At 33.4% G+C, this 72089-nt stretch overlaps 3 protein-coding genes and 2 long non-coding RNA genes across 6 annotated transcripts; 3 read left to right on the top strand and 2 right to left on the bottom strand.

The window, feature by feature from the left end:
* The first annotated feature begins 14835 nt into the window (after window positions 1-14835).
* LOC115874805 lies at window positions 14836-16895 on the top strand. The gene is made up of 2 exons (XR_004048907.1): window positions 14836-14923; window positions 16537-16895. It is a non-coding gene; the product is annotated as an uncharacterized LOC115874805 (long non-coding RNA).
* A 14459-nt stretch (window positions 16896-31354) lies between these two features.
* Window positions 31355-37309, top strand: LOC115874804 (homocysteine-responsive endoplasmic reticulum-resident ubiquitin-like domain member 2 protein). Its single transcript, XM_030890090.1, has 3 exons — window positions 31355-31653; window positions 31935-32386; window positions 35525-37309. Exons 1-3 carry the CDS (start codon window positions 31483-31485, stop codon window positions 36006-36008), a joined length of 1107 nt encoding a protein of 368 aa, XP_030745950.1. The 5' UTR covers window positions 31355-31482; the 3' UTR covers window positions 36009-37309.
* Window positions 37310-41314: 4005 nt separating this feature from the next.
* LOC115874451 lies at window positions 41315-42182 on the top strand. Its single transcript, XR_004048849.1, has 3 exons — window positions 41315-41373; window positions 41805-41974; window positions 42031-42182. It is a non-coding gene; the product is annotated as an uncharacterized LOC115874451 (long non-coding RNA).
* An 11534-nt stretch (window positions 42183-53716) lies between these two features.
* On the bottom strand, window positions 53717-61573 carry LOC115874803 (TIMELESS-interacting protein). Its single transcript, XM_030890089.1, has 3 exons — window positions 60874-61573; window positions 60633-60823; window positions 53717-54741 (listed from the first exon to the last, which is right to left on the bottom strand). The coding sequence occupies exons 1-3, from the start codon at window positions 61079-61081 to the stop codon at window positions 53839-53841; spliced, it is 1302 nt and encodes a 433-aa protein (XP_030745949.1). The 5' UTR covers window positions 61082-61573; the 3' UTR covers window positions 53717-53838.
* Window positions 61574-62485: 912 nt separating this feature from the next.
* LOC115874801 (NSFL1 cofactor p47) lies at window positions 62486-64196 on the bottom strand. 2 transcript variants are annotated; one of them, XM_030890088.1, is made up of 7 exons: window positions 64096-64196; window positions 63609-63886; window positions 63398-63550; window positions 63214-63343; window positions 63039-63153; window positions 62896-62980; window positions 62486-62840 (listed from the first exon to the last, which is right to left on the bottom strand). In XM_030890088.1, exons 2-7 carry the CDS (start codon window positions 63878-63880, stop codon window positions 62621-62623), a joined length of 975 nt encoding a protein of 324 aa, XP_030745948.1. In that variant the 5' UTR covers window positions 63881-63886; window positions 64096-64196; the 3' UTR covers window positions 62486-62620. The 2 variants fall into 2 exon arrangements, with proteins under 2 accessions (XP_030745948.1, XP_030745947.1); XM_030890087.1 differs by having other exon boundaries at window positions 63941-64187.
* Between the last annotated feature and the right edge of the window lie 7893 nt (window positions 64197-72089).

Genomic DNA, 72089 nt, shown 5'->3' with positions numbered 1-72089 from the left:
CCCAGCTTTAGTCTCCATTAGCTCGGCGCGTAGAGCTTTCGCCTATGAACCGAAGGTCAGTGGTTCGATACCGGCTGGGGGTGCAACTTTTTTTTATTTTTTTTTCGTTTATATTCTGATAGTAAAGTATTAAATATTTGCTTTTTTTATCACCAGAACGGATGGCGTTTATGGGTTTATGATCCGTAGTATATATAAGTAGAATTTGATACTTTTATTTGTTTTGAAGGATTATTGTGGTAATTAATTATTAGATAGGTTTAGGATAGTCTGGCTGCCGCGCCGGTAGGTTGCGTTCACTACTGCGCATCACATGGGTACAGGGTGTCTCATTTTCCTGCGTTTTTTGGGATTTCTCGTTTATGAGTGGAGATACAATGATGCGTTTTTTTTCACATTACTTTGCTAGTTTTTTATGTAATTAAATATTCTACCCATAGATTTACGCATTTTCTACACATTAACATTAATCAGTCTTGTTTAAAAAGTATTATTAAAATGATTATTAAAATAATAAACAACAGCTGAAAAAAATATTTGGAAGAAAGACAGGCAGAAATTACGTTAATAAAGCATTAAAATATTAATTTTTATATATTATGTTTAAATCTTTAAAATGAAATTATAAAAGAATTAAATATTTTTATGAATGAGGCAAGAAAAAATGACGGCCAACATTTTTAGTTTTATTTTTAGACATTATGTTTAAATCATTACAATCTAATTATTATAATTTAATTAAATATTTTTATTTAATATTAGTGTCAGCAAATATTTATTACTTTACTATCAGAATATAAACGAAAAAAAAAAAAAAGTGGCACCCCCAGCCAGTATCGAACCACTGACCTTCACTTCATAGGCGAAAGCTCTACGCGCCGAGCTAATGGAGACTTGCTCGGTTTTTATTCAATACTAGAATTTAAACCGCTAAGTATAAAATAGAGGATCTTCTTTGGATGCGCAGTAGTGAACGCAACGTGTATCAGCAGCCAGACGGCGTGCACGCTGTTCCAGAGAGCATAATAAAAGATATATCAAAGAGCCAGACGTCTTAAAATACTTGTTTTCCCGACGTTGCTAGCTCTCGTACTAATAGATATACAGCGTTTTCTAAGTTCTTACGGTAAATCATTTAGTTAGAGTTAAGTGACTGATCACTTAGAAAACACCCTTTATAGGTATATAATCCATTTTCGACAATAAAGTGGTTTAAGTTGCCAATTTTTTTTGTTTGTTTCAAATTTTATTCGAAATTTTTCAGTTGGAAAATATGTTTCATAGTTCATCGAATTATGTATTTCATGTTTTATTTTTTATCTATTTATATTGTATTTACATACATTTAAACTGAAAAACTATATATTGACTTTTGAGAGATGATAACAAATTCAATTATTTAACAGAACAATTATTAAAAACAGAAAATAATATACAAATTCTAAAAACGCAAAATAGAAGACATAAGCCTTAAGTAAAAATTGACATATTACTTAGTAGTTATTTTGTCTTAAACTTTTATATTAATATAATTTAATTATAAGTAATTCACGGTCGAAGATTATATCAATAAAACATTGTATAATTATTTCAAATTTTAAAAAACAAAAATATATTAGTAAAATAATAATAGTAATAAAACAATAAAAGTTTAACGAAATGTTTTACTGACGAAACACTTTCAAAGACAATAAAAAAATGAAACTAAATGCTAATATTTACTATATTTTAAGTAATATACCATACGATCAAAAAACGGCGTTGATGTTGGTTTGAAAATGGAAATCGCTATTGTTTTAGATATAAAATTAACAACTTAAAGCTGTTTTTTGGTCATAGGGTATTTTCAATAAATTAAGTATATATTATAAACAATACAAAACAATATTTCTGTAAAGAAACTGTGTCTCAAAAACCCTTTGTACTTGCTTTAAGCTTTAATAATATAATAACCGGGTGCGTCTCGAAAGTGGCTCACCTCTATAAGTTTTTTATTTTTTTAGATAAGAAAGCAAAAATATACCGATGATGCCATTTAAAGACAAAAGTTGTGTCATTTCCGGTGATACAGAAAGTGGCCTAAAACAACTGAATACGTCAATCATTCCTAATTTATGTCATAATATACTAACATAGGTACCAAATCTCGTTTTTTTATCTGAAGAAATAAAAAAGTTATAGGGGTGAGCCACTTTTAAGACGCACCCGGTATTGTCCAAAAGAAAAAATATAATATACATTTTAAAAATGAGGGGCTTCCCTAACTTGAGGCCTAGGATATTTTACAGTTCCCAAAATACTAAAATTATAAAATATAGATTTTTATGTCAGAGTGTTTAAATTAGTATCTATAGACTGGTTAGTAGTAAATTCTCAAAGAAAATGTTAAACGTACATACTGTTGCTTAGAGACTTTTTAGACGCTATTATATACATGGTTGTCGAATCTATATTTTACGCCAGCTTGCTCAAACTAGATTAAAATATGATATACAGGGTGACTGAAATATCCGATTTTAAAAATGAAAATTTTTAGAAAGAATAGATTATAAGTTAATACTAAAAATATGCCTACCACGTCTAACATAGATTATTATTATTTTAAAATATCTGTATTATCTTTAGCATGCTAGAATATTTATTGTATTGAGCATTACTGTATTTTGTACTGACGACAATCTCTTCCTAACAGAAACAACCTATCAAAAACCAGTAATGCAACTTTATTTATTTTTAGTCTACAGATATTTTAATCGCCCTGTATGTGCAAAGTAATTCGTTTTCCTTATAGAGCTTTAAAAGTATGTCAATTAAGACAGTGTTATACATGTAATTCCTAAAGAAATATTCATATTTTCTTGTGTTTATATATTCGATTAGTTTCAAAGGTTGATGTAGGAGTTTTTTGTTGAATTTAGAGATAACAAGTATTTGTTTCTGTAAATGTACAGGATGTTTTACAATTGGAGTATAAATATTTAGTTTTTTGAATCAGTAGATGCATATCATATTGAAACATACCATATCAATCACCTGAAATGCAATGTTTTATTACTCTACACCAAAACAATTTCTTTTTCATATCAAACAACTTATTTATCATTCTGTGAAGTATATTTTTGGTGTAGTGTGAAAAAAATATAAACTCCGTTAAATATTTATTTTTACACCTAAAAAAACACCTTACAGCTTTAAATAGCTAATTGGATAATAGACTATTTTGTATAAGACAACCACTACACTATGCGAAAAACAGTCCGAAGCAGATCAAGGTCGTGTTTCCTTGTTTAACTTTGTCTCGTCTCATAACAATTGAATACCTCAATCAATTCTAATTTATGTCATATACTAACATACGAAATCTCGTTTTTGTTGACCTACTTTCATTTCTTAAAAACGTATCTCCGTTTGTCTTCACCTACTTTCATTTCTTAAAAATGCCTCAAAAAATTGAATAGTTTCTACGTCCCACTAGTCAACTCGCATACCCAACAATGTTGCCGTTTGCTGTAGTACAATGACTAAAGAATACAAGGACAAATAGCAACCGAAACCAAACTGTGACCATTCCTCCAAACAGTGCCGTGGCACATATTTTTCTTAACATAGCCGCTTGAAGCGTTATTTATATTTTTGGTAAATGTTTTCACTACGCCTCTGGTGTATCCTGTGGTATCATACTAATTAATTACGAAAAAAACGTATTAAAATGTTAACAAAAGGTACAAAACTAATATCGACGTATAGCACATATCAAGTACATATACAAGCCCTAACAACTATATGTTGGGACAAGGTCTTTTTTTGCAATAAAAATAGTAATTTGTTAAAACGACTCAATTTATTTTGTTTATTATTCTAAATTCAAACATTACAATATTATCTAAACAATTTTACTATATTTTTATAACTTTGCAAACAAATCGCTTTTGATAAATAGCTTATGTTGCCAAAATCAAGTCCAATTTGCTGACAACTATATATTGGGACAGCACAACAAGAAATTTGTTTAATACGGAGTTACATCACCTTTCGCCTTAACAACTGCCTGAACTCTTAATTGGATTGTATTTACCAAAGATTAGCACATTTGAGGAGAAAAATTATCCCAAATTTCCAGCAGTTTTGTCCGCAAATCAAAAATTGTTCGTTGAGGGTGGTTTCTTAAATATTGCTTCATTTTATGCCACACAGTTTCTATAACATTGAGGTCCGGACTACTTGCAGGATAGGATAGAACTTTTATATTATTATTTCCGAACCAATTTTAGTTCATTTTGCTGAATGGCACGATGCTCCATCTTGTTGAAAAATATAGTCTTCGTTTGGAAACAATTCTTGAGCACTAGGCAAAAGTGAGGTCTCAAGTATATGTTGATATTTTTGGGCGTTAACAATCCATCTATAAAATTTAATTTGCCCAGACCTCTTGCTGACATGCAACCCCAAACTATAATACCCTTCGGAAATTTAACAACCCTCTTTAAGCAATCTTATGAAAGGCTTCTGCTTTATTTCGTATTATTCTTTTTCGATGATCTCCAACGCAAACATCAAATTTAGACTCATCGCTAAATATGACTTTATTCCAATCATTTCGTGTCCACGATAATTTAGATTTTGCCCAATTGTATCGATTTTTCTTTTGAATTTCTGTCAGTAGCGGTTTTTCTTTGATTATCCGCACAAAATAAAGTTTACCTTGTAAAACCCTAGACCGCATTTATGGATATATTTTCGGCAACATTCTCTTGATATATTTAATCCAGTTACAGTATTCCATTTATATTAAATACCGTGGTTTTTGGAATACTTAAATCATCAGAAATTTTTCGAATTGTTTTTCCCGTACTGTATTGACGAATGATAATTTCGCGTAATTTTTGATTTGTAGCTTTTCCACGGACCATTACTTTGGATTAAATTAACAAAATTGAAAATTAAAAAAATTAAAATTACTTACAGTAAGTCTCACTACTCAAAGTATCGAGTCACTTACAAGCTGTCAATGCTGAAGTAAACAGTTTGCGACATTTTTGACGTTTATAGCAAAGCCGCCTATGATATTAATTATTTAAAAAAATACTTGTCCCAACATTTAGTTGTCAGGCAAATTTGTCCTTTTATGAACAAAATCCGCTACTGTAAATATGGATTGATTTACAAATTCATAAAAATATTGTCAAGTTGTTTAGGATATCTGGCTATGTTTATATTTAAAAAATTAAACATATATTTCATTTTGAAAAACCAGGGCAATAATTCTAAAATATGACCTTGTCCCAACATATAGTTGTTAGGGCTCGTAATATCAGGAAAATAATTATCGAATTCAATAAAAAAAAACGCTAAAAAGTGTAGTGAACTGTTTATTTCCCTATAAAACGTAACTCCTTGATCTTTCTTATCATTGCGCCTTTTACACTTGAAAGCTGAACAAATTACCATTGTAATAAAGTTTATACAAAGTTCACTACACACAACCAACTATTAAAAATCGCTAAAATTGTCGCTGATGACCAGCTGATGATTCATTCGTTATGTCCAAAAAAATGGCGTCTAAAGGTCACAAATTTTGCTGCAGTCCGTATATGGCCGTTACATGTCCTTGTATTCTTTAGTCATTGCTGTCGCATTATTTTATGAACGGTTTTAAGAACGGCGAAATGTAACGCCTATACCTATAGCCAATTTCGCAAGAGCATTGGTGGCCGTCGCTTCGAGATCGAGAGATCAAACCAAGGTTCGTGTCCCACAAATATAGAATTTTTTATTTTTTTACAGCTGTTTTTATTTTTTTTTAATATTTCCAGAAATTTTCGTGAAACAGTTCGGACATAATGTAGAGGGTGTTTAACAAATGGACAAAAGTTATATAAAATACATTTTTCCAACTTGTTGCGTAAAACAACGTTACGTTGTTTTTCTAATTTTGATCAACTGATCAACGCGATACAATATTAAGTATTTCACTTGAGTGTGATTGTTCTCTAAATCATCTCTAAAAAGCCTTTTAACACTTTTAATCTGGACACCTCGTACTCCAAAAGTCCTTTTGGAGGAAAGTTTTTTCTATTTATTATGTTTTTTACGGTGCTGAATTCTAATGTAATGTTTGCTAACAAAAAATTTCGTGACGGAACGTGGGAAAATGCAAAAAAGTCGAAGAAAACTCAGAGTTACACTGAGCAACAAAAAGCAGCAGATAAAATGATGGAATCGTCTGCTAAAAAGTTTAAGGCTATGGATATTGGCTCTCATGTGACTAAATTGTGTGAAAAAAAAGCAGTGCCAAAAGTAGATCGTGGACTCCTTGATAAACAAAATTTACTAGGCCAAATCGTAGAATGTGAAAATGGTGTCTATCGAATTGCTACAGAGTCAGGTGTGTTAAAAAATTGGCTAACACGAAGCGGCGAGAAGCTGCAGTAATGGGATATTGGCGGACAAGGGTTCCATAAATGTTCATGTGCCTGCCAAAAATCAGTGCAATACAAATAGGTGCTGTTGCAAGAAGAATCGAATGCTGTGCAACTCAAGGTGTCACAGCAGTAACACTAATAAGTAGGTCATTTAATATTTAATTTATTTTTTATATATTATTTTTTAGGTTTTTTGACTTTTTTTTAATGTTCCGTCGTGAAATTTTGTTAGCAAACATCAGATTTGGATTCAGCCCTCCAAAAAACATGAAGAACAAAATAAATCAGAACTACCCCAAAACTTTCATCAAAAAACACAATTTGACCAGACTATTTTACAATTTACTAAGACAAATTTACTTTAAAGAACTGAAAAAGTCACAAGTGGATTAAAAAGGGGATTATAAAGTGTCATTTTAAATGTAAAAAAAAATACTTACATTTGTAGAAAAAAGATTTAAAATTCAAATATAAAATATTTTAATTCTGCGATAAAATATTACACTTAAATATTTTATTTTAATCATAAAGCATCCTGTACGTAAATTTAATAAGAACTGTGATAGAATAGCACAATATTTTTAAGATTGGAAAACAAAAACTTATGAGAGGATCATACCTACTGAAAAATATACTATTTGAAATTTGCGATAAGAAGTAGACTTTAAGAAACTTTTAAATTCAGATGCTCAATATTATAAACAAATAATATCCGACACAATGAATTTAAATCTTAAATAATATTTTTAGAATTTCTAAGGCTATTTTAGTTTCAGAAATTAGGAAACATTAATAAAAACTGTATTGTATTACGAAACATTTGTAATAGTTTTTTCTTTTCATTTTAAGATTAGACTAACATAGAATGTACTATTTTGCTGGTATTGTTAGTTCAATGAATAATTATTGTTAGTTGACAGTGTTGACACTATTTTTTGTCAAACGGTCTGAACGGTTGACCATTCTTCCTTTAACTATACTAATATATCAATATGATAATAATATGAAAAATCTACTCATCGAAGAATAATAAATCCCTGACATTTTAGCGAAATTTGTTACAAATAAATAAATTTTGCCTCAAATAGTGCGTGTTTGTGACTTAAGGGTAAAAGCATAGTGGAGCATTTCATCTCGCCGCAATGCTCGCCGTGGTGGCGATACTTATGGTGGGTGGACCATGGAAAGCCACTGTAACGAATAAACAGTTTTTATCAGTTTATTCACTGGATAAATGAAACAAACAAATTATTAATTAACACTTTGTTTTATTGTGTAACATATACATTACTTTTTTTATTCTAGATATAATTAGGTACTATTTATTAAACTTAACTTTTATTAAGCTCTTCCCAAATGCCTTGCAAGACACAAGGCTCCATACAATGCCAATATTATAAATCAGTCGTTCAACTTAAAGCAATTTTGCTTTGATTTGATTTCAATTTAATATCGGTAGTGCTCCTGTGAAAGCCGGTGGTTCCTTATTAGGCCAATAAAAAAATTGACGGTTGGCCTTGTTGGGATACACGGGCCTTACTAGGAATATTTACAAATCATGAAAATATGAACACTTAGTTTTTAGTTACAAATGCGTACTGGGAAAGTTGAAACAATATTTTTTATAAAGGTTATTCGACTTTATAGCTAAAAAACATTTTGGCCTTACAAAGAACAAACCCATAAGAAGGCCATTATAGGTATTTTTTTTGCAATTTCATTTTAAAACGCAATGACAACTTATTTGTTATCGATATAATACTCATTACTATAATTTTTAAATAATTTCCATTATTATATACTTAGCTGTACGATTGTATTCAAGGAATGTTTTTTAATTTCATGATTTGCTTATATGACAATTTACAGTAAAAAATAAGATAATAGGTTATTTACATAAAAACTTACCTTTTCCTGTGCGCGCGAATTACAATTTTAACATCAACCAACCGAAGTCTACAAAGAGAGGGACCCCACTAACAAAATATCGACAAAATAGCCGCCACGTGTGTGAGCGACGATTTGATTGGCTCCAATATGTTTTGATTAGTGATGGGATAACTCGAGCGAAAGTTCGGTCGAGTAGTCGATTATTGAAATAACCGACATCGCTCGATTATGAACGAGCGATTGAAGTGACGAGTGATGAGCGACGAACGCAAGCGATCCTAGAATGAAATAAATTGAAATCCGATTTTAATGTGACATACTCGATAAAAAGCCGAGCGAATTTTCTAGATATTATATGCAGGTAGCAAATTTATACGACGTTATCCGTTGCGAATCTGAGTGACAAAATTTTACGACCTACATCGACAATGCCTTGAAATAAACTAAATCAATCGCTCGTAATCAATCACTAAAGCGAATCGCTCGTCGCTTCCTACTTGCTTAGACTACTTGCCATTCATGACCGAAAGAGTATGTGCTCTGCGCACGCAACTTACTGCTCGGCGTTACGAATACAACAAGCGACATGCGACGGGCGAAAACCCGTATTTTTAAATACGAGCAATATTTCGCTCGAGCGATCGCTCGATTATTAAAATCGGTTGAAACTCGTGTATTCGATTATTGAAATTGAATACACGGATCGGTTTTCCCATCGCTAGTTTTGATGCACACATATGTCCTGGAATGTATAAGTATCGTCACTATGGTAAAGTGAACGTTTTTACTCTAGGGGTAAAAACATAGTGGAGCAGTTGAGCTCGCCGCGTTCACGTCGCCATGCGTCGATATTTATACAGGAAGTTTCAAAAAGCATGTATAATGTCTCATGGAGAAATTCCTCACATAAAAATAAGATTTATTTTTTATAGCAACATAGGTTCGATTCTGCTTTGTTTCTTAACTAGAATTTAAGAATTTAACCTCTAATTCTTCTTTTTTTTTCGATTTATTATAATTTTCTTCCAAGTTCTTTTAGCGATTTAAATACAACTTTGAAGGTAAAAGTTACTATATAAGTGCAAAATATTTTAATGCTAAAAAATTGTCGACATATTCATCAGGGACGTGCATATGGGATATCACTAGAATATTTTTCTAAAAAAAATGTGCGCTACTGACTGGTAACTGCGGAAAAAATAAACTTGGATTGATCTGGATTTTCTATTTTAATTGGTATTATTAATTTCTTTTGAGACAATTTTATTTTATACATTATTTTAACTTATTTATAAGATTCTTGCTGGGATGGGTAATTACCCCCAATACCTGTTCCGTATATGCGTCCCTGCTTGATATTTTGTTTGATTTCGCACTCCTTGATGAGATAAATGCAATCTTATTAATTTGCCTTAATCCAAGTCTAATAGCAACCTTTAAAATTTTTAAAGTCCTTAACTAGCCGAAGTGTTAAATAAATATTCATCACAAAAAATATGAAAAAAGTTGCCATAAACATGGGTGCGGAAATGCATAGTTTTAAAGTTGCAATATGTTAAAACTTTTGAAAAAATAGGTCTTTTGTAATTATCTTACAACCAATTTTTTTAAAACATTTTGTTATAAATTTTAATAAAATTTAAATTTAAATTAGATTAAATAAATAGGTAATTTGTTTATTTTATTTTTATTATCATTTTATTAATTGTGATTAATAAAATTGCATTTATCTAATCAAGGAGATCAAGATACAACTTTCAATCGACATTAAAAGGCCTAACAAGAGAAAAAATGCAGTGGCGCACATGTTTTTTTTAGAAAAATACTCCAGTGATAGCCCATAGCCCTGGTAAATCTGTCGACGTTTTATAGCATTAAAGCAAAGATTAAAGTTTGTAGCACTTTTACCCTCAAAATTTCACTCGAATCGCTAAAAGAACTTGGAACAAAATTATAATAAAACGAAATAAAGTTAAGACTTTAACCCCCTGTAGCTACGAAACAAAGCAGAATCGGACCTATGTTAATATAAAAAAATAGTCGTTTTTTACGTGAGGAATTTCCCCACGAAAGATGGCACATGTTTTTTTTAGAATACCCGGTATGTTTCTAAGTATGCCAAAGAGGTTCTGTAACAAATCCTCGCTTTTATTATCAAGAGCATTTTTAAAATTTTACAGGAGAATTAAAAATGTTTACGTTTAAAACAGCGTAGTTAACTTAGTTTTAAAACTAATGATTTTTGAACTATTAGTAATTTAGATATGCCATTCGGATATCGTAAGATCAAAGAACACATTTAAACCGCAAAATATCTCTATTTTTAAAATTTTCCTACCATGATCTAACTAACAACTTATGACATAAAAAGGCCTCGACGCACGGTGAGGTAAACGCGGCGAGCTGAGCTGCTCTCCAGTGGCGGATACAGAGGTGGGGCCCATGGGGCCCAGGTCCCGCCCTAAAATCTATAGATTGGATTAAATATTAGCCTATATCAGGCTTTCGGGTAAAAAATGGCGCCCTAAAAAGCATATTCTACATTACTTTTTATTTGAGCCCCCCTAAAGCAAATGTTTCTATCCGCCCCTACTGCTCCCCACTATGTTTTTACACTTAGAATATCCACCTTTGAAATAAAATAAAAAAATTGTTTGTGCACTATTTGCGCATATTTAATTAACATTAAATTCTTACTATTTATAACAGCTCTTAAATTGAAGGATGTGAAAGACATGTTTGAAAAAGTGTAATTTGAAATGTTCAAAAAGTAATGAATTAAAAAAATATTTTTTTAGGTGTAACAAATGGGTTTTACGCTTAAAAATAGTTTTTTAGGCTTAAAAATAGTTTTTCACGTGTAACAAATAGTTTTTTCCCTGTAACAAATAATTTTTAGGCTTAAAAATAGTTTTTACGCGTAAAACATATTTTTACGTGTAACGTATAACAAATAGTTGTATACGCGTAAAATAAAAAAGTAATAAAAATTTTTATTCTCTTTCGCAAAATTTGTATTAAATTATCGATATTTTTGATAAGCACGTGCACTGCTCACAAATATACACGCCGTGTCACTAGTCACTACGTATGTATTTCGACGCATAGGCTGTGTCTCGCTAGCTCGTGTGACACGACCTTGAATTTTTACTCCCAGCGAGCGTCCTTACCACTTTTCGTCTCGCGTGTCGTCTCGCTAGCTCGTGTGTCACGGCCTTCAATTTCTACTCTCAGCGCCCGTAAAGAAGTTTCACTTCAAAAATATTTAACAATAAAAAACTCATATAATGCAGGTCTTGCGGTCATCGTAAATAAAGGGTGGGAGACAAATTAATTTACTTGTAGAGAATGAAGCCTGATTACAAGAACAAAATGAAGGATTTTAATACTAAAACCGAGCAAACTTCCTTTTAATCGAAGGAGAACAGCAGGGAACAGTATGAATTTCCCTCAAAGTGAATATTGCATATCATTTCAAGATTTTAATTAAAATCTTCTCTGAAACTGCTTCTTTCGTTTGTGCCTCGAATTTACCATTATCTGTATTAATCCTGTCTATATCCTAAAATATTAAGGGTAGTCCTTACCGTAATACAGGGGTAACTCGGGAATCAATAATACAACTTAAGGAAAAAATATTTATAGATAAATCAATTTTTATAGGATTATGGATTATGGATGCTGTAATTATAAAGAAAAAATAACTTTTAAACATTCATTTGTAAAATCGCTATTTTTGGGGCTTACTCAACAGGGTCTCACAATGCAAATTCACCTCAAATATCCATTTAGTTGGTCATTGGCAAGCACTCTCTCATTGTACAGAAAATAACAATACAAACATTTACTGATCTGGATAAAATTGATAGTTAAATAGTAAGACTCACCCGGGAGTACTCCGCCCCCTAGCCACTGATATATTCTATTCAATATATCCCATTCCATATTTTCCATCTAATTCAAATATCATTCGGTTATATATTGGTTAATCATCTTCAACAACTAGCTAGTGTCACCTGAAATAGTATAGGGGCTTCCCCCGGACTCAATTCTGCCGCTAAACAGATTCGCATCCCAATCGAATAAGCTAATTGGGGTAGCTCACTACCCCAACGCCGCATCGTGTCAATCGAGAAGACAAGGGAGACCTCAAACTCTCAAGACCAACCTCGAAGGCAAGACGTCACAAGAGGTTTTCTTCCGGTCAAACGACCCGTTGCCTTACAGTACTTACAACGTTTATAGTCAAAAGACTCTCAACCCCCAAATATCAGCTCTATGACAAAACACAACACAACAGCCTGTCGGCCTATCAACAACTGACTGACCTGCCACGCGCCGACAAGCTAACAGCGTTTTCACATGCGACGGACCGTCCGCGACGGACTGTCCGTCGTGTTTTTTCAAGATAGCCGTCGAACAAACTCCGTCGGACGGAGCATACGCGCCCATGTGAAATTATTCATATAAACTCATGGTACTTACTCGAGGTCACGGACGCTCCGTCGCGGACGGTCCGTCGCATGTGAAACCGCTGTAAGCCTCCCCTCACATCACAATTTCACCTGATCACAAATATTCACATCGCTTGCCAATGAATCATACTGTTTTCTCTAATCGACTTTCAAATAGAGTGTTTTAGCATTACTAGTTAAATAAATAGAGAGTTTCTGAAGGAAAGCATATTCTTTATTAGAATAGTGAATAAATAAAAGCATTATTATAACAAACTTATTTTCCAAGTTTTACACATTATTGTTTTCTAAAAGCGTTTAATTGTGAATTATCTTGTTATTAATATTTTCAGTTACAGAAAGATATTTTAATTTCAAAATAAAAGTAAAGATTGAAAAAAAATAAGAAAACAATACATTAGATGACGTATTTAAATTTTTTTGTCAGAAATAAGTTTAAGAGGAATAATTATTTGTTTTGTTTATTAATATTTTTAGTTTCATAACAAGATGATTATTTTCAATTCAAAATAAAAGCCGATATTATCTAAAAACTGATAAAAGTTTAAAGAAGAAACATATACTATATTTTTATGTTCACATAAATTTTGCATATGCCAATGCATTTTGCGAATGCGAATATTCGTTACATCACTATAGTAACAGCAACACAAAATCTCGAAAACGTTATCTCTAAATTATTGAATATTTTATTATGTATGTCGAAATCATAAGCACTGTGTAAGCACTTTGCACACTTTTTTACTTCAGACATATAGAAGTTTAAAGAAGAAAAATATACTATATTTTTCCTGTGTTTTTGTTTAGTAGTTTGTAATAAACGAAATCAAAGTTCTAAATATTAAAGTGAACAGTTATTACAATTAATATAATAATTGTACAGCTATGTTAACTTAATTTTTTTTAAACGTTGATATTTATATTATAATGTTCACATAAATTTTGCATATGCAAATATTCGCGAATGCAAATGCGAATGCGAATGCGAATATTCGTTACACTACTAGTAACAGCAACACAAAATCTCAAAAAAATTATCTCTAAATTATTGAATATTTAATTATGTATGTCGAAATCATAAGCACTGTGTCAGCAATTTGCACACTTTTTATTGCACACTTGCACACTTTTTATACTTCAAGCCTTGAGCCTCATTTTTGCCAATTTTCAAAAATAAAAAGTGTCACAGGACGATTTTCTTAGAAAGCATAACGTCTCGTCGGTCGTATAAAAGTTGATTGTTTTTGTTATTTCAACGGGGTTATTTTATATCTATATCATAATTGTTGATCAAGAACCACCTGCATATTGTCGTCGGTAGTTATGCCAATGATTAGAATGGTCATTGACGGAAACAGTACTGGGAGAATTTTCAGATCAGGGGCTTGGAACACCCTCAAAAAGAAAATTCCACTTCTCCAACTCCCAGTGGATGACATACCAGGAATTTACAACTTTGAGAAAAACCTCACTGTAGTATTGAGTAATAAAAAGGATTGGAAGGAAGAAACGCTTACTCAGCATATAAAAGACCATACCATAGACTTAGAATAAAATATAGACTACACTATTTACATTTAAGCGCGGTCCAATATTAATTTTTGTAAACATGTTTACTCCTGGGTGCAGCTGACCTCGGCCGTCTGAGTCTTTCGCCTCCAGCCTATGTTGTCACGTCTAAAATATTATTAATATTTTTTTTGTTGTTATACACATATATTGAGATATTAAAACTGTATTTTAATAAAGTAGTGTTTAATAGTAGAAAGATGTATTAAATAGTCCCTATACTACTAAATTATAAGTCGGAGACTATTTAAAAATGACAAATTCTTTACAATTTGGCAACACCCATCAATCGCCGGGTCGCCTGTTCATTCTTTATTCTCTCGTAGTAGAGCCATAGTAGAGTAAAGCACGTGTCGTAAAACCTTGTTGTCACAGTTTCTCCATGGCTATTTTATTGTTTTTATTGGATGTTTTGATTTTGTATTTTTTGGATTCGATTTTCTTAGTGTGTAGTGTCGGTTTAGTGTTTATTTTGATTACTTTTATTTAAAAACTATAAAACATGGTTCGTCAGTGCCAAATTTGTAAGAAATTGGACTATTTAAGTCCTGGAACAACATTCCACAGGTAAGTCAAATTTACTATTTTGGCGTCAGTGGCGTTGTAGAAAGGCGCTTATTTAGATAATAATTTAGTAAATTATAAACCCTGGAAAATCTGTATTTTTTATATTTATCATTTACGTAAAGGTTCTTACTAACCTCGTTATTAATATAACGAGTAGATACATTATTAAGTACATAAGAAGTAGACACATTATTTTCTTGGGCATTGGTTAATTTAATGCTTTTTTTTATGAAAAATGTGTTTCTTTTTATTCTAAAACCATCCTTAGAATCTAAAATAACATACAGGAATTCCAGAATGATATTCCATTATGAAACAACAATTTTTAAGGCTTATTATAAACTATAAACAATCGAGAAAGTCGAAAAAATTACAAGCTACCAAACATTTTAAAATACCAAACATTCCTTATTTTTTTTCAAGACTAAAATATTTTACAAACATTACTTTTTCCCTATAGTTTCACATCAGGTATAGAAATAACTACGTTTTTATGATAGGGTCACCATTATGATAACAAAAATGACGAACAATGGTCCAGAAATGTAAACAAGTACATATTTTTTGTAAATATTTTTCTTACCGCTTGCATTTTTGTCCATTATTATTTCACAAATTATACAGGGTTATGTAAACCAGGTAGATATTTCGTTTTTTTTATATTAAACAAAGATAAAATAAATATGCCATTTTAAAATTTATCCAGTACTTACCTAGAGTTTTTTCTTTTTTTTTCTCGACTGTTAATCTATTATTAATTTGTAATACCGTATGATCGAAAAAAACGGCGTCCAGTTGGCTTGGAAAAAACCATCGATACATACTCCATATAATTTTACATATAAAATGACAGCGATCTTCATTTCATAGCCATCGCTGACGCCGTTTTTTTTCGATTATAAGGTATAATTTTCATTTTTTCTTTTATAATGTAATATCACTTAAGTAATATCACATATAATCTGAAGATAGTTTTAGAATTAACCAAAACGTAAATCTTTAATAAAACAATCTGTTATTATTTGCCATATATGTATGTATCCAAGAAAATAATTTACATATTATTATTATATGTTTTACTGTTTTTTATCTTTATTTGAAACTCAGAAATGTTGCATTGGCTTTCTAAAAAAATGAACTTGTAAGTTTTTAAAATGCTTCGTTTCGGAGATACAGGGTGTAGAAGTTTCATTTTTATTTCGATTTTTTTCCAAATAATTTCTGAAGTGACGTCAATATTTGGACGAAAATTGGCGTTTGGGAGTTTTTTGACATGAAAAATTAGATTTAGATGTCAATTTGACTTTTACTAATAGGGGGCGCCACCTACATATTTTTTAAGTTATTTGAAGAGTAATACTTTTTGTCTGTATCTATATAAAACTACTGAGAAAAATTTACATTTCCAACGTTTTTTACTTAATAAGGTCTCTTGTTGACACTCGCCACAAGTATAGTTCTCAAGATATTTGGAAACGAATTAATCAATACATTCTTCATAAATTATTTGGAAAAAAGCGAAATAAAAATGAAATTTCTACACTCTGTATCTCTGAAACGAAGCATTTTAGGACATAAATTTATACTATTTTTTTTACTGATTTTATTTGCAGATTATGCTGCCAAAGTTTCCTGAATACAATTCCGACCACTCTGTATATCAAGATATCCCCCATTACGTACTAGTTTTTCTTAATAATTTTCTATACATTTTCCAACGCCAAGATGTACCAAGCGCATACAAATACATCAAGCTTCAAACAAGCTTGCACGTTGACAGTAATACCTACAGTAATATTGTATTATATTAATGTAATATTTTTGAACCAATGTTCAATATTACTGTAGTAATACTGTTTATACTCATGCCTTTTATATTTGTTTGAATTTGGTGCATATTTCCATTGAATAAAGTATAGTCACCATTACCATTATTATACTTACTCTATAATAAAGACAGTAACGAGTTAAATAAATGTAGTTTTCATTTTATTCACTTCCTAAAAGCTTGCTTTAATGGAACAGATTCCTGTTTTTTCTAATTTACATAATAAGACATCACTTTTACCGGAAAAAAAAATTAAACAATTATAAAGTTTTTTCTCTTTCTGTTCTATTATATCTATAGAATAGATCCTGTTTTGATTAATATTAGAGTTGTAAATGTTTGACTAAAATTAATATTTTATTAAATTAATAATTTATCATCAATTTCAAAAATTAAATAATTTCGATTATTAAAATTTCTTCTATAACACGTACTTTATTATTTTTATCGTTTTTAGACTCTAAGACGTATTTTTTTTCTAAGTCCTAAACTTTGCTTTATATTAAACTATTTTCTTTATCCTAAATCTTAATAATATAAAAAGTTTAAATACGATATATTTTTAATTGAATTATAGCTTCATTAAAATTAAAAAAATACCCGCCTATGATACGGAGAGTGCAGGTGCACTGAAGAAACAAAAGACAGTGTTGCGTTGGGCGGCAGAGCCGTCAGGAAACGACCGTTACGACGGAGACAGCCTATCTATCGCTCGTGTCGCACTCGTTAGAGCCAAAAACAATAACACAACAATAACAAGACGTTGTCTGTCCGCATCTTCCAGCTATTTATGAATGAGATGCTCAGTCTATATTTTATTCTAAGTCTATGGACCATACCATAACGTGGTATACTGATGCTTCCAAAACCAAAGCAGGGACAGGAATAGGAGTATTTGGGCCGAAAACTAAATACTCCGAACCAATAGGCACCTACCCCAGTATCCTTCAGGCAGAAATTTACGCTATCGAAAGATGTGTACAATTTATCTTAGATAGGAACTATCGAAAACAGGATATTGCCATCCTATCCGATAGTCAAGCAGCACTTAACGCTATCAACTCAGTAACCATCAATTCGAAGTTGTTGGTCAAAGAATTCCTAGAGAATCTCTACAAATTAGGCAAAGAAAATAGAGTCCTCCTACGTGTGGGTGCCTGCTCACCAAGGGATAGAAGGCAATGAAAAAGCAAATGATCTAGCTAGGAAAGGAGCAAACACTCCACTAACTTGACCAGAACCGTCCTGTTTTCCAAACGGGAACCAACTGAAAGCGGAAACTGAAGAATCTGAAAGACTCCATCCGTAACTTGGAATGGGTGTCATCCAACGGTCTAAGACACTCGAAAAAGTTCCTCAGAACTTACGACCGAGAAAAATCAAAGGTTTTCCTTGATTTAAGTAAAAACAATCTTCGGATTGTTACGGGGTTTCTAACAGGACACTGTCTCCTCAACGAACACCTCAGTAGGCTGAAGCTGAGAAACAACGGCGAATGCAGATTCTGTGGGGAAAATGGGAAAACACCAGAATACCTTATCACCGAGTGCGCCGAGACGATGACCATTCGTGCCATGAACTTTGGTACGGCTGATGTCGAGGATGCAGAGCTGGCCTGTGTGGAGCCGTCTCAGATACTGGCTTTTGTTAAAGCCCTGAGACTGTATGATGAGTTATAACACGTTATAACTCAAAAAAGGGGAGCACACAATAGATCTATAATAAGGTCGCGGTGATTAACTCCCCTCCTAAACATTCTACATTCTACATAGTAACTTATTTAAATTGAATACTACGCCAACTCATAGAAACTGTTACTACATAAGAAGTTGCATCCATGTGCGTGTAACAGTTTCCTTTTAGCTGGAAACTAGTTATAGGGTAAACTAGTTTGCAACCTTTGTCTCAAAATAGTTGCACCGTGGGCGCTGGGCCTAAGCGTAACCCTTTATCGACATGAATCATTCTGCTTACCTACCTATATTTCATTTTGAATCTCAAATAATAAATATGTGCCTCAATCCTTGTTATTTATTGAAGTAATTTCAAAATTATAATTCAAATATATTTTTTTTTAAATTATTAGTTATAGCTAAAGTTATAACCAACAAAATAAAACAATAAATCAACACAACACACTAAAACACTTTTACTTTTTACACTGGTTTGATGCTAACCATCAGCAAATGATTAAATAAAATAAAATGATTCAAACTGATTCAGTTTTAATCATAATCAAGTGTTTTGGTGTATTTTGGTGATTTAGTGTTTTATTTTGCTGTGTAATGTGTAACACCAAAGGTTCCAACCCCCAACTGTAATTAAGTTATACCCAAGTTATGAAATATTTATAAAAAACTGATTTTACAATTTACAATTAACAAAATGTTCTCTAATCGTTATCAAATTCAACGTCAGTCGTCAGTGAATTAAGCCTCTGTTGAAATGACACCCTTAATTACCGCTAGAGACATTAAATTAACTATAATTAACTTAGTAGACAGACCTAGCGGCCGATTTTGAATTTATAATTAATGAAAATCGAGTGAAATATATTCATTATGTGTCGGGGAAATGAATAATTAAAATTATTCCAAATACCTGTATATTGATTGGTGTTTTTGCTTACAGAAAAAACAATGTGTAATATATTTATGGTAGGTATATGATATATTCTTCTCTCTGAATATATTAAAACGAAATACTTAAGTTCTGTAATATCTTATTATTCTTATACTTCTTGAAAATAATAATTCTAGCTATTCTAGCTATTAATTGAACAAAATCTACAAAATTAAATATATTTTTTTTAAACACAATTGCATGTCAGACAAAAAATGCTTTATGTTTCAGGTTTCAGGAGGATGTTCTTGAATAGTTTGTATTTGAATATTTTATATAGATTTTTCTTTGTTCTTTTTTTGCTTCTGACGACAGAAGGAGATGTACCTCTTGAAATGTAAGCTTTTTCGGTTAGGCAATTTTTTTACTGATTAAAAAACACTGACAAGCTGGTTTCCGCTTGGATTCAAGGCAGTAGTGTTTACAAAAAAATAACTGTTTTATTTTGTAGATTTTCTTTCAATGGCGAAAAATATACAATTATTTTCAAGAAATAAACCCATATAGACTTTATTTTTTATTCATATATTCTGTGAATTATTTCAAAAATAATTTCTGCAATTTTTTCTTTCTCTTAATTAAGAATTCATTTACAGCTTATAACACTCACTTTATTAACTATTATCTATGATTACACTTATATCTATGTTAGGGAGGGCTAAAATTATGGATATATCAAAATTTCGATGTCCTTTAAAAAGTCCGCATCATGTGAGATTTTTTATCCATTGTATAAGGTAAAATTCAAGAAAACTCAGTAAAATCTAGTTAGTTTCTGCATTGAATGTCATTAAAAATTACATCAAAATAGCGTGTTACTTTTTTTACATTTTACAATAGTTTTACAAGTAGGTCTATCTGGTCTGCAGTTCAGAACCGGAAAATCCCCGTTATTTTAAACCATCAAAGAACCGAGACTCGGCACTCAAATTACCGATATTTTCGGTACTTTCATGACTCACTAACAATAATTAAAAATTATTTTTGTCAAGTGAGAAGGTCTTTTGGCACTTTCTAGCGGTCGAAATCAAACTCTGTCTAAATAAGTCGTGATGCTATTTCCTATTGTTCTTATTTATTTTCTCTTTTGAAGTTGATATGTTTATTAACAATTATCAGCCCCGGATCTAAGGGGTGGCAAAACGGGGCACTTGCCCCGGGCGCCAGTGTCAAGGGGCGCCAAAATCATAATATAATATGGTTGAAAATCAAAAAAATTGCTCCACAAAGCGCCTAGTATGCACCTTACGTTCTTCTATCAAGTATTCATTTTATTTTAAAACGCCCAGTTAGTTTTTGAATACATTCCATTCAGAACATCGCAATTAGTGGAATAAATTAGCGGTTTCAATTATTACACTTTTTACTTTTTAGTTTACGATCATTCACAATGTTGAAAAAACACAATTGAAATTAATAGAATATCCTAGCAACAGCTTGTGGTAGTCAGTTGTATCCATAAAAAAGCCAAATATTTAGCGTATAAAACAATAAACTTTTGATTTCTAACCACGATTTCTCTTGACGGATGCTAATCAATGGCCAAAATGACATTTCCCGCAAAATTTGAAGTATAGTTAGTGGAAAAGTCAAAAGTTTGTTTACTTTTTCTACTAATTGAAAATGACTACCACTAATTTAGACGTTCTGAATGCTTACATTGAATTTAAAGGAACAAACTTCTACGCTAATTGAAACCTCTAATTTATTCCACAAGTTCGTTGAACAACGAAAAAACCAAAGAAAAAACTTTAAATATTTTTTTGTCAAAGACAACCAATTAATATGATCCCAGTATTCAAACTACATTAATTGACTGTTTACGTTGATTAATAATAATTGCTCCAAATACTAAAAAAGTGAATTTTGTGTGTGTATTAAACAGTGTCGTAAAAATTAAAACCTTATAAATTTGATTTAATTTTTGACGAATGCTTATTTACAACAACAGAGACTTTCATTTTCATAACTTATTGTATTGATTACTGAGTCAAATCCACCTTTATTTAGAATAATTTATTAATTAAAACAATTAAGTATGTAATTAACTAATTTCTCGGCGGAAATAATGGTGGTATATTAATAATTATTAATAATTGGTATACTCTTCTACAAAGATTTAAATAGTTTTCATTTTGTAAAGAAATGGGCTTGCAATATTATTACCTGTACATTTTGTACATACGTATGTTGCCTTAAAAAAATCTAAAATGTCAATATTCCAAGGGTATAGTGATAAATGAGGTCTAAATTATAATAAAATGTATTTTCTACGAAAACTTGAGCATAATACAATTTGATAGACAATTAAATTGTGCATCTGATTCACGTAAAATATATAGGGTGTTCTATTTAAATTAAACAAGTTATTGCCGTTTAAAGCTAGTAATTATTTAAGGTTCGTTGGAAGGCTATTAGAGCTACAATTTAAACATATTTTTACAAGATACAGTGTCCCAAATAAATAAAAAATATCAAAGTTGTATTTTTTAAATGGAACACCCTGTATATTATTACATTTTTAGTTTCTAGGGTTAAAATAAAGGTAAATTTAATTAAGGTTTACCGCTTTTTAATCTTACCGTTTTTGAAATATTTACGTTTTTGTCAAAATACAGTAACAATTTTAATGCTTTATTTCTCTAGGCGTATTTAAGTTTTTAAAACCAAATATTGTACTGCAGTTTGTCTATTTACTAAATTTTGTGTTGCAATAATAAAAATTATACTACCTTATACAGAATGTCTAAAAATTTATTTTAAATAATTACTAGCTTTAAACGGTAATAACTTTTTTAATTTAAATGGAACATCCTGTGTATTTTATGAGAATCAAATGCACAATTTAATTGTCTATCAAATTGTATTATACCATTTTTTACCTATGTGTTCAATTTTTTGTAGAAAATGCATTTTCTTATAATTTAGACATTATTTATCAATATACCCATGGAATATTGACATTTTAGATTATGTTTAAAGATGTAGCACATTTTTAAAGAGTACAGATACTAATATTATCGATATAGTTCGTTTATTTTATTTAAAAAAATCTGTTTACATATTTGCTAAAGATCAATTAATATGATTCCCGTATTCAAACTACATTAATTGACAGTTTGCGTTGATTAATAATAATTGCTTCAAATACAAAAAACTGAATTTTGTGTATCTATTAGACAGTGTGGTAAAAAGTAACACCTTAAAAATTTTATTAAATTTTTTGACGTAATGCTTATTACATTAAACAACATTAATTTTCATAACTTATTATTATATTGATTTCTGATTCAAATTCACATTTATTTAGAATAATTTATTAACTAACACAATTAAGTATGCAATTAATTAATATTTTGGCGGAAATAATGGTGGTATTTTTAATTAATGGTTAATTGTTCAAATGTCATATAAAAATGGCGGTAGCTGTCATGGAATTGAGCAATTAAAAAATTATCATATATATTTTTTTCAAATGGAAACCCACTTTTTTTATTTCACTAATGAAAATGTTTTTCAGTTCGTTACTTTTTAACTATACATGTTCCTATACCTAAAATAAATTGTTTTTAAGTTATTTCAGATTTAATTTGAAAACGTATTTTCTTGATTTTATCTAGCTTCCTTTGACATTTAAGTGTCAAACGGTCAGACAATTTATTTCCATCTGTCAGAAAACGAATTATTTGAATTTCCTATATTATATACATATACTGCCTGCTTAAGAGTTTAAAAAGTGTATTTATAAAAATCTATCTCGTATTTTCGCTCTTTATTGCTATCTAATAGTTGATATTAATAATATTCCGTATGATCGAAAAAAAAAACAGCGCAAAGTTGGCTCGGAAATGATGCTGCTTTTTGAACAAAGCGTCACAATATGACATGGCCAGCTCTATTGATTTGCATCACTTGACGTTTAAAGTCACAGGCTACCGGTTAAAATGATGAAAAATATGCGCTTTAAAACTAACTTAACTTAAAATTATCTTTTACAAATATTTAAATAATTTTCTTTTTGCAAACAAATGGGCTTTAATTAATCTGTACAATGTTATAGTTTTTAACACCTGTACATTGTATACATTTGTTGCTTAAAATAACTCTAAAATGTCAATATTCAATGGGTATGTTGATAAATGAGTATAAATTATAAGAAAATTCATTTTCTACGAGAACTTGAAGAAATAGGTAAAAATGGTTTAATCCAATTTGATAGGCAATTAAATTGTGCATCTGATTCTCCTAAAATATACAAGCTGTTCCATTTAAATTAAAAGTTATTGCCGTTCAAAGCTAGAAATTATTTAAAATAAATTTTTAGACACTCTGTATGAGGTAGTATTATTTTTATTATTGCAACACAATAACTGATCAACAAATAAACTTCAGTAAATATTTAGTATTAAAAACTTTGATACCCTTGGAGAAATGAAGCCTTAAAATTTTTACTGCAATTTCACAAAATTGAAAATATTTCAAAAACGGTAAGGTTTCAGTGTGATAAACCTTAATCAAATTTACCTTTATTTTATTCGTACAAACTAAAAATGTAATAATATATAGGGTGTTCCATTTAAAAAAATACAACTTTGATATTTTTATTTATTTGGGACACTCTGTATCTTGTAAAAATATTTTTAAATTGTAGCTCTAATATTCCTTCAACGAACCCAAAACTGACACTTTGTAAAAATCTGATCATTTAACTTCAATACTCCGTGTCGTATGTGGTGAACAACCCTATATACGTACCGTTATGTTTTTACAGGCATTTGCATTTTTAAATAAAAATGTAAGTTTTTTTTATATTTAGTTAAGTTCGTTTATGTTGTTTCATGCGAATTTTCTCGTGACTGAATTTTTTTGAAAATTTGATGGTATTTTCATTAAAAACTCATTTTTTTATCGATTTTACTTTTGAAACCCATGTTTGCTGGTTGTACCGAAAGTACCGAGAAAAGGCGAAAAACAGTTCCGGTTTCGAAAACCTTAATCTGGTCCCTACCAAAAAGTATAAACTCTGCAGGGCAATAAGCTATTAAAACCCATGATGATATTATGTCTAGTAAAAGTATACATAATACAAGAAAAAAGCCTGATATAGTCTAACATCTAGCAACGTTTTCGAGAGAGAATTTTAAGAAAGCTGGTTCTTTAATATATCTTTTTCTATATTCTCCTAAACAGAGTTCGGACTGTCTGGCTGCCGTTTACTACTGCGCATCATAACTGTATTCAACAGTTCACTAATGCGCATCACAAATTCGACCTGTATTTCTAAGGAGGCTAGGACAAACCTATGTGTAGCATATTTAGTTTCATAAAAATGTAGCAAAGTAATGTGAAAATCGCATCATTATCGTATCTCTACTCATAAACGAGAAATCCCATAAAACACACGAAATATCGGATATCTACCATACGGATAACTTGTACAGATTTGATGCCATAGTAGTGAACCGCAGTAGTCTACCGGCAGCCAGACAGCCCACATTTTGGTCAGGAGAGCATAGCAAAAGATATACAGGGTTTCTCACCGTAGCCGTTCGTTAGAAGCTTTTGAGGTTAGGAAAAACTAAGAAGTTTGAAATTTTGAGACTTAGAGTTGTTTAAAATTTCCTTTCATTTAAAAATATTTTCAAGGTCACACCACTTCCGGTTACACCGGAAGTCGCCATTAACTTCCTTTTTTTTTAAATGGAACACCCTGTATATTAGTTTATTTTTGGATTTCTAAGAAAATTTTATGATGAGTTTCATTAGGTTTCCCTATACCTATTTTCAACTGTTTCTCAGATATCTTGGTTTATTTGAAAATTATTACAGATTTACCCCTATTTTTAACAGTGGGTCTTTTACTTATTTTGAATTGGTGATAAATGCTTCTGCGGTAAACTGGAGCAGAGGACTAATACTTTCGAAGTCCATATTGACAACTAATTTATTGCATACAGGGTGTCCAAAATTTGATAACTGATTAGATTATTTTCAAACTCAAAAAAGTTAATTTTTTCCAATGAAACACCCTGTATATTTTTCGACAGTTGGATGCAGAATTCAATTCTGCATCGATTTGCTATAACTTACCCTATACCCATTTTCAGCGGTTTTCTTGTTAATCCCTATTTTTTACTTCAATTCAATTTTTGGCAGAATCGACAATATGCACCAGCAGTTGGCATTAATGTTTGAAGATCGCTGGATTGGTCCACAAGGACCCTGGAACTGGCCGCCACAGTCACCCGATTTAACACCCCTCGATTTTTACCTGTGGGGGCGTATAAAAGAGCTGGTGCACTCTACGCCTGTACGTACTAGGGACTTACTAGGGAGTTATTAAACCGTGTTAACCATGCGTTTACTTAATCTATGCCCAGATAAAATCCGGAGGTCTGTTTCGCAAGGAGTGCATCGCAGAGCTTTCAAAGTTTCAACCCAAATAGCGGTCACTTCGAACAATAATTTTTGTAATTATTGTGTTTACTTTTTTTATTATGGTTTGGGGGATACACTAACGTCTAGTGTTAATAATTAATGCCTCACCGTTACTGTTATACGTTTGTTTTGTTATGTTATGTTATATTTTATATGATTTCACTTTTGTTTTGTTTCTGATTTGTTAGTATGTTCTAATTACATTCAATTTCATTACTTTAACATAATTATTTTATTTATAACAACACAAACGATATTGTCGATTCTTAATATAATAATAATATTAAATAATTAATTAATAATAATATTCCTTAATATTCCAATAATTGAATTAAAATAAGAAATAAGGATTAACAAGAAAACCGTTGAAAATGGGTATAGGGTAAGTTATAGCAAATCGATGCAGAATTGAATTCTGCATCCAACTGTCGAAAAATATACAGGGTGTCTCATTTGAAAAAATTAACTTTTTTAAGTTTGAAAATAATCTAAGCAGTTATCAAATTTTGGACACCCTGTATGCAATAAATTAGTTGTCAATATGGACTTCGAAAGTATTAGTCCTCTGCTCCAGTTTACCGCAGAAGCATTTATCACCAATTCAAAATAAGTAAAAGACCCACTGTTAAAAATAGGGGTAAATCTGTAAAAATTTTCAAATAAATCATGACATCTGAGAAACAGTTGAAAATAGGTATAGGGAAATCTAATGAAACTAATCATAAAATTTCCTTAGAAATCCAAAAATAAAATAATATACAGGGTGTTCCATTTAAAATAAAGAAGTTAATGGCGACTTCCGGTGTAACCGGAAGTGGTATGGCCTTAAAAATATTTTTAAATGAAAGGAAATTTTAAATAACCCAAAGTCTCAAAATTTCAAACTTCTAAGTTTTTCCTAACCTCAAAAACTTCTAACGAACGACTACGGTGAGAAACCCTGTATATTAAAGAAGCCGCTTTCTTAAAATTCTCGTTTTCTCGAGGGTACTAGCTCTTGTACTATTTGTTTTTATTAAGGTTAGATTAAATTCAGTGGCGTAACTACCGATGTGCCGTGTGTGCGAAGCACATGGGCCCGGGCCCTCGGGGGACCCGGGCCGCATTTCCATATCTATCGCGAATCAAGCAGAATCGGGCGATCCCGAACTAAGTTCTTATCTATCTTTTGAACTCACTGAATTTATTTTAATTAAAAACCTTTCATCGTCTTCTAGTTTCAGCGAGATTTTAACAGCGTGTCATATTTTTCTCACCATACCTGTTTCTGTGGCCTCGGCTGAAAGATCTTTTTCCAAATTAAAGCTTGTCAAAAATTATTTAAGGAATACTATGGGCGAAAAACGGTTATCAGCTTTGGCAATTATTTCAATAGAAAATAAAGTTGCTCGTACAATAGATATTGGTATTATTGTGTCAACTTTCGCCCTAGCAAATAAAAAAGAATTTTAACATGTTCATGTTCATGTTCCTATATTTACATTGTTTATTTTAATTTAGTCAGTTTTGTTGTTGTTTTTTGTTTTGTTTTTATTTTTTTTTTATTTATTTGATATTTTATATGTTTTGGGTTACATATTCTGTGTTGCAGTAATAAATAATACTATATAAAAGTTAATTTGATAATGTTATTCCTAACCTAAAATATGAGTGCATATTATTCAGATTAGTATACAGGGTATCCCAGGCTGAGCGTGCATTAGAAGTTTCGAGAGAACTACAACATCTAGCTCTGATATTTTTTGCACATTATAGTTTCACAACGAGATCTATCGATTAAAAATATTTTCAATATGGCGGCACTTCCGGAAATACAAGAAATTGACAGCAACTTTCTTATTTTAAATGGGTGCCCCCATTTTTTATTAGATATTTAAATTCTCTGTAAAATTTTATGAATTTTGATATTAAACACTCTATACCTAACATTAACCATTTTTGAGAAAAAAAAAATTTAACATTTTTGAACGAAAAAAACTGCCTGTCAAAAATATGTGTATAGCCTAAACATCAAATTCAGTGATTGCCACAGCCACTGTGCCGTAAAGAGAAAACATGTGGCTATCTATTTCAAAAATTAAATTGTTCGAAAGTCATATAATAATGGCCCCAGCTGTCATAGAATTGAGCGATGAAAAAATTATCATAAATCATTTTTTTCAAATGGAGACCCACTTTTTTATTTGACTTGTAAAAAGCGTTTTCAATTCGTTAGTTTCTGACTATACATGTTCCTATACCTAAAATAAATCGTTTTTAAGTTATTTAAGATTTAGTTTTAAAGCGCATAGTTTTCATCTTTTTAGCCGGTAGCCTGTGACTTTAAACGTCAAGTGATGTAAATCAATAGAGCTGGCCATGTCATATTGTGACGCTTTGTTCAAAAAGCAGCATCATTTCCGAGCCAACTTTGCGCTGTTTTTTTTTCGATCATACGGAATATTATTAATATCAACTATTAGATAGCAATAAAGAGCGAAAATACGAGATAGATTTTTATAAATACACTTTTTAAACTCTTAAGCAGGCAGTATATGTATATAATATAGGAAATTCAAATAATTCGTTTTCTGACAGATGGAAATAAATTGTCTGACTGTTTGACACTTAAATGTCAAAGGAAGCTAGATAAAATCAAGAAAATACGTTTTCAAATTAAATCTTAAATAACTTAAAAACGATTTATTTTAAGTATAGGAACATGTATAGTTAAAAAGTAACGAACTGAAAAACATTTTCATTAGTGAAATAAAAAAAGTGGGTTTCCATTTGAAAAAAATATATATGATAATTTTTTAATTGCTCAATTCCATGACAGCTACCGCCATTTTTATATGACATTTGAACAATTTAGTTTTTGAAATAGATAACCACATGTTTTTTATTTATGTCACAGTGGTTGTGGTAATCACTAAATTTGACTTTTAGGCTATACAAATTTTTTTGACAGGTAGTTTTTTTCGTCCAAAAATTTTAAATATTTTTTTTCTCAAGAACGGTTAATGTTAGATATAGAGTGTTTAACATAAATATTCATAGAATTTTACAGAGAATTTAAGTATGTAATAAAAAATGGGGGCACCCATTTAAAATAAGAATGCCGCTGTCAACTTCCGGTATTTCCGGAAGTGCCGCCATATTGAAAATATTTTTAATCGATAGATCTCCTTGTAAAACAATGATGTGCAAAAAATCTCCGATCTAGATGTTGTGGTTCTCTAGAAACTTCTAATGCACCTTCAGCCTGGGACACCCTGTATAAGTACTGAAATATATGTAGGTGTAATAGGGGGCCCGGTAAAATTTTTGCACACGGGCCCGTGAGTCTGTTGTTACGCCACTGATTAAATTTATCAAAAAAGCGTCAGAACGTCCGTTATCGTACTCCTCTATGATCGAAAAAAAACGGCGTCAGCGATGGATATGAAATGAAAATCGCTGTCATTTTATATGTAAATTTATATGGGAAATGTCATCGATAGTCATTTCCCAGCCAACTGGACGCCGTTTATTTTCGATCATACGGTATCTTTCTCCGTTGACGGGCTGGGGTAATAAATTTACTGATGAAAAGTGGCACGAAAACGTTATCACCACACTCACCACAGAGAGCACCGCGCCGCGCCGTCGGACCATCATATCAACGGATAACGAACGCATGAAAATCAAGCTCTATCCTACCGATTAGATCTTTGCCCGATTAAATATTCTCATTTAATTCGACAAAATTCGACGTTTTATAACATTTTTTATATAGATAAATATGTTTATCACAATAAAAACTTCCGTATTTTGGCTTAAAGAGAAAATGTTACAAGTCCGCGGACTTTATCCTTCGATCGTTTTTTAGACCAATTTTAATATAACAGACAGCCTGCGGATTTGGCAGACCATATCCGCAGACTTGGTCCGCCATACAAATACAAAGTTTTTATCCGCAGACCAAGTCCGCAGGCCAAATCCCCTGGCCAAATCTTCTGGTGTATTGAGGGCTATTGAGTAAAAGAAATTGTACAAATAAAGGAGTCAAATATTTTTTAAGTAGTTTTAATTAACGCTAACAATAGAGGAGAAATAGAGCATTCTATTATAAACGCTTTGTTCTAAAGAAAATGAGGAATAGATGAAAAAACTCTAATATAAGGCTATGCGCTGACAGAGAATTTTTAGTCGGCCGACTATTTTTGCAAGTTTGTAACCAATGTATTCTTATGGAGCCGCGTTCATCGACTATTTAAACCTGCAACTAGCCAGCCGATTAAAAATTGCCTGTCAGCGCGTAGACTTAGCCAATACGCTGACAGGCACTTTCCAGTCGGCCGACTATTGCTGGTTTGTAATCTATGTATTCCTATGAAGCCGCGCTCACATGCAGTCAATAGTCTTCCGGCTGCAAACTGCCCGTCAGCGCATATATAATTTGTGGCATATATGTATGCTACGAGTATTTTCGATTTCTTAAAAGATCATTTATTATGCCTATGCTTAATAAAATAGGCGTCATTATTTAATTAACTAAATTTTGAACACTACATATGAACACTACTGGGATTATTAATAATAAGGTTAGTTTATTTTTCTAGTTTATGATACTAGATATTGGTTACTGGCAAGGAATATAATTATATAAATTTTGTGATTGTTAAACAAAGGTTAAACACGTAAAGATTAAATCCTTTTATTAAATTTTAAAAATATGACTATAGAGACGCTTGACAATAATTTGAATGCCATCTTTTTATAGTTTATTATATTAGCAAATTCTATCAAATAAAACATAAAAATATCTGAAATTTGTAGTTTTATTTAACGCTTTCTCCAAATTTAGAATTATATAACACCAGGCTGTTCTTCAATAAACAGGATATTACATTAGCCGTGTTTTACTTTGTTTTGTATTAGTAGTAAATTAATATAATATTTCTCTTTCACTTTACGCTTTACTCTTTGCTCTTCAACTCTCTTTGCAGTCTTTACGTGGTCTTTACCATGTCTTTACTCTCTTTACCTTTTAATCTCTTCGACACATCTAATCACACATCTAATTTTCCAGTTTCCCTCGTGGGTCCCTATTGTAATTATTGCATCATAATTAAAGTTAAGTTATATTAAAAACAACAGTGTATATATTAATTCCACACCCGAAAAGACCCTCAACATGTTGGCCCGACAGAACAGGACCTCAACATTGTATTATTAATAATTATTATTATTAGTATTACCAGTATTACCCTGGTATTCATTTTTATTTGAAAATTATTAATTTGACGTATATTTAGTTGCCTAACATATTTAAATTTTACATTATTTAGAATTTGAATTTTAGAATAAACAAAATATTATACGTCAACAAGCAAGATATACACACATAATACACACCTATTTTTGGTTATTTTAGTTCAATGTAAATAATAATACAAGTGATACATGGGTGATACCACAGGTGATACGTCTTAAAAAATTATCAATTTGTAAGGTGATGCATGACGCGGTCCAATCGGATTGCGCCAAATACAATGTTGGTAAATGACGTTTAATATGTGTCAAAAATGTCAGAATTGTCAGGTCAGTTAGATATATCCATGATATATCAATATATTTAGTTGTAGAAGGCAAATAACAATCCAACAAAACGGCGCAAAATTCTCAATAATAATAGATTAATTTGTGTATGCTTATCTCACCATTTAAAAAACTAGAAGAAACTATGGAATCATTACCGGTCACTTTAATAGTGAAGGCCCCAAACCAACAAATCGAAGACCAAAAAATTACTTGTGAAACGTCATGGACTATTAATAAATTGAAACAACATTTATCGGAAGTTTACCCAAGTAAACCTGTAAGTATGTTCTGTTAAATATCGGCTTATTACCTACAAATGTAATAAAGCAAACCAGGAAAGAACAGAGAGATTTTATTATTACATAAACTTGCCAAGCCCATCAATTACAAAAGAAATTATTAAATTATACTAATTACTCTGGGGCTAGGGTCAGAGATTAAGAATTGACATTTTAAATAATTTGACGTTTTTTTGTTCCTCTATTCCAAACAAACAATTGTCAGACATACTTATTTGAGATAAGGGAATAATCTAATCTTTAATTTGTTCCATTTCAGCCACACCATGAACAAAAACTTATCTATTCCGGACAGTTACTCAATGATTCTTTAGTACTAAAAGACATTCTTAGGCAGTACGAAGGTCAAGACACCCATACAGTTCATTTAGTCTGTACCCCAAAACACATCAAAATGAATACCAAACCTAAACCTTCTACTCCGGTGGCAGAAACTAATAGTGGAGGTAGCAGACAGGCAAATTCTAATACTAGTTCGACAGGCTCTGGTAATGTTTCAGCTGAAACTAGTACACAGACATCTCAAAGATCACAGAGTACAAATGCTAGTGAGAGCAGAGTTCCTCCAACGTTTCCAAATAGTGGGTTTCAGTGGACAATGCCTAATGGTCAGTTTCAGCCTGCTGATTATAGTAATTTGAACCAGTATCAGATGCAAATGGCCTGGATGCAGCAAGCATATATGCAGTATATGTCACAGTACATGCAACTGTAAGTAATATTTTGGTGTAATTATGAATATCAAGTTAAACTTAATAAATTATTTTAAAAAAATCATTATTATTATATTACATCTTTTTGATAGATGTAGGTATTTAGATATAGTTTCTAGGCTTTTATTTGTTAAATTTTGAATTAAAAATATTTTTTGTTTGTCTCTTTTTTATAATTTAATTTTTAAAAAATATTACAGCACTAAACAAAATTAAATGTATTTTTATCAGCACAAAATACTTTATTTTAGTGGGGAAGGAAATTAAAATTCAAGGTCATTAAAACACTTTTTAATTAACTGAATATGGTAATTGCTAGTCTGGGAAAGTATATTGGGTATTTTTTAATTTCAATGTGTAGAACTAGCAATTATTTTTCAAATTTATTCTTATAGAATTTGCAAATAGGACATACGTGTCTTTTATTTTATCTTATGTAATATTAATTTTTGTTTGAAGTAGTACTTGAATGATAAATTTATTATAGTACCATTAAAACCACTTCAACATTGTGTTTTCTAATGTAGATTTGTTGATAATATAATAATATAATTAAAGAGCAATAAGTATGTATAACAAATATTTTTTTTATAATATGTATATCAAAATCAGTTATTGCCTTTTTGTTAATAATAAATCATAACTCTGTGCATGTGAGTTTACTAAATTAAGCATGTGACAGATTCATAAATGATTTATTGTAATATTGCATCTAATTATGTGAACAGAAAATTACACAATAAATATTAATATTGAATCATAGAGAAATATAAAATAAAAGAGTTGTCATTTCCATAGTCAAGAGTAGGCAACATAAACATATAACGAGGATCGATTGTAGCGCACCCTTGAGCCCTAACTGAACTAATGGAAATATGACAGACATAATCGGTAAAATAGGTATCTGCATTACCTACCACAATAAAAGGCGGGCAGTTTAAATGTGAATATAAAATTTTTATGTATTTTTAATAATATTACGAAAATCAAACCTGCAAAAAATATAATGAAAATTTATTTTTAAAAACGGAATATTTGAAAAGTATAAACTATTGTACACTTTTGAAATGCTTACAGTTAAATGCTAAATTAAATTTAATAATATAAAACATATATGCTGAATTAACCTCAAGAGGTAAACCGCTGACGAATTTCTGTACACTAATGCCAAAGTAATGCCAAATAATTTAGTACTAATACCAATAATGCCACGAAAATGCCAAAAATGCCAACATCTTGTACACCAAAATACACCAGCGGTTTACCCCTTGATTAACCTATAATGCCTATAGTATTATAAAACGTATTTAACAACGCCACTAACAAAGCATATAAGATCGCAGGGTTTGCAATCTATGCTATTATAACAGATTAAGATTTAAATAAGACGTCATCAAAAATGAATTCACCTTTAAGTGGGATTTATAAACTTAGCAGTTGAAGTTCAGTTGAGGTAGCAAGTGTTCAACACTGTGAAATTAAGGCGCGAATTTATAGTCAGTTCTTTTTACGTTCACGGAGTTCAGAGATGGGCAATGTCTTTACATATCCAACTTGCTTTGCATGATACCATTTCCTGGATCATGTTCAAATCACATCATCGGCTGTACAAAATATTACTTGATGACGGCAAAACTCATAGCACAAAACATAAAGCACAGATAACATAATCTTATCTTGTTATCTGTGCATAAAGTTAAAATCATAGAGAAATATAAGGTCTCTGGTTCCTCGGGAAATAAAACTTCCTCCATAATTTCTGTACGCACAAACACAAAACAAACAAACAAACAAAGTATATGCTACACAAAATAGTAACAAAATTCCAAAATTCAAAACAAAATAGTAAACAATTGCAAAATACAAATAATTTGCTGTGATGTCACTTATCAATCTTGTCATAACACATGACAGGTAGCAGGTGGCGACGCTTTGGAGCCCTCAATGACTAAAAAATTGAAGGACAAATAACACCCGAGAGCAAATCGTCCCATTGCTGCCAAAAGTCACTAACTTACTTTTTATTACTTCCGAGAAAAACGCGTCTAAGGATGAACTGCATTGCATAAAAATATTATAGTTAGTAACTATTCGGTATTAAAATAAAATATAAATAGCCAGAAATCGTAGTTAATTACTTTTTCAGTCGATTCTCCGCTTCAAAATACAGTTAGTGATTGAATTTTCAGGTTCGGAAAAATGTTAGTGACTTTTGGCAGCAATAGGACGAAATTGTAACCATGGCACCAAATAGTGCAGTGGCCATATTTTTTTCTTAACTTAGCTAGTTGAAGGGATATCTATATTTTTGATAAATGTTTTGACTACGCCTATGATGTAGGCGGTGGGATCACACTAATTAATTACGAAAAAAACGTATTAAAATGTTAACAAATGGTACAAAACTAGTATCGACGTATAGCACACATCAAGTACATATAATATCAGAAAAATAATTATCGAATTCAATAACAGAACTTAAGAAAACGCTAAAAAGGTGGAGCGGACTGTTTATTTACATATGAAACGTAACTCCTGGCTCTTTCTTGTCGCTGCTGCTTTTACATTTGAAAGCTCAATAACTAATCAGCATTGTAATAAAGTTTATACAAAGTTCACTACACACAAACTATTAAAAATTGCTAAAATTGTCGCTGTGCTGTGACGAGCTGATGACTCATTGTTTTCCACCAAAAGAAAAGGCGTCTAAGGTCACAAATTCTGCTGCAGCCCGTATATGGGCGTTACATATCCTTATATTCTTTAGTCATTGGAAGCCCTAACTGAACTATGCAACATTATGGCCAAGTTAGACAACCTTTCAAACACTCTTTTATTTTAGTTACTTTATGAATTGAATATTATACAGGTTATTAACTCGACAGTTACTTATAGGGGAACAGAATGGCAACACTGCCTATTGAGAACGCATGCATTATTGATTTTTTTGCCGACTCGTCCCGTCGCGTCGTCTATCGACGAGCGAGTCGAGGTTGCCATATTTCAACCATAAAGCTCTTGCCGTGAGTAATGAACAAATTAACAACCTGTATAGGTTGTTAATTTGTTCATTATACCAAACCAAAACAAAGTTATTGAGTATAGCAAAATTATTATAATTTTTGTTTTATTTCAGAGCGGCTGGCCAAACACCAATAACAACTCAACCAACAATACCCACACCCAGCAACACACCCCCTACAACAACAGCGCCTCAAAACAACAACCAGCCTCAAGATGCTGGGGCTAGAGGGGCCGCCCAAGGTGCCCCACCAAACCCGATACCCGCGGCCAACCCCAATCCAGTCGAAAACAACGAAGAACGCGATTGGCTGGACATTTTCTACACGCTCAGCAGAGCCCTGGTGCTCTTCAGTGTGGTATACTTCTATTCCAGCCCTGTTAGGTTTGTCTTCGTGCTATTCCTTGTCATAGCACTGTATTTGTATCAGACTGGTTTCTTCCGTAATATACACCTAAATAATAACAATATAAATGTTACGCCAGATGGCGTGGGAGTCGAGGAGGAACAGGCCCCAACTAGGCTTACGGTCGCTTGGACCTTTATTACTACATTTTTTGCAAGTCTGATACCCGAGGTTCCTAATATTAATGCGTGAGAACAGCTGGAGGTGTAAAGGTTACTAAATTTTGGAGGTGTATTTTGATATGGTGTTAATCTGTTCATTATTATAAGATTCAAATTGCTTTTTTAATTGAATAACGTGAAAACTTTTAACATTTAAAGCTTATGTTAAGTTATAAATTGTATCAACATAGATTTGATTTGTTTTTAAAAAATACCAGATATTAAATTTTAAAATAAATGGATATGTTTAAACTAATTTTGTAAAAATCTGTACTCAACGAGTCGGGAAAGATTTCAACAGACAACATACAAAAAATAATTTACCTGCCAAGTTAAAATGATATTGAATGTCTCTCTTGAGTATCTTGAAGTTAGAGAGACATATAGGTTGTATTTCGTTTCTATTCTTGGTTATGGGTTTCTGTTCAGAATCTATGAATAGTCTGAAATTTTTATTATTACATATTATATATTCTACTGCAACAGATAAAAGTGATACATGTAATAATAGCTATATGCGAGGAGACCATTCCGAACGTATTCTGAAGGCAGAATTTGCATTATAGGGGGAATAGGGTTTGTGAATATAATAGGTATTGTTTCCCTGTGTATTAGAAAATTAAAAAAATTTTAATTCCATACAAATTTAAGAATCTTAAGATAATGGACAGATTAACACTTTTGAAAACTAATAATATTCAATTTTGAATCTAAAAAATATTAAATAATGCTCACTTTTTGAATGAGTATCAATAAACAGAAGAATTTTATATTAAATGATTAATAAAGTGGTGTTTTTTCGTACCTTGTATTAAATACTTTTTATAAGATTTGTCATCAATTTTCCAATAATTATTGTACCTACTCAAAAATTCCTTTTAGGGGAAAATTTTTAGGTAGTTCTTATTTCTTCTATGTATTATGTTTTATGGGGTGCTGAATTCGAATCTGAGGTTTGCCAAAAAAATTTCGTGACGTAACATGGAAAAATTGCTAAAAAGTAGAAAAAATTCTTTTTTGCTATTTTTTGTTTATAACTCTAAACTACCAGCTTTTCGTAATTAATATTTCTCTTCAAAATTAAAGAACATACATATATAATTTGCTATCATTTTCATTGTTTAATTTTTTTTCTCTGAAGAACTGTTCGAGCACTACAAACAGCCAGTGGAAAATTAGCGTTTTTTTATTGTCTCCGCAAATACCTACTTTTTCTACTCCAAAACATACTTAAATTATGCGTAAATATAAGTAGGTAGAGTTGCAGATAAAAGCATCCAGTGTCACTTGTTAGAAGAGATATTCTAAGGAAGAGATATGTATCGTATGATATCAAAAAAAAATACGGCGTGCAGTTGGCTTGGAAATGACGATCGATGACATTTTCCATATCGTCCCATTGCTGCCAAAAGTCACTAACTTACTTTTTATTACTTCCGAGAAAAATGCGTCTAAAGATGAATTGCATTGCATAAAGATGTTATAGTTAGTAACTATTCGGTATTAAAATAAAACATAAATAGCCAGAAATCGTAGTTAATGACTTTTGCAATCGATTCTCCGATTCAAAACATAGTTAGTGATTGAATTTGGTTGTTCGGAGAAATGTTAGTTAGTGACTTTTGGCAGCAATAGGACGATATAATCACTGACGCCGTTTTTTATCGATCATGTATGAAAAGTATAGAGCACATAATGATAATTCATAAACTATTGCAATAATGAACAACTCTGTTCAGATAGAATTATAATTACAATACAACCTCACTTTTGCAACGAATTGCTATCGTAAAATAGACAGATAATGTATTTTTTGGACTTAAGATGACATCATTGTGTGAGGAAAAAAACATCAAGAACTGAATTTGTACGAGGTTTTGTGTACTTTTAATTTGTATATACAAGTATTATTTTTGAAAAAAATGCATTTACTCAAAAAAACGCAAAAATTACAATATTTTTACGTCTTTTTGAATTTTCTTTCGCTAGCAAACTTCATATTCGGATTCAGCGCCCCAAAAAAAACACAAAGAACGAAATAAGTCAAAACTAGAGTAGGCACGTTTTACGAAGGAACCATCAATATTTTACCGGTGAACGCCTCCTTGTAGTTAGACAATGCCGCGCGAAATAATTCGAAATATTATTTAACCGCTTTAAAATAAAAAATAAAAATATCTAAGCTCACGGTCATTGATCATCGAACCGTCACATCGCAAGCAAGAGGTGGTCGTTATGCAGTCACTTTACTGATGACGCTCCTGGATCCTTCTTAATGCGCCCACTCTACCTCAAAGCTTTCCCACCAAAAATACAATTTGATTTCACTAAACCATAGTAATAAAATTAGTTTTGCAACGTACTATTTAATAATATTGTACCTGATGTACAAAAAAAGATTAAATCGAAACATTTTTCCTTTCATATATTTTTATTAAAGGAAATACACATTTTAAATACCTTTGTTCTTGCTTCTTTTGCATATTAAATAGAGATAAAAATAATAAATTGTACTTTATACATACATATTATATGCATTTGTTAATATTTTAGTTTCTTATAAGTAGATCTGTATTCTGTATGTAGTAAAGAGAAATATATGTATACCTACATAAATATTATGGCTTCATAATAATAATCTGTATAAATATTCTTATATACTAGGTGTAAATATATTAATTTGTCTAGCTTTAAAAAAGAATGTGATTTAGTTGTATAAAAAAATAAAGAAATCTTTATAACAGTTTATTTATTATTTTTATTAAGCCCCATTGAAGTTATATCTTCCTTTCTCTGTGATATTCTTCACGGAATCAGTAATTAATGGTAATATTTGGGCAATGTTTGCAATATTATTGAAGAACCATTTCGGCCAGTTTTTGAACCGAATGCGGCTAGCGCATAGTGAGTATATAGCTTAATACATACCTTTCTTAATGAACAAGGTAATACCAGATAACTTGTCTCTGGTAATAACGTATGATCAAAAAAAACCGCATCCAATTGGCATAATTGGGATATCGTCGATCGTCATTTCTAATTTAAAGGTGAATTCTCACGACTCTTGTACAAGTACTTGACAAACATTTGTAATTGGTATACAGAGTATAGACAGTACGTCGGACATCTATACAGAAGTTCTAAGTTATTTATTATAGGAGCTACGCCGCACTCCCACCGGACCCTGTATGTCACAGAGTACAGGGTGTCCCATTTTGGTTGAAATCATACGGTATCTCCGTTATTCGTGCAGATAGAAGGGTGCGGCTGTTATTCTACGAAAATAATATTTTTAAACATATGAACTGAAGTTATGTTTTCTTAAATGGAACACCCTGTGTATTTATAAAGTATGTGATCTAACACTCTATATTAATTTTCACTATTTAACGTAGTATAAAACAGACTATGCCACTGTATTCTACGTAAAAAGTTCTACAAGAATCAGTTTTCATCCCTAGTAACGGCGATACAGGGGCTGTCCCAAATTGCAAAATTTTCGAAAAGACGCTGTAGCTCAGAAACGAAGAGGGCTATGAAAATTTTGTTGACAGCATCTTCCGTTTGACCAAAAAGTGCCACAGGTTTGTGCAAACCGCACCCTTCTATCTTCACGAATAATGGAGATACCTTAAGGTGCGTATTCATTATCCGCACGAACGAACGAACGAATGTACGCTAGTGGTATGGACGGGGACCGCACCATAGGACCGCACGAGAAGACCGGAGGCATTTGTTGGCGAACGCCTTTGATGTACCGACTCGAAACGGATGGTCGAGCGAACGAACGAACGAACGGCCGCATGCGTTCGGTCCCCGTCTAAATATACCGCACTTTCATTCGTTCGTTCGTTCGTTCGTGCGGATAATGAATACGCACCTTTATGATTTCAACTAAAATGGGACCCCCTGTGCACAAGTCGTTGGAAAAGCGACCGGGAAACCTAACCGCAAAAACAATTTAAGTAGGTAACTTAGTAAAATATTTTAAAGTTACAGTTGAATTAATTTTTCAGTTATATACTTTGTTGAATATTTCAGTGTCTACGATGCTACAGCTCTACTTGACCGACGCATGTTCGAAAGTAGCCCAGATAGCACAAAAGGAACATTTACATTCTAAGAATATTCCTCCTAAGTTCTTATAAGTATATTCTTTTTTTAATAAGTATGGCATATGAATAGTACATTCTACTATGAATGTGATTTAAAGGTATATTACCTTAGAATATCTTCTTAAATTATGGTTTACAATAAATTTTAAGTATCTGCTATTCACGTTCTAAACATATCAATATCTGAATAAAAATAAAGGAGAATAAAAATGATTTCGAAATGAAAAAATGAATACAATACATTATATTTGTATATTTTCGTACTATTAAATTTTTGTGTATTAAATAATTAGGGATTTTATATATTAGTGTATATAGATGCACTGTAAACAAATATTCAAGCAAAAATACAGTGTTTCTTATTCTAACAAATAAATAAACCTGTAAAACTTTATAAATAAAAACGATCTTCCAATATGAAATAAAAAGATCGATTATACCAATAGATAGTTTGATAAAACTCGATAGATTTTAATCGATTTTTTGGATAAAAAGATCGATCTTCGATTGAAATCGATTCGAATCCTACATCCATAACATAACCTAAAGCGTCGATTACACGGAGCGAGTTTACACGCCGCTAGTGCGCTTGTATGCTATCTCGCTAGTCCGAACACGGCGTGTAAAAAAGCTACCATGATTGCACGTGGCTAGTAACAAGCCGTCCCAAGCTTGCGAACCTGTTGTGTTGTTGTGTTTATCGAGATGAAGTGGAACGCAAATAATATTACAAAGTTTTTGGAAATATATTTTAATTTCTTATCCATTTCTTTTTTCTTTTTTGGAAAGTTTTTTAATTCTTCCTGAAATATAGCCCCAAGAACCGAAGCACATCCACGAAGTATTTCTTTAGACATTTTAGGCATTTTCGAAATGAAAATAAATACGCTTCATCACAAATTTAATACTGGTCACCAACTTTCTGATTTTTTTATGGATAGTTTACTATCTGATATAATTACACGCTACTTTTTTACTATCCGGATAGTAAATAAGCCAGCCAGTAGCTAGTAAAGTTGACCGGTCTTCAACTTTACTAGCCCGCATTTTAGCGAGTAAACTATCCGGCTAGTTTACACGCTGCCTCGATTACACAGAGCTAGTTTACTAGCGGATAGTAAAATAGCGCACTAGCGGCGTGTAAACTCGCTCCGTGTAATCGACGCGTAACAAACAACAGCAAATGAAAAGTGAACTATGAACGTAAACGTATGCGTAAACGTGCTTCATCCAAACTATTTTAATAATTAAAACACTGAGATAACTGGAGATAACGTAAAGGTAAGTGATGCAAATAATTATTTTAAGGATAGAATCGGTAAAATAGTTCTTGTTATGTTTGTGTTTTCAGTATCTATTTTAAGGGGAGTTAATTTAATGTTCTAAAACCATGAGACCTCGAAAAAAAATAGGTTATACTAAAAAATATTTTAAAATTCAACCAAAAAAAAGGAGCCAAGATATTATTAAGTCAATGTTACGCAAATATGACTTCAATATTGTACATTAAACTGGATTCAGACCAAAGTGATTCTTTATTATCCTCTGTACATCATCAAAGTAGTAGTATCTCTGGTAGTATCATTGAAGATTTCTGTTCTAATAAGTGTAGTTCCAGTGCTGAAATTTCCTACAATATAGTATTTATGTAGGCTCTTCTATAATCATTTATTGTGTAATTTTTTATTTTTTAAGAGAAAGTTATTTTTTAGAATTATTAGGTTCGAGAATTATCTAGACTTGGTGGTTCAGGAGTAGCACAAAGTACAAGGAAAGTGCTGTATAAGGTTCTTGGCAATGAAATTGCACAAAAATATTCTTGGGATGGGGCCAAACAGAAGAGAAGTTTGAAATCATTGTTAGTGGCCAAAAGCAATTTTAGGTATCTGAACTTAAAGATATTTGGTGTTGCAAAGACTGTAATAACATCTATTTTAGACTCCATGAAAGGTCAATTTCAAGAGTCAAAAGAAACCGAAATTATCAATACAATTAAAATATGGCTTGTAAAAACAAAAGAAAGATTAAAAAATACAAAGGTAAGTTGTGCAAATTTATTTGAACAGTATAATTCTGCTGATATTATTTCAGAAGGGTAACAAGAGAATATAGAAACATAGACATAGAAGATAATATCGATGTATATCGTTATATTAAAATATTTTTAATTAATAAACATATATTACTCAAGTTCGTCTTTATTCTTACCTATTATTTTTAACCGTTCTATTTATTAGTTAATTTTTGATTATTACACACCAAATTATTTAATTTCAGCAAATTGTTTGTAGTGTGTTCCAGATATGAATGTACTGTATAGGTATCCTATAGATTTTAAGAGATATAAAAATTGCTAAATATGAAAAAAATTGTATCTATATCTATAGTTTATAGGATATTGATACAGAGCATCCTTATACAGGACACCCAGTAGATACAGAGTTGAGGGTTGGAATCTTTGGTGTTACAACAGCAAATTAAAACACTAATTTACCACAATATACCAAAACACTTTACTTTTGAACTGGACGCTTGTTTGGTTAATCATCTTAGCGTCATCAGCAGATGATTAAAACTTAAATTTTGACCATCTGCTGATGATGCTAACATGGTTAGCGAAACGCGCGTCCTGTGCAAAGGTAAAGTGTTTTGGTGTATTGTGGTAAATTAGTGTTTTATTTTGCCTCTGTAGATAACAAAAAAAATATGAAAAACATATGAAAAGCATAAATATAGAATATTAAAAACATGAATATCATATAATTGGAATATTATTTTTAAATACATTCTTTTACGAACATATAATTCACGTTCATACAATATATCTTGGAATGTGAAACGCACTTCTATATCACTTGAATAGGGTGGAACCTATGGGTGGAACGTAATCTCTGCTATTCATGTGTCATATATGTTCCCAATGAAAAAAAGGAATGTGAATAGAACATTGTTGTTCTTCAAGTCACTTGCTACGCATATGAAAAGAACGTAAATGTGCTATCTGGGTAGGTACCATATTGAGTTGTAGGTACTCATTTCTATACTTTGGCGTTCAAATTGTTCGCTTTATTGGTGCACTGTTTTGCACTAATGAAATATTAATATCATGTAAAATCGGGCAAATCCACGGCAAATCTAATCGGCATACTGTTCGGTTACTGTAAATTGGACCGTCCAAAATGACGGGCGTTTTGATAGAACGAGTAGGAGGCATAGAGAAAGATAATAAATTTATATTACTATTTTTATTTATATAATTTATTACTTTCTCTATAATGGAAGGTTATAATCACCGCGACCTTGCAGATCTATTGTGTCCCCCTTTCTTGAGTTATTATATAACTCATCATACAGTCCCAGGTACCTGACAAAAGCCAGTATCTGAGACGATTTTATATAGGGTAGTTCTCCATTTCCGATATCAGTCGTCGAAAGTTTATGGCACGAATGGTTGTCGTCTCGGCACACCTCAGTGATGAGGTGTTCCGGTGTCTCCTCACAGAATCTGCATTCGCCGTTTTTTTTTAGCTTCAGTCTGTGCTTCAGTCTACTGAGGTGTTCGTTGAGGAGTCAGTGTCCTGTTAAAAATTCCGCGAAGATTGTTTTACTTATATCAAGAAAAATCCTTCATTTTTCTCGGCACGTTTTAAGGACTGTTTTAAAACGGCGCGTAAGTGCGCGTAGGATATGCATCGTGGCGAGCATCGCATCAAGATGCCCCACTATGTTTGTACCCTTAGACCGTTGCAGAGGATTTCCATTCCAGGTTACGGATGGAGTCTTCCAAGTTCTCGTTCGCTGTTTTAGTCGTTGGGTCGTCTCGTTCGCGGTATAAAATAAAAAATATCCTCGCGCGTCCCGACGGCGACGGTCGATTCTGATAGTGCGGCTGTAAAATAGAAATAATTTTGCAATCATCCTTCAGTCTTGTTTTAATATGTAAAATATGATCGTGTGTGTGGATTGACTTTTATTGTATTTGTCTGATGATGCTCGTGTGAGCGAAACACGTGTCACTGTTTAACTTAATATAGACTTTGAATCTTTTTTATACTTCTCTTTAATTTAAAACCAGGTCTCTTTGAGAAGAATGGACGCCTTCTTTAAAACAACTGTTGAAAAAGGACCTCCAAAGGATATTTTGAATATAATTAATACTAAATGAAAATCGTGTATTCGTCATTTTATTGAAAATGTTTAAGTGAAACTGGTTATGTGGATGTAAGGCACTCAATAAACTTTTTTGTTAGCCTTCTTTACTATTTATCTAAAGGCGGATTCTCACGACTCACGACTCATATGTACTTGTACAAACATTTGTTATTGGGATATACTTGCCATGTCGCGTGAGCAGTTTATTTGTGCAATTATCTGTCAGTCGTCACGCCGCGTGAGCGCCAAGCTTGTTGCAAAAAAATGTTGTTTACAAATATAGTATACTTGCCAAGTACGCAAATATTGGCGTACTTGCCAAGTCCACGAGGCGTCAGAATGCAAATTAAAGCCGGATTCCGAAAAAAAAACGGTAGTAAGAGCAGGTTGTTTTGCAATGTGGAATTAATTTCTATATAGCAGTTCAATGCAAGAAACTCTTATATAATTTTATTATTATAGAATTAAATACAACTGTCAGAACTAGTGACAGGATAATTCGAGCGAAAATTCGCTCGAGTACTCGATTATTGAAATAATCGACATCGCTCGATTATGAACGAGCGATGCAAGTGACGAGTTACGAGCGACGAACGCAAGCTATCCTAGAACGAAATAAATTGAAATCCGATTTTAATGTGACATACTCGATAAAATGACGAGCGAATTTTCTACATACATTGCAGGTAGCAAATTTATACGACGCCGTATATATATATTTATCCGTTGCGTATCTGAGGGACAAAATTTTACGACCTACATCGACAATGCTTCGAAATAAACTAAATCAAGTGATCAAGGATCAAGCGAATCGCTCGCCGCTTGCTACTTGCCAATCGTCACCGAAAGAATATTGTTGCGGACCGTTGTGGACTCGACCTAACCTAACAATATGGCCCGCCCTCGGATGACCTTAACATCGCATAGACACCGCAATGCTTCATTCGAAGATTCGAGAAGGATCGAGTCCCACTGGAATGGAGTAGTACATACGAGAACATTCGAAAACCTTCTCTATGCACCTAACGATCTATGGACTATTCTAGTAAGCTTTAACTGTAGGTATAAAAGCCGGCGGCTGTGGCCTAGAGAGGGCAGTTATAAATATACAGTTGACGCGCTAAAATTCAAAATAAATTCTTAGTTATAAATCGTTTGTAAATAGTTCTATAAGTCTTTTATCGTTATTGTTTTTGTTAATTAGTGTTAAATAAATAGTGTTTAAATAAATTGTGACTTTCTATCCACACGGAACCGACGAAAAAACGTAACAACTGGTGTCAAGTGTGGCGTGTGTGTGACTAGAAAAATAAAAAGACTGAAAATGGCTTCGAAAAAATTGTTGAAGGACTTGAAAGTGTCGGAATTAAAATGCATACTGGAAGAGAGAGAATGTGAGACAGATGGAAAAAAAGCATTTTACAAGCAAGACTAAGAGATGTTCTGATCGAGGAAGGTGAGGATCCTGACACATTTTGTTTTGAGTTAGAAGGTGATCTTGACTCGTCATTGAAAAATTTGCAAGAAAATTTAAACGACAATTTGAACAGTAAGATAATTAACTTGGAAGACAGTTTGAACAATAACATTACAGAGAATTCTCAAAAATTAGAAGACAGTTTGAAAGATAAAATTATGGAAAATTCCCAGGATTTAATTAATATTTTAGAAGATAAGATCGCAGAAAATTCTAAAGACATACAGGCCAGCTTTAATAATAAAATACTTAATTTAGAAGAAAAGATAACAGAAAATTCCAGGGAATTAGAAAAGAAGATAATAGATACACAAGATAAAATAACAGAGATTGAGGAAGATGTAAATAGAAAAATCGAAATTTTAAAAGAAGAAATAGCGAAGTCAAATTCACCAAAATGTCAAGAAACATCGGAGGGACCGAAACTAGTCGAAAATAGGTATACTTCAAAATCAGTTATGAAACCTCCACAGTTTGACGGAAAACCCGCTTGGGCCAACTACTTTTGCCAATTTGAAGCCGCTGCGAGAGCAAACGGCTGGACAATCGCTGAAAAAGCTACCGCTTTGACTGTCACCATCGGAACAGGGAGATTATCAGCAATTGGTACGACATTTAGAAATGAGGTACGGCCAAGCTCATTTGGAACATGTCTATCATTACCAGCTAAAAAATCGCATTCAAAAGTTAAATGAGTCTCTGCAGGAGTTTGAAGCCGACGTAGCCCGCCTCGTTCAACTTGCGTACCCTGCTACGCCCGAGAATGTTATGGAGCGGTTGGCAGTACAGGCATTCTCCGACGGCTTACGTGACAGCGAGACAAGGCAAGTGCTTCTTCTAGCCCACCCAACGCGCTTGGTGGATGCTTTAGCACGTGCCCTAGAATTTGAGGCCGCGAAACAGTTCTCGGTCTCTAGTGAGAGTACGGGCGGTCAACCAATGTTCCGACAAATCCGTGGAAAGCATTGTACGGAAAGTCATGGAGGAGTACATGGGCAAGAAAGGACCGACTTGTTGCTGGAATTGCGGCCAGGCAGGACACGTAAGAAGTCACTGTCAAGAAAAAGACGTGGACTCGGTTTCGCCAAGTGTCGAATCAAAGGGACACATATGGAGCAGTACCCAACAGGTTCCAACGAAAACTGTTCAAGTCGCATCGCTACAACACAAGTTCAACAGCATTTTTGTGGCTAGTTTCGTGGATGGAGAGTTACGGACCATGCTGTTGGATACGGGTGCGACCAAAACGATCATCAGGCCGGATATCCTTAAAACATCAAAAAGGATTAAAACAACACAATGGCGACTACGTACAGCTACAGGAAGCTGCGCTCTCATCCATGGAGAGGTAGATCTTAATTTTGTTATCGGAAGCACCTGTTTTAATCATCGAGTGTTAGTAGCAGACATCGAAGATGAACTTATTCTCGGAATGGACATCGTGACCACTAGAGGTTTTGAACTAAACCTCAAACAAGAAATTTTGAAAATAAATGAAGAAGAAGTGGTTCTACATCGAAAATGTGAGGAGACGCTTCGCGTGGTAGTAGCAGAAGATGTTTCGATCCCTGAGCGCTGTGAGATATTTTTGGATGGTCGCCTGGAAGGTAAAACGAATAATGGGAGTATTATTCTGTTGGAGCCAAGGAACCATGACAGCGAAATAGGACGAGGGGTCGCTGTTGGAAAACCCCTGCTACGAGCGAAGAAGTCTGTACCGGTAAGAGTAATGAACACGAATTATCATTCTGTATCCTTGAAGAAGGGAACCCTGTTAGGGTACTGTTGTTCGGCCTCCTCAGTCATTCGAAGCGTGGAAGCCTCCAAAGTTTCGATTTCAAAAATTCCGGACAAAATGGTTAAGGAGTTAGTAAACGTTAAGGGATTATTTCCCGAAGATAGTAGAAAATTGAGAAACCTGATAATCAAGTATCAAGATGTGTTTGATAAAGGAGAAGCAGGACATAGAGGTCGTACCAATTTAGTACAACATAAAATTGACACCGGAGATGCACGACCAATCAAACAAAATCCGAGAAGACTGCCGCTCGCCAAACGTGAAGAAACTGACAAAATCCTTCGAGAAATGAAAGAAGAGGGTGTCATCGAACCATCTAACAGCCCGTGGACATCGCCGGTAGTACTAGTAAAGAAGAAAGACGGTACCACCAGGTTCTGTGTTGATTATCGGCAGCTTAATAATGTTACCAAGAAAGATAGCTATCCCCTGCCGAGGATAGACGATACTCTAGACACGCTGGCGAGATCGACTATATTCTCTACCTTAGACCTGAAGAGTGGATACTGGCAAGTCGACATAGCGCCGAAAGATAGAGAGGACGGCGTTCTCGGTGGGCTCCGGACTGTGGCAATTTACCGTCATGCCTTTTGGATTGTGCAACGCGCCAGCTACCTTTGAGAGACTAATGGAGTCTGTGTTAAAGGGACTATCCTGGACTATCTGTTTAGTGTACCTGGATGACATCATAGTGGTTGGGAAATCCTTTGACGATCATCTGAAGAATTTGGAAGAAGTTTTCAAGCGACTAGGGAGCTCTGGTTTGAAACTTAGCCCCAAGAAATGTCATCTGTGTCAAGAAAAGGTACACTACTTGGGCCATGTAGTCTCCTCCCAGGGAGTTGCGGTAGATCCACAGAAGACCAAGACAGTGGAAGAGTGGCCGATACCCAAAGACAAACATGAACTACGAAGCTTTTTGGGACTATGCACATACTATCGCCGCTATGTACAAGGTTTCGCCACCATCGCAAAACCATTGACCAGACTTACCGAAGGCGAAAGGCGTTTCTCTTGGGACTCAGATTCTGACGAGGCATTCCGAAGATTGAAGAAGGCCCTGACTAGTGCGCCCATACTTAGCTATCCTCTTGGCAACGGAAACTTTATATTGGATACCGACGCTAGCAATGTTGGGTTAGGCGCTGTTCTGTCTCAGATCCAGGATGGTCAAGAAAAAGTAATTGATTATTTTAGTAAGACCTTGTCGAAACCGGAAAGGAACTACTGTGTAACCAGACGAGAATTACTAGCTGTAGTTAAAGCAGTGGAACACTTCTACAAGTATCTCTATGGAAGAAAGTTCTTGTTAAGAACAGACCATGCTGCTTTGAAATGGCTGTTGCAGTTTAAGAATCCTGAAGGGCAGGTAGCTAGATGGATTGAACGATTACAAGAATTTGACTTCGACACAGAACATCGAGCTGGGACAATCCATCGAAATTCCGACGCACTTTCCAGAAGACCTTGCGCTAAGGATTGTAAGCATTGTTCCCGAGCTGAAGAGAAAGAAGTGAAACTACTAAGAACAACTGTGGTTAATGATAGTTGGCAACCCGAAGATCTTGCAAATGACCAAACCAGTGACCCAGAATTAGGTTTAGTAATTAACTGGAAAAACGCAGGCCAAAGACCAACGTGGGAAGAAGTTTGCAGATATTCGCCGAACGTAAAGTCGTACTGGGCTCAGTGGAATTCCTTGGTAATAGATAACGGACTACTTCGCCGTGTGATCGAGAGACCGGAGGGACAAGAAGAGAGAAGGCAGATCGTCATTCCAAAGAAGAGAGTCCCAGAAGTCTTGGACAAGAAGTTCACAATGGAACCAGCGGTGGACATCTTGGTGTTACCAAGACACTTGGCAAGCTGCGTGAACGGTTCTACTGGGTGAACTGCAAAGAAGATGTGAGGGCCTGGTGTAAGAAATGTGACATTTGAGCAGCCATCAATGGGCCACAAAAGCGTGGTAAAGCCCCTATGCGCCAGTACAATGTTGGTAGTCCCTTCGAACGAATAGCGATCGACGTGGCTGGTCCTTTCCCGGAGACGAACGATGGCAACAAATACATTGTGGTAGTAATGGATTACTTCAGCAAATGGGTCGAGGCCTACGCGTTGCCAAATCAAGAAGCGTCCACGATTGCTGATGCCCTTGTTAAAGAATGGATCTGCAGGTTTGGTGTTCCCATGGAGCTTCATTCAGATCAGGGAAGAAACTTTGAGTCCAATCTGTTCCAAGGCGTCTGTGAAGTCCTGAACATCCGCAAGACCAGGACGACTGCTCTACATCCACAATCCGATGGGATGGTTGAACGCATGAACAGAACTATCAACCGTTATCTGGCCAAAGTAGTCTCTGACCACCAAAGAGACTGGGACAAATTTCTTCACCTGTTCCTGTTGGCCTACCGTTCATCCGTCCAAGAATCTACAGGGCAAACTCCAGCCAGCATCGTTATGGGACGGGAAGTGCGCCTACCCTGTGATCTGAAATTTGGTTGCCGACCGGGAGAAGAAGTCGCCGGAGAAGATTATGTCCACACACTACGTCAAAGGATGGACGACATTCATCAGAGAGTCCGCCTAAATATTCAAAGTGCTAGTGACCGAATGAAGGAACACTACGACATTCAAGCTGAGCATGGAGGATACCAACCAGGGAAGTTGGTGTGGCTATATAACCCGCAGAGACGTCGTGGGTTATCTCCGAAGCTACAATCCTCGTGGGAAGGGCCATACGAAGTCATGGATAGAATTAATGACGTCGTATACCGTATCAGAAAATTGCCAAAAGGAAAACCGAGGGTAGTCCATTTCAACCGTTTGAGCCCCTACCAAGGCGAAATAGAAGATCGTGCTGGGACCGTGAGAACCTGCAGCTTTGATCCCCCTGATTCGGAGATGTCCTTTGACGATTTCATGGCCCGATACAACAGCAGTGAGAAGGCTCGCTATGGTGTAACCAAAGAAGATCAACGAGACCTCTTTTCCGTGCCTCCTGATTATTCGCTCGCTCATTGTGTGGCTCGAGATTTGCGGATGTCCAGAGGAATCGCTGCGACGTTCAATGAGAAGTTTGGGCGTGTCGGAGAACTACGCCGACAGGATCCAGAGGTTGGAAGCGTCTTGAGGCTAACCGACAATGCACATGGTCAAGCAAGGCACATCTTCTACCTGGTCACCAAGGAATGGTCCCCGAGTAAGCCGACTTATCTCAATCTATGGAAGACCCTGATTGAACTGAGAGAAGCCCTGCTAAACAACAACATTGCACGATTAGCCATTCCGAAGCTGGCGTGTGGACTCGATGGTTTGAGTTGGCGTACAATCCGGAACATGATTGAAGTCTTGTTCAGATTTACGGGAATCGAGATCCTCGTTTGCTGCTACAACCCAAAGCTGAGATCGGGAGAGAAAACTGTAGACTGCTATTTCTACCAGACTTCGCAATGTACCAGGGGCCAGCTTTGCAAATACCTTCATTCACCGTATAATCTCGGGACGAGCATGTACCTAAGAAGGGGGCAGTGTTGCGGACCGGTGTGGACTCGACCTAACCTAACAATATGGCCCGCCCTCGGATGACCTTAACATCGCATAGACACCGCAATGCTTCATTCGAAGATTCGAAAAGGATCGAGTCCCACTGGAATGGAGTAGTACACACGAGAACATTCGAAAACCTTCTCTATGCACCTAACGATCTATGGACTATTCTAGTAAACTTTAACTGTAGGTATAAAAGCCGGCGGCTGTGGCCTAGAGAGGGCAGTTATAAATATACAGTTGACGCGCTAAAATTCAAAATAGATTCTTAGTTATAAATCGTTTGTAAATAGTTCTATAAGTCTTTTATCGTTATTGTTTTTGTTAATTAGTGTTAAATAAATAGTGTTTAAATAAATTGTGACTTTCTATCCACACGGAACCGACGAAAAACGTAACAATATGTTCCCTGCGCACGCAACTTACTGCTTGGCGTTAACGAGTACTTACTAACAAAGGGACGCGCGACGGATGAAGGTGAAAACCGTATTTTTAAATACGAGTGATATTTCGCTCGAGCGATCACTCGGTTATTGCAATCGCTTGAAACTCGAGTACTCGATTATTGAAATTAATCGGTTTTCCCATCACTAGTCAGAACGTGTGCAAATAAGCCCGTGGTTACATTGGATGCGTGTTCGCGCGTTTTTTTGGTCGTACGTGCACGGACGTGCACGCAGCAAAAAACAAACAAAAGGTATCTACGAAGGCGGTTACATTGCATCGGAGTTCGCGCGTCCGTGCACGTACGTCAATTTCCGTTGGTCGGATGAAAACAAACTGGTTTGTTTTTTTAATACGTGCACGTCCGAGCGTTCGAATATTTTTTCTCTGATCCCAATACATTTGAATATTGTTGAATACCAGGTTTAATTTTATTTGGGATATATTAATGTTGATGGAGATATTCTAAGATATTCAAAAAATTTGACCGGTTGCTGCCTTAATTCACTAAATGTTTTACATATTCCTTTTCTTCTCCTTTTCTTGTATATAAATAATTTACCCAATATTTTATTCTTTTCATCAGTAATTATTTTAACATTATATCCTCACACAGCATCAAAGTAGTGGCGCTTGTTTTGACAAACGCGATACAGATGACACCATGAACGCGCATCTAAAGGTGCGTATTCATTATCCAAACGAACGAACGAACGAACGAACGAATGAAAGTGCGGTATATTTAAGGTGCGTATTCATTATCCGCACGAACGAACGAACGAACGAACGAATTTTTCGCTAGTGGTATGGACGGGGACCGTACGATAGAACCGCACGAGAAGACCGGAGGCATTTGTTGGCGAACGCTTTTGATGTACCGACTCGAAACGGATGGTCGAGCAAACGAACGAACGAACGGCCGCATGCGTTCGGTCCCCGTCTAAATATATCTACTTTCATTCGTTCGTTCGTTCGTTCGGATAATGAATACGCACCTTTAGACGGGGACCGAACGCATGCGGCCGTTCGTTCGTTCGACCATCCGTTTCGAGTCGGTACATCAAAGGCGTTCGCCAACAAATGCCTCCGGTCTTCTCGTGCGGTCCCCGTCCATACCACTAGCGAACATTCGTTCGTTCGTTCGTTCGTGCGGATAATGAATACGCACCTTAATGTAACCACATCTAATGTAATAAAATAGTCGTGCGAGTAAATTCCGTCAGAGCTCGTACTTATAATAAACGCATGGACACGCGTCCAGTGTAACCGCGGGCTATGCCGGTGCCGGCACCGGCTCCGATTTTGCCGGTGTGTGTGCAAGGTGCAAGCGCTCTGAGAGTGGCGGCAGTGGCGCGAAGCAGCTGTTTTGGTATCTGCCATGCAGTAACCAATGCAGATATTTTAGGAGGGCTTTGAAGTGTAGTTCGCAACAACTCAGTCGCTCCTTATAAAAATAAATAATAAAAATATTTTTTGCAAGTGAGTATAATAATAGAAAGGGATTAAAAATCACTGTCTTTTGATATTAGGCATATTTATTACCGAGAAATGGCAGTAATCCATATTAGGAATACTATTCCATATTTGATTCTTTCCTCTACTATTTGCTTTGTGCAAACTTATTTTTATAGTTTTATTTACATTTTAAAGTTTCTCTTTTATAGTAATTTTGAGTTATTTTTTAGTTTTAGTTTTATATGTGTACAGGGTAGTTAAAAAGTGTGTGTAGTTATATTATTTTTTTAAGTTTTAGCACAAACTAATGTTTTAGTTTGTGTAATGGAAATTGTAAAGAACCGTTTATTAAAATATTTTGTCTTTTTATAAGTTATAAATCATAACCATTGAGCATAACAGAATAAGAACAATATATATTGACTAATAAGAAATTAGTCAATAAATATATTATTAACTCAGTAATTTTTCGAAAAAAAAAATATCGCTTATATCGCTGAAAAGCTTAAAAATTATGCTTTTTATGAAGTCATGGTCTACTATATGGTTTCCATTTAAAAAAACATATATTTGTGTCATATGTCAAAAATGATAGGCTTTAGAAAAAAACGGAGAACAAAATCTCATTAAGGATGTGATTATCTACAACTTTTATCTGAAAACTTATTGTCAAAAATAGACTATAATGGAATTAGGGGCAATTTTTAAAATAGCCGAAATCTATATATCAATTCATTAAAATAAACAACAAATACAAATGACAATTCGTATTATTAGAAAGAACGTAATCACATAACATAAGATTTTGTTAGATTTGGCAACAAAATTTAAAAAATATGAATAAACTAAATACATTTTACAATACATAATAATTTTAATCCTCATCACTATCGAGGACATTAACCCTTTTTTTCGACCTTCTTGTACCAGTTGCGCTTAATTCTTCTGAGTTTTGTATATTATTACTGAATGATTCTTTTAAAACCCTACTATCTACTTGAACATCAACAAATGTCTCATTTTCTCTCGAACTTTCATCTATACACAGCTCCATAGAAGTTGCTATTTGAACTGCATTAGAAAATTCATTATTTAAACGTGTATTATCTTCATTACTAATGTGTAATTCATTTGCTCGTTCTAAAGAAAGTTCATCTCTAGAAACTTCTTCATGGTGACCATCAGTTGAAATAGAATAATCCTCAGTTAAACTATTGTTATTTTCTGCATGACTATTTATTTTATTGCCTTTTTTCAAAGAGGTTTTCTTGACTTTATTTCCGGTAACATTGCTTTTACCTTTAACAGTACTTTCATGATTGAATTCCATGAAATCCTCGATATGTGCCATTTCTTTTGAGTAACTACTTTCACTATTTTGACTTGCATAAAAACCATCACTATTTTCATCATTATTACTAGCAGAATTGCCATTTAAATCACTCATTTCAGCTTGTTCATAACTTGTACTTGGTAACTGATTGGATCCAACTAAATTTTCACTTGCCTTATCTTGGATAAGTTGTAATCTTTGTCTTCTCAATTCTGCAGCTTTTTCTTTGTTGAGTCTCATTCTCTCTAACTGGTCTTCAGATAATTCCATTTGGGGTCTATTAGAACTTACTAAAAGTTTATCAAATGAATCATTAGTTTGTTGGTTTATCTGTTCTGGTCGAACATCAATAAAACCATCGACATTATGTTCTTCATCTGAATCATCTAGGATAGGTTTGTCTTCTTCTATCAATAGATCATATCGGATTCTTTTTATGTGGGTCTAAAACAATAAACGATAAGTAATAAATAAGATTTAGAGAATATTAATATAATATTTTGATAAACTTTTCAATGAGCAAGAATAAACGAGCAAATATTAAAACTAATTAGCGCAAAGGAAATAAGTTGGAAAATAATCAGTAAATATATTTTTTTAATTTAATTCTGAATTTTCTTGTTTTTTTCTTATTATTGTCAAGAAAAATGATAATTTTTAGAAAAAAATAAGAATAAAATTGAGAATAGGTATTCATTCATGTGCTTACACTTGATACTGGACGAAGTAGTAGCGAGCGGATTGCGACGCAACGATCCACAAAGAGTGGGTCAGCTGCGCTTTGCGGGGATACTGGGAACTTTAGGGTGGGCATGATCCTCATAGATTGTGGCGGATTGGTTGGTGGAGGAAAAAATCGTCGGATTGGTTGGTTGAGATGGCACCTAAGCTTAAAAATTGGCAGGGGCCGGGACTGGTTGCTATGAGGGGAGAAAACATCCCTAAAGGGACAACCATCACGGTCTTTCTGACAAGAAGCAAGGGGAAAGAGACCACCTACCCGCTATACCTTCTCCAAGCTCAGAACGAGAATGTAAGTACATCAAGCTGGCGAGTCCTCAACTCGAAGGAGGGGGACCATGGTCAGGTCCTCACAATAGGAATTGACCTCAAATCCAAGGAGGCAACAGAGGAAGAGGGGTATATCCTCTATTATAGATTCGGGACAGTACCGGTATCAGGTCCAATCGGATTGGGATGTGACTCCAATACGCACAATGAAGTATGGGGAAGCACTAATACTACCACTAGAGGTGAGTGTTTACTAGATTTCCTTTTAGCATACAATCTTGAAGTTCTCAATATACGTAACACCCCAACGTTTGTGACAATTTAACAATCGGGAGTGCTAGTGTAACTAATTACGTGAAAGATTGGAGGGTCTCAACGGAACCTTCCCTATCAGATCACAGAATCATCGATTTCAAATTAGGAGGAATCATACTCCAAACAGAAATTCGAAGGAATCCAAGAGGAACCGATTGGAAATCTTGGATTGCTATACCGCACCAATCTCGTAGACAACCTGGACCAAATAGATGCAGGTAGGGCTAGGAACCAGCTGTATCTAGAATGGTACGCAAGGGAAGTCAGTGGTGCAATACTGGATGCATATGAATCTAGTTGCCCCACAAGTAAGGTCATACAAAAAAGTTCTGGTGGAACAAAAAGCTGACCAATCTTAGATCGGAGGTCCGACGACTCTTCAACAGAGCCAAACCCAGCGGCAAATAGTTCTACACCGAGAAATTATTTGAGTATAATAAGGAGATTAGAAGGGCAAAACTAGACAACCATATTAGAGTAAATCATCTAAAGGTTAAACCATGTGTTAGAGCATGCACAGAAACTGCTCTGTACCAGTTAACCAAGCTAATTCAGGCAAACCTGGATAGCAAAGAAACAGCACTTTGTGCCTTCTTAGACATTGCAGGGGCGTTTGACAATATACCTCACAAGGTAGTCAAGCGATCTCTGGAAACAAGAGGGTACAGTACGATAATTCGCTGGTTTTGGAAAATGCTCTCAACACGAACAGCAGAGGCTGAGATAGGTATCAAAACTGTAGTTGTTCAAACAACGCAAGGAACTCCACAAGGTGAAGTGACCTCCCCCCTACTGTGGAGCTTGGTAGTGGATGAACTACTAGAAGAATTAACTCTAGCAGGAATACACTGCATAGGGTATGCAGATAACAGTCATGATGCACGGGGGAAACATGAAGGTATCATGTGTGATCCTGTGATATTATACAAAGGGGACTCCGCATCGCTGAGAGATGGTGCAGGACTGTCGGGCTGAGCATCAACTCAGATAAAACCGCGGTAGTGTCATTCACCAAAAAGCGAAATTTGAAAAACTTGAAAAAAATCCATATCTAGATAGAAAGGAAATATTGCCATCACAGGAAGTGAAATATCTGGGAATAATCCTAGATAGTAAACTTCTCTGGAACAGGCACATTAAGAACATTACTAGCAAAGCCACAAAGGCTCTCATGATATGCAGAAGACTGGCGGGAAATAGGTGGGGCTGCGCCCCTAACATTTTGCGCTAGATCTCTACCATGATAGTAAGACCCATGATTACCTATGGAACAGTTGCTTGGTACACAAAACTAGAGCAACGTACAGCAAGGCAGAACCTGTGCAAAGTACAGAGACTGGCATGTATCTGCATCACAGGTGCCATGAAACATGTCCAACAGCAGCAATGGAGGTCATTCAGTGCCTTCTATTAAAAGATCAGCCTACGGGCGGACTTTTGTTTACTTCATCAGCTGTACATACTTAGATATTGGGTTAGATTCCGTTTCATATTTTGTCGGTTGATTTTTGGTTTTAACTCTTTGATTTTTGGTATTATTTATTATTGTAGTGCAAAAAACTAATTATTTTGGTGTTGAAGTGACATAAACTACTACCAGATATATGGTCACTCTCGGTTTCTGCATAAAAAAATAGAAATTTTAAAAATTACACGTTGTGCAAGTGATTTAACCTAAAAGTGCCCATACATTTTTACTTATCGTGATTTTGTGTGTGTTTTTAAGACTCTAACAATTCATCAATAAAGCTTAAGTGGAGTGTGTTATTGGTGCTATGCCTCATCTTTGTTGTGTTCCTGGTGGAAAGGATAGTTACTAAGGATAGTTATTATACTAGGCAGCCTAAAAAGTGTCCGGAAGAGCAAGAAAGTGGGTACGAGTTATAAATCAAGAGAATTTTATTGAAAATATCTTTAATAAATTTAAAAATAATATTCTCCCATGATGGTATTAATAAAAACTGGACAATTATGTTTATTTTATTCATATTGTGGAATCTCCACTCCAAGTGTTGCTGGTTCAGCTTCAATAGATTCAAACACGTAAGTAGGTATTATGATCTAGGGAAAAATAAAGAATATGTGTATTAAAGATCATGAAAAAGATTATTATTTTGAGTTCAAATTTTAAAAAAGATTTTTGTAAAGATAAGACTGATACAGTTTAAAAGAAGAATGTGTTTTTGTTTGATAATATAGGTATAATGTATGTTAAGCATAACATATATTTGTTCAGTAATTTTTAATGAATAGTATTGATTATTTATAATACCAAATTAATATCAAATATTTAAGTGATGGCTGAATACAATATGAATAAAATAACAATAAAATTGGTATATTTGCATAATACAAAATTAAGTTTTAAGAATAAAGGTGTTACTAAAAATACTAAGAAATTCATATTTCTTTGTTTTAATTGGTCTAATGTTATTTACATTTTACGTAAGAATTATACCGTATCATCGAAAAAATCGGCATCTAGTTGGTTTGGAAATGAACATCGATGACATTCCCTAAATAACTGTACACATAAAATAATTAACTAGAATTTTACAATCTTGGAAAATTTGATATTCTTGAACCTTGTTTTTAAATATTCTAAATTTTTGATTTTCTTGGAATTTAGGTTCGAAAAACGCTGATTAATTTTTCATTTGGTTTTTCATTATTTTTATTTGGTTTAAAAAAAACGGTTCGGCTAACATTATAGCCTCCATCAGTGTTGTGTCATATGAAAAAATAGTGTCGAATATAATCCAAAAATTGCATATAAAATATTCACACCACGCACATAATGTTTACTGCGTACTCCATAGTCAATGTAGATAATTTTAGTGTTAAGAATAATAATTTTAAAAAATATGTGGTCATCTTTTGATAAGTTTATATTAGTTTATTAATTGCAGTAAACATTATGAGGTGTGAATTATATTGTATATGTAATTTTTTGGATTATATTCGACACTATTTTTCTCATATGACACAACACTGTGAAGGCTATAGTTAGCCGAAAACGTTTTTTTAAAACCAAATAAAATAATGAAACCCAAATGAAAACTTAATCAGCGTTTTTCCCGAACCTAAAAATCCCAAGAAAATCAAAAATTTTAGAATAATTTAACATATAAAATGCCAGCGATCTTCCGTTCATAGCCATCGCTGACGCCTTTATTTAGATAATATTGTATTATTTGTAAATATAATTTTTCGAACATTGATACTTGCAAAATATACATATAAATTTTGTGAATGCAAATAATAATACATCACTGTTAGTAGATATTAAATGTTTTTTGTTAAATTAGATCGATTTTCAAACCCCAAAATTTAAAATATATTTACATTTTACCCATTATCTTGTATGTACCTATACATTATTTGTACATTGTAAAACATTTGCTGCATTTGTATGGTTCATAGTTTATTTGCCAAAGTATTTATTACTATAAATAGGTATATATGTTGTAGTTATTAACTGTATATTATGTATATTTCATTTAAACTATATCATTTTTAAAATACAAACCAAAAATCTGAGGAATAATTATGTTTTCCATGTATTCTACAACATATTTATTAATCCGTTATATCTAACTAGCGTGACGTCATAAATCTCGCCCGTAGGCTGATCTTTTAATAGAAGGCACTGGGTCATTCTATACCTAACACCACTGCACATTGTCGTCGGTAGTTATGCCAACGCGACAATATTAGAATGGTCATTGACGGAAACAGTACTGCGATTTTTCAGGTCAGAGGCTTAGAACACCATCAAAAAGAAAATTCCACTTCTCCAACTCCCAGTGGATGACATACCAAGAATATACAACTTTGAGAAACACCTCACTGTAGTATTGAGTAATAAAAAGACTGGAAACAAGAAACGCTTACTCAGCATGTACTCGTAAAAGACCATACCATAACATGGTATACTGTGCTTCCAAAACCAAAGCAGGGATAGGAGTATTTAGACCGAAAACTAAATACTCTGAACCAATGGGCACCTACCCCAGTATCCTTCAGGCAGAAATTTACGCTATCGAAAGATGCGTACAATTTATCCTAGATAGGAACTATCGAAAACAGGAAATAAGAAAGTTATAATATACTGGGGAATCCCCAAATTTCTGTAACAAAGAAGGGTGTTATCACCTTATCACTTGCTAAATGTATATATACCTATTACGGTTAAGGTCCGATGTCCGGTTAATGTCGACATTACCCGGTTAATCTCGAGAATAACACACAACAAAACGAGACAACCAAAAACATAACCTAACCCGAACATTAACATGTTAATGTCGACATTAACCAGACATCGGACTTTAACCATAACCTATAACAAATACAATTGACAAGTGACAATTTGAAAACGAACAGTATTTAATATTGCCTCTACCGATGATAGTATAAACATTTTTGGCGAAACACGCCAATTTACATATCAAGGGGGACAATTTTTGAGGCATTTGTTGTCGTGTTACTTTCAACCCCTTGACCCCCAGGGCACCTACCACTAAAATTTTAAATAGCAACCCCTATTTTTTACCATTTTTGTGTTTCTTATAGAATTCTACATAAACTGCATTATTTTTTTGAGAATTTTATAAAATAGGTAGAACAAATAGGGGTTGCCATTTAAAATTTTAGAGGTAGGTGCCCTGGGGGTCAAAGGGTTGAAAGTAACACGACAACAAATGCCTCAAAATCATTGTCCCCCTTGATATGTAAATTGACATATTTCGCCTAATTTTCATACTTTGTATAATCATTTGTAGGGGTAATATTAAATACTGTTTGTTTTCAAATTGTCACCCTGTATAGAGAAAATCCTATTTTTTGCAGAAAGCTTATGCTATTCAGACCTAGATTCAGACTTAAAAATAAAGGATCACTTTAAAAATGTAAAAAAAAGTTTATAGGGAAAGTTCTCATTTGTGCTTAAACACACCCTTATAATGGAACGTTTCAGCACAATGATCCTGTATTAGTAATCTAATAGTTACCTGTGTAGCCCTTTTAGTCCCTAATTTTTCGAGTCTCTCTATGCAAGTGTCAAATGGAAACTTTGGAAACAACCTGTGGCACCAATATTCATAGGTTTTCATAATAACATTTAAATCTTGGTCTTCGTATCCTTTTCCTTTAAACTTAACTCTATCAAAATAGCTCTGAATAGCCGCGATACCTCTTAGACCTACAACAAAACACATTCAGTGACTTTAGAAACTCTTTAAAAATCATTACCTTTCAATGTTTCCTCATTTAGCTTTGGCTGAGGATTTCTAACAACTCTTTTAGGTTTTACGACAATTCTTTGGGTATTTTCCTCATCCGCTCCATCCCTGTTAACTTCCTCAGTTTGTTGTTCATTGTCTTGATCACCTATTTGAACTACTTCGTTTTCTGTATCTGAAATAACTTCCTGCGCGGTAAGTTCTTCATCAGAGGACATTTTTCTCTACTATTTCTTCAAAAATAATCAATGTTTATAATTAATAAGGCCACTCTACTCCTCTGTTATTTCTGTTATATTCCCGCCAAATGTGACAAAATCTTAGGTTATGCGAAAGTTGGTATGTAAATGTTAATATAATGGTTAAAATAACTTAATTAAATAAGCTTAATCATCGAAATCTTGTTCTTCATCCGAATCAGAATTGATCTTCTCGCCAGTTGGGTTGCTTCGATTGATAATTAGCAAAAAGGCCTCCAAAAGCCTTTTATTCAACCTGTCGGTTTGAGTGATCTCACGGGGGGCTTCCTGGGGCCCAGGTACTGTGTTGTTTGAATTTTCTTCTTTGTTTGGCGTTTTAAGATTCTCAATATTTAATCCAGGCATTATAAATAGTAATAATTTATGAAAATCTCTTTAATATTAAACGTCACTTTTTTCAAAATATCAGCACAGATATCAGCTGATTTTGACAAACGCTCTTTTCATGCTTTTCATTATAATCCAAGTTTAGATTGGAAAGCCCGTAAAAATTTTAGGTCGCGAAATTATTTTGGGTCGCGACCGTTATACGCGATCTGGCGCTGCTATAGCGGTCGCTATAAGGTCGCTAAGAACAACGGCAAACAAAAACAGAAATAATTTTCTCTTCAAAGTCAGAATCTTTAAAAATATTCTTTCAAAATCTAAACCGCTCTCATTAAAGAAATTCCGAAAAGTGTTTATAGCGTCCATTTTCAAAGTAATAATTGCTATCTTGTGAGTTTAATTCAAGTTTTATTTACTCCAACCGGTGATAATTGTGAAAAAGTGGCATTAAAAACTTAAAAAGCTGTGCTGTGAACTGTGAACTGCAAAAACCATCGTGGATCGTGGCATAACGTCGGTTTCCAATGTTTCATAGGTATTTCATACATGCGTCCTTATATAAAATAAAGTTTCTTGTATGCAACACACTGTATTTTATTTTATAAAATTAAACGAAAATAATAATAAATTTGAATAAACAATATTTGGCGATATAATTCCGGAAAAAGCCGAACCGCTCCGAAATTTTCAAAAGTTTTGGGTCGCGACCGTTGCTAGAATAGCGCCAAATAGTGTTTACATTGTCCTTATGGGCACTTTCCAATCTAAACTTGTTTCGTTTATCTATGTTATAATCTTGATTAAAATTGCGCCACACACCACACATTAAAATTGTATAAAAAGATATATTTTTATTCAAAGGAGTTTTTTCCTGTTTTTTTTTTCTCGTTATCGCGTATCTACATAGCTACTGTTTATCTATAGAGATTTATCAAGAACGGTAAATTATGTCAAAGACTACAATTATGTCAACTGTTCTTTGAGATTTATAAATAATTGTATGTACTTTATGTTAAATAAATCAAGATTCAAGAATAATCAATACCAAAGCAGTTTAATTCAAACTGATTATACAAAGTTTTAAACAGCTAAACTAAAGACAATTATATTATATTTATTCAATACATTACATTAACATTCTCTCAAAATAATTGGATTATAAATGGGAATTTAAGTTAGTTTTTGCATTATAGCAGCATTGAGAAGACCTGCTTCCTTTAAAGTTTGAGAGTCATCCAGAATTTTTGATGGATATGTTGAAAGTAAATTGAAAGTCTGCATTTCATACTGGGGTCTTGCAGCAGTAATGTATTGTCTGATTTGTGCTATAGTATGATCCTGGTTAAACTGGCCTACTAATCTTGAACCATCAGCTAAGCGAATTTGTAAACTGCAAATTAAAAAATATTAGAAATAGATATTCAAAAAGGAAATTCAATTAATACCTTGTGGTTGGTCTGGTAGCGTCCATCTTTAAAATTTCTTTAGCTCGTGCTTCATTTGCAGATTTATCTTCATTTGTGCATGCTCCTTTAAAACAGTAAACAGTTTAAATACAATTTTAGAGGTCTACAACTTATATATTTACCCACTACTGCAGGGGCTGGACTACCAAGAGTATACCCTTGTCCTTGAAATGGCTTAACTTTAGTCTTTGGTTTTTGGTACTGTTCCATTCTATGATCCTCCATTGCTAAATGTATCTGTATATAGATATGTAGTTTTATTTATGAAAACCAAAAATACTAAATGCTAGCACATACTTCTGTATTACCCTGTCTCAACTCTTGTGGTATTTCTCCTCTTCTAATACTATCCAAGAAGTCTTTATTGGATGGATCCCCATATTCTCTTAGTGCCCCATCATCTATACTGAAGCCATTTTGCCATAATCTATATAATTAGAATATCTATGATTATATTTGATAGAATATCCTAATTACCTACCTAAGAGTAACTTCTTGAGGTCTAGGTGGTTCTTGAAATCCAGGTACTACCTCAGAACTAGTATTATCTTGTCCCAATTTGTAACCTGTTCCTTTAAAGGCTTGACCACCACTTGAACTCGCAGCACCTGGTTCCAATACCTCTACACCATGTCTTGAAAAAATTTTGCAGAAAATTACTTGTATATAATAAATTGACACTATATACTTACTCCTGAACGGACTTGAACATATCAGCTACAATATCTTTTTTCTTTGGCGGGCCTAAGACTTGCTGACCGCTGTGTTCTGAACCCCCAGCATAGTATGCCTGGCCTTCTTCCTCATCACTTGATGTAGTCAGGGTGTTAATGGTGGCAAAATTTGATGACTTTTTTGGCTGGGGCCTATTTGGGGTAACTACAGGGCTTGGTGTTTCAGGCGCCACTATTGAAGGGGAATCGTCACCTAAATCGTCACCCTCTGTTTCGTAATAACGAGACATCGCAATCTAGAACATCAAATAAGATTTTAATCATTTAGCAGAGCAAAAAAAAAATTTAACCTCAACATCCCAAGCTGCCGACTCTAAAAAGAATTTTGCTCTATCTGAATTTGATCCCGTTATCGCAATGAACTGTTGCAGTTTTTCATCCTGGTCACTCATTTTTAACAATTACTTTAAGTCTCATAAAAAAATTATTAAAATTGTCAACTCACACCAACAACAACAAAATCGACTTTTCCTCTGACTTTTCTGACAGTACTCACTACTCACTACTCACTACTCCTGACAGCACTTTGACAACTACAACTACCAGGGACAAAAGACAAAAGTTAAAATAGTTCAAATGAACAATGAACTGATACATCCCAGAGATGTAGAGGGTGTGTAGAGGTGAGCTTCTTCAGAATGAACTAGAGGAATCAAAAGAATCCACCTTATAGAAAATACGCCACAGTTCTTTCTCTCTTTATTTCTTCATTTACGGATTCCTATAAGAAGTAAGCTCATCCTGGAACAAGGTTATTAAAATACGGGCCTAAATTAATGCCTAAATTAAACAGGTTGCCTCGTAACTTGACATTAGCCGCCATAACGCGTCATCGTGTGTTCGTGGTGTGGTACTCAGCCATGGTACAAAGAAAACAAGGTATGATCGATAGCGGCTCCAATTTCGTTAATTTTGCGCATACCACCTGTGACGTCATACGCCATACAAAAAAATAATCATATTGTCCAATTGCCACTAATAAAAAAAGACCTAAAATAGGGAAGAATTAGGACATAACCCCAAAAGTTATGTCAAATCATCGAGCTTGACACTTGAAAAATTATTTTCACATTTATTATGTCATCTGTTTGACAATTTGAAATTGGCGCGCAGAGCTTGCCGACCAATGGTGCCGTTTATCACCTGTGACGTAGTGACCAACCTGCGCAATATCATACCTTGTATTCTTTGTATCATGGTACTCAGCAGTTTTCAGCTTGTTTACAAATAATTTTACATTGTTTTCCGTGTATTAAGTGCATTTGAGTGGATTATAGGACAGTTTTAGTAAAAAAGACTACACGATATTCTATATTTTTTAAAGTTTTAGTGTACTTATCGTATTATAATTGATGAACTAGATAGTTTTTTAAAATTATTTATCAAATTTCCCTTACAAATGCAGGCCATTCCTACCTGTATACTTACTCCTGATCAATACAACAGTTACATATGCGTGGTTATTTGCATGGTACAAAGAAAACAAGGTATGGTCGATAGCGGCTCCAATTTCGTTAATTTTGCGCATATCACCTGTGACGTCATACGCCATACAAAAAAATATTCATATTTTCCAATTGCCACTAATAAAAAAAGACCTAAAATAGAGTAAAATAGGGAAGAATTAGGACATAACCCCAAAAGTTATGTCAAATCATCGAGCTTGATGGTGGGTTCATACAGCCAAATAAAATAAAATAAGAATAAAATAAAATAAGAAATAAGAAATTCTTATTTGTGTGCGTTCATACAGTCAAATAAAATAAAATAAGAAATATATATTTGCTCATGCGCAGTACGATGAGGCTGGATAAAAAGTTAACTTTTACGATTGTTTATAGTAATTTTACTATTTATAGTATATTTATTTATTCGTTGCCTACTATATTATACATTTTACTTATGTGAAATTATAAAATAAATTAAATCCAAACTGAAAATATTTGTAGGTTAGAATTAAGCGTGCGCAAAGCCGTTTTCACATAAAATAAAACAAGAAGTTAAAAGATAAAGACTTCTTATTTTATTTGGCTGTATGAACGCATGTACGGTATCCCATATAACCAACTTTCTTATTTTATTTTATTTTATTCTTATTTTATTTTATTTGGCTGTATGAACCCACCATGACACTTGAAAAATTATTTTCACATTTATTATGTCATCTGTTTGGCAATTTGAAATTGGCGCGCAGAGCTTGCCGACCAATGGTGCCGTTTATCACCTGTGACGTAGTGACCAACCTGCGCAATATCATACCTTGTATTCTTTGTATCATGGGTTATTGGGTTATTTGGAGGGTGTTTTTCATTAGTTATGATTTTTTCAGATAGACGTGAATTTATGGTAATAGTCAGTTAATTTCAAACACAAAATATAAAATAAACACCGAAATCGAAAATAAATAAAGGTTAGGTAGAAACGTCAAAACCGGTCAAAACAGAAGGCGCGCCATGCGCATCGCCATGCGCGCTACACGGATGATTTGTGGCATATTTGTGGTCATAGACTTAAAATAAAATATAGACTGAGCATCTCATTCATAAATAGCTGGAACATGCGGTCAGACACCGTCTTGTTATTGTTGTGTTATTGTTTTAGGTTATAACGAGTGCGACACGAGCGATAGATAGGTTGTCTCTGTCGTAACGGTCGTTCCCTGACGACTCTGCCGAGAAACACAACACTGTCTTTCGTTTCTCAAGTACACCTGAACTCTCCGTATCATAGCCGGGTAATTTTTTTATTTTAATGAAGCTATAATTAAATTAAAAATATATCGTATTTAAACTTTTTTATATTTTATTAAGATTTAGGACAGGTTTTTTAAATAAAAGTTTAGAAAAAACAATTTAGACACAGAGTTAAAAGGATAAAAATAATAAAATACGCGTTATAGATGAAATTTTATAATCGAAATTACGTAATTTTTGAAATTAATAATAAATTATTAATTTTAGTCAAACATTTAGAACCCCTAATATTAATCAAAACAGGATCTATTCCACAGATATAATAGAATCGGCGACAGGGAGAGAAAACATGAATCTGTTCCATTAAAGCAAGGAAGGTGATAGGAAGTGGATAAAATAAAAACTACATTTATTTAACTCGGTACTGTCTTTATTATACCGGGTGCTTCCCAAAAGTGGCTCATCCCCCATAATTCTTTTATATTTTCAAATAAAAAAACAAGATTTAGTATGTTAGTATATGAAATAAATTAGGATTGATTGACGCATTCAATTGTTTTTGGTCACTTCCTGTTTCACCGGAAATGACTATAACTTTTAATTTTTAAACGGCACCCTCGGTATATTTCTACTTTATTCGATAGAAAATGACACTCTGAATAGAATGACATATCATATGTCAACTTTTGACATTTTCGCATATGATTTAATTGTAATTGTAACACGCGGTTCATAACGACAATTTGACTCTAAATACCAAGTGTGTGGTATCAATATATTCGTAAAAAAATGCTTTTTCCAAATATGCTAATGAGTCACCCTTGTTCCATTTGAAAAAATTGACATATGTATGATTAAAAATACGATTTGTACATCTTTTAACCGGCCTATACAAGACACGAAACCTATTAGACGATCAAAACTATTTTTCCAAGGCTCCTTGATTAAAACTTAGTGTTTTTAACAACACCATGGCACCCTGGATTGAAATTTAAAATACGATTTGTTTTAAGCGACAATGTCAAAGTTGGCATATGATATGTCATTCTATTCAGAGTGTCATATTTTATCGAATAAAGTAGCAATATACCGAGGGTGCCTTTAAAAATCAAAAGATGTAATCATTTCGATGAAAAAAAGGAAGAGACCAAAACAATTGAATACGTCAATAAATCCTAATTTATGTCATATACCTACTAACATACAAATCTGTTTTTTTTATCTGAAAAAATAAAAAAGTTATAGGGGGTGAGCCACTTTTGAGACGACCCGGTATATTACAAAATATTGTTTCATAATGTAATATCATTTTAAAATTCTTGTATGTTATTTTAGATTCTGAAGATAATTTTAGAATAAACCGGAATATATTTTTAATAAAAACATTATTAATTATTAAAAGGGTTATAATTATGATTTTGTTACAATGTAAGTAAGTAAATAATGTAATGTAAGAGAAAAAATTCAGATTTTCCATTTTACTAAAATATTATCTAAATAAGCGCCTTTCTACAATAACGCCACTGACTCCCAATGGGTAAATTGAGAGTTGCCTACCGGTCGAAAGTGGTTTCAAGACTTAAATGGATTATTTTAAGTCAAATTTCTTGCAAATTTGGTACTGGCGAACCATATTTTATAGTTCTTGAACAGAAAATGTCAATAAAATAAACACTTAAGGACTACAAGCTAAAAAATGCGTTAATACAGCCGGGGACATAGCGGCAACAAAGCTTTACCGCACACGTGCGACGCGTACTACAAGGTAATAAATAGAGGTGGGTTGTGAAATCGCAGTCCGCTACTTTGTCACAGCTCCACCAACGTCGCAGTATGTGACTGCTCCAGTTCCAAGAAAATCGCAGTGACATTTCGGAGCAGTTTACAAGTTTAGGACATCTGCGCTCGTGAGTAGCAATAGGAGCAATAGCAGGCAATAGTGTAAATTCTGAAAATGCTCCTAGCCCCGTCGCCCGGTCAGACTGTTCCAGTCACAGTCGTCGCAGGTCGCAGTCGACTGGAGCATAGTATATTGAGTATATTCTGTGTACTGGAGCTGTTGGGAGTTTGGGAACGGGAAACGTAGCAGCGTTCGCTTTTTCTTTCATGAATCTAAATAAGATATTTATGTATTATATATTAATCACAAACAGATGTTTTTGACAAAGGTAATTTTTAACTTGTTAGTATGTTTATTTGTTAGTTAATTTTGTATCTGTGTTTTGTTGTATATCCTAAATCTTTTATTTGATCTTATACATTCATATAAGTTTTATTATTTATATCTATTTTTAAGGTCTGATGATGGCTAAATAGCCGAAACCGGTCACTAATAAAGATTTTTTTGACAGTTTCGACTTTGAATTGAATATAACATTAAGTTTTTACCATGGGCCACCACTCTGTGAAAATGAACAGACTCTTTAAGATATTTATAGCAAAGTGCTTGGTACTTAGAAACACTCAAATTCTTCTGAATAGACTAAAAAAATATAGCAACATCTATCAAACTAAGACATCAGTATAGTACCGTACAGCCGCGATTTTAAGAGCTCTAGGGGCCCGTAGTTCGGAAAAGTTCGAATCTTGTTCGCAAGGGCCCGGGAGGCTTGGGGCCCGTCGGTGACTTACCCCGATTGCACAGACGTTAAAATCGCCACTACTGATCGAAATAAAAAACGGCGTCCAGTTGGCTTGGAAATGACAATCGATAACATTCCCCATAAATTTTACATATAAAATGCCAGCAATCTTCATTTCATAGCTATCGCTACGCCGTTTTTTCGATCATACGATATAAATAAATAAAAACTAGACGATGATGTTGCCTATCATAATCACACCTATAGTCCTGTACTTTTTAGTAATGCAACGAACGGTGCCGAACACCGAGTGCGATTTTTCGGAGCAATTAACCTATAAAACTACATTTTTAATTTATAGGTTAATTGCTCCGAAAAATCGCTGCTACTTGTCACAGTGCTTTTATTGGAGCAGTCGCAGAGCGTAGCAGCTCCACAAAAATCGCAGACTGGCCCACCTCTAGTAATAAATGAATGAATAGGCTCCCTCGCCTCTAATCGGTGTTGTCATATTGTAAAGAACTTATCCTTTTTAAACAGTATCCGACTTATAATTTAGTAGTATAAGGACTATTTAATACATCTATGGAATATTAAAACCTACTTTATTAAACTGTAGATTAATATCTCAATATATGTGTGTAACAAGAAAAAAAATATTGATAATATTAAAGACGTGACAACATAGGCTGGATGAGAAAGGCTCGGTCGACTGTACCCAGAAGTAAACATGTATACAAAAAATATTGTTTGACCGCGTTGAGATGTAAATAGTGTAGTCTATATTTTATTTTAAGTCTATGTTTGTGGTATGATTCGTGGCTTCTTGTGCCGTAGAAACAAGCAGGGTTCGAAAAACTACATGTTACTTTTAAAAACTACATAAACTACATTACGTGTAGTTTATGTAGAGAGAGGGTGTAGTTTATGTAACCTATGTATGTAACTTTCAAATATTAAAGGTTTGAGGTGAGGTTATAATAAGTTGAAACTTTAGAAACACATAATGTATTTAAGAAAACAGAAGAAATATGGCTTTAAATATAATATTTACATCATATAAGGGGTTTTCGGAAACTGTGATCTGATTGATCGGATTGATAGGATTACTAATCCAGACGTTCAAAAAGTGATCTCAAAACGAGTCAATGCGTTCGGAAAGTGATCCGAATAACTCGATTTTTGCCATATGTTGTGATCCTACTAACCCTCCTAACGAGGTGGGTAGAATTAATCAGCTGATCATTTCTAGGGTAATTTTAAACGTAACGGTCCGCATAGAAGTATAAAGTTTTTTAATAACCCTTTTTGTCCGAAATCACTTTATCTAATGTTGATCAAATACATGATATTTTGTTACTGACCATAAAAATGAGCCAATCAGCATAGCATCAAGTAACTCTAGATTTTAAATAAATAAAAAACCAACAAGTAATTCTAATAAAAATACTGACTGCGAAAGAGCACTATGGGAGACACCCAACAGGAAAAAAATGAAAACTGAACTACAGAAAAGTGGTTTAAAACATTTAGATTAAAATAGCCAGGCATAATGAAAGAATGGAACTTGATAGACAATTCTGAAAATTTTCATCACAATGGTAGATAAAAATTGATATATTTTTTTATTATTAATATGATGGAATGTTTATTATGTTGGCAGTAAATAAATGATTAAAATAAAGTTTATAGTGTTTTTGTTTTAAATGGCATAATTTTAAAAAAGCCTAAAATAAAACACATTTTGTTTTTATAAAAAATAGTCTTACAGAAACTAAAAAGTATACTTAAAGCAAAACAAATAGGATAAAAATAGATCTTATACAATCGTTAAAGGGGGATATTAGGATTATTTGTTTAATTTATCTCTTTTTACGAAATATATTTAAAAGTGACTGTTAACCCGGTAAATGATCCAACCGTTCGTAATTAAACTACCAGCTGATTACTCTCAGCACTGATCTTGGAACAGCTGATTAGTAAACTACCTAATCTAGGATTTTATTTCCGACAACCCCTATTATCTCTATTATACCCAGGGTTCGGAAAACTACATGTTACTTATAAAACTACATAAACTACGGTAAAGGCACGGCATATAAATCACACGGCAGGCTAACTCGCTTTGGCGGGAACGCTACGCGCATATCCTCGCGCACGCCGCCATTTGCGTTTCCAACAACAGAAAGTAACCAGTGTCGTAGTTTTTTCAGCGACAACACACAGTTACGGCAGATTCGAGTCAGTAGCGTGCAGCTTAATTTATTTTGATTTTTTCTTGAGTGATATATGATATATTTTGTTTTTGTTGTTTTATTTTTGTTTATTATGTGATATATTTGGTTTTTCTAGTTTTATTTTCGTTTCTTATGTAATATAATTGCCAATAGGTGCCCGGTGGTGTAGAGGTACAGGCTCTCGTCTACCAATCTGAAGGTAGTGGGTGCGAATCCCACACCCAAAAATAAAAAATAGTTTGGGTACCTAGATCGACTCAGCCTTAAATGAGTACTTGGGATTCACAATCCTGAGGTAATAATAGGCGGTTGAAGCATAGTGCTAGCCACATTACCTTCCTTTGTATACCGAACGGCTCTAGTATGGCAAGAGCTGTACCTTGCTACTCCCAAGGGGTCAAACGCTATATACGGGAGCTATTATTATTATTATGTAATATAATTTGTTTTAGTAGTTTTATTTTTGTTGTTCAATAAAAGTTTCTTTCTGTTTCCTGAGATCCTATTAGGTATGTATATATGTGATTAATTATTTTAACATATTTTAGTTGTAGAAAAAAAACATTAAGTATACATATTAGGACATTCAGCTAAATAGGAAGTTCTAATTAAAAATATTAACAAACTTTAATATTAGTAAGATTTAATGTTAAATATTTAGTAAAATTTAATGTTGTATCTAGACATTAAAAAGTGATTTAAAAATCAATATACTATTAATTTAAATATAATTATAAAGTAAGAAAAATTAGTATATCGAAAATAAGTTAACAATACATTTTTAGGGCAAGAACATGGGCAATTGCAGCTAATAGAGAAGACTTGATTGAAGATATAAATAAAGCCCACAAAAGGTACAAGTTGCGTTCTGTTCATTTGAATTTAAAATGTTTACCAGTTCACTTTGTAACCGTATAAAATACAATG

Source organism: Sitophilus oryzae, unplaced genomic scaffold (genome assembly GCF_002938485.1).
Source record: "Sitophilus oryzae breed Bouriz unplaced genomic scaffold, Soryzae_2.0 scaffold_1297_pilon_pilon, whole genome shotgun sequence".
Classification (NCBI taxonomy): Eukaryota; Metazoa; Arthropoda; class Insecta; order Coleoptera; family Curculionidae; genus Sitophilus; species Sitophilus oryzae.
Note: the sequence above shows the minus strand (reverse complement) of the source record. Positions and strands in the feature narration are given on the sequence as shown.

Excerpts from the sequence above, each read along its gene's own strand:
- LOC115874804 (XM_030890090.1), top strand. The coding sequence starts at position 31,483 with ATGCTTATCTCACCATTTAAAAAACTAGAAGAAACTATGGAATCATTA. Across the intron at positions 31,654-31,934 it reads AAGTTTACCCAAGTAAACCT|CCACACCATGAACAAAAACT; the intron begins GTAAGTATGTTC and ends GTTCCATTTCAG. Across the intron at positions 32,387-35,524 it reads ATGTCACAGTACATGCAACT|AGCGGCTGGCCAAACACCAA; the intron begins GTAAGTAATATT and ends GTTTTATTTCAG.
- LOC115874801 (XM_030890087.1), bottom strand. The coding sequence starts at position 64,042 with ATGAGTGACCAGGATGAAAAACTGCAACAGTTCATTGCGATAACGGGA. Across the intron at positions 63,344-63,397 it reads CCTCAAGAAGTTACTCTTAG|ATTATGGCAAAATGGCTTCA; the intron begins GTAGGTAATTAG and ends CTAATTATATAG. Across the intron at positions 62,981-63,038 it reads TCCAGCCCCTGCAGTAGTGG|GAGCATGCACAAATGAAGAT; the intron begins GTAAATATATAA and ends ACTGTTTTAAAG.
- LOC115874803 (XM_030890089.1), bottom strand. The coding sequence starts at position 61,081 with ATGTCCTCTGATGAAGAACTTACCGCGCAGGAAGTTATTTCAGATACA. Across the intron at positions 60,824-60,873 it reads AAATGAGGAAACATTGAAAG|GTCTAAGAGGTATCGCGGCT; the intron begins GTAATGATTTTT and ends GTTTTGTTGTAG. Across the intron at positions 54,742-60,632 it reads GGACTAAAAGGGCTACACAG|ACCCACATAAAAAGAATCCG; the intron begins GTAACTATTAGA and ends TTATTGTTTTAG.